The 61,917-nt window shown below is 40.0% G+C and overlaps 1 protein-coding gene across 4 annotated transcripts; it reads right to left on the bottom strand.

Annotated features, from left to right (window-relative positions):
* Positions 1 to 3,036: 3,036 nt before the first annotated feature.
* Positions 3,037 to 22,899, bottom strand: LOC104230059 (regulator of nonsense transcripts 1 homolog). Of its 4 annotated transcripts, none has more exons than XM_070155449.1 (30): positions 22,698 to 22,899; positions 22,065 to 22,609; positions 19,974 to 20,225; positions 19,717 to 19,887; positions 19,529 to 19,579; positions 18,967 to 19,059; positions 18,715 to 18,810; positions 18,466 to 18,516; positions 18,247 to 18,365; positions 17,801 to 17,909; positions 17,166 to 17,288; positions 16,998 to 17,069; positions 16,019 to 16,090; positions 15,852 to 15,918; positions 15,537 to 15,679; positions 15,314 to 15,385; positions 9,964 to 10,092; positions 8,481 to 8,636; positions 8,148 to 8,261; positions 7,390 to 7,488; positions 7,236 to 7,313; positions 6,706 to 6,840; positions 6,283 to 6,357; positions 6,079 to 6,196; positions 5,090 to 5,460; positions 4,939 to 5,001; positions 4,788 to 4,859; positions 4,473 to 4,604; positions 4,165 to 4,284; positions 3,037 to 3,961 (listed from the first exon to the last, which is right to left on the bottom strand). In XM_070155449.1, exons 2-30 carry the CDS (start codon positions 22,581 to 22,583, stop codon positions 3,821 to 3,823), a joined length of 3,813 nt encoding a protein of 1,270 aa, XP_070011550.1. In that variant the 5' UTR covers positions 22,584 to 22,609; positions 22,698 to 22,899; the 3' UTR covers positions 3,037 to 3,820. The 4 variants fall into 4 exon arrangements, with proteins under 4 accessions (XP_070011550.1, XP_070011552.1, XP_070011549.1 ...); XM_070155451.1 differs by lacking the exon at positions 22,698 to 22,899 and adding an exon at positions 20,824 to 21,579 and having other exon boundaries at positions 22,065 to 22,184; XM_070155448.1 differs by having other exon boundaries at positions 22,065 to 22,899.
* Positions 22,900 to 61,917: the final 39,018 nt, after the last annotated feature.

The following is a 61,917-nucleotide window of genomic DNA, read 5'->3' as shown; positions in this document are numbered from 1 at the left end:
CTTAAGGGTCAGAAATTTGCCTTGTAATATGGTGTCCCTTCACATCTTTAAATGTCCTAAGTATGTCATGCAAAAGTAAAGTATGCATGCAATTTTACCCATAACTTGTGAAGGTAAAAAAATTGTTTTCGATAGAACAAAATTTAAGACAAAAATAAAATAAATAATTTATCTCCACTAAATTTGAAATATTTATGATTTGAAATAACGTGTAGACTATATTCTTCGATGCTCTTTTAAAAGTATTGTCGTTAATGAATGATTAAACAGTATAACCTGGGTGGTCACAACTCACAATTTGCCTTATCAGGTGGCACGTTGGTCTTTGTTAAGTCACGATTGGTGCAACGTGGCAATTTACGGAGAACAGATATCTTGTGACCAATCAGAACTAATTATAGTAGCGTGCCTAAATTGAGGAGGCTATGACATCAAATTATTTTTCTTTCTAAAAAATAATTCTTTAATAGGATAAAGAGACAAAAGTCGAAATGCCTCTTGGAGATTTCATTGTGTATAGTCGATGTCTTGATTTGTTTATTTTTTTCAATGGTTATTTGCTTTTTTTTTTAAAAGGTGAAAAAGGCTTCAGAGAAAAATATATAATTTTCTCGAAAGTATATATTATTGTGACCATTTTGTCACTAACATGATAGTGTCGTAACTTTTATGTGATAAATAAAGTTGTGTAATTTTTATGAAAAGAAAATATATAGATATGCGATGATATGTGAAATTTACTATGTTATTACTCTGTATTCTTGATTATTATATCAAAATTGTTATTAAGAGCTATCTGTTATTATAGATCGATTGAATTTATTAAATAAATACTATACAATAAGGGTGTGTGAAATTTAGAATCTTATACCCGTACAATTTAACTATATTTTGACACTTGAACGGTTGGAAACCAAAGCTCAATGTTTTATATCATTATATTATATGTTTTGACGTCTCCAATCAATTAAATTTTCTGTGGGGAATGATTGAAGAAAAAAATCTTTTATTATATTAAACGGACGGTGTAAAGCTTGTGTACTCAAAAGGTTGCACATATCATCAGTTAATTGTAACAGTACATTTAATTGTTTATAAAAAGTTGTACGCATTGTTCTATACTATAACGTCAAAGATAGTTGAGCCTCTAAAGTTGCTGAATTGTGTTAATAGCGTCTGTTAAGAGTTTTAAGTATTCCCAAGAAGACACATTTATTTATAATTAGAATTGCGAAACAACATTTTACATGCAGATCTATTTTGGTTGATTAGAAGGAACACGGATGAAACTCAAATTCAGAATCTCTACATCTCGGATACTATGGTGCATTTTTTTTTTTTTAATTTTGCATAAATCTATACATTTAAAATTCTATACTATTAAAGAAGGTTTAGTTATTTATATTTTAAGGTATACAACAACGCTGACTGTCTAAAAAATAAAATTTATTCAAACAGTTGACATCGCTGCTCACACAATTTGCAATTTGTAATGCAATAATAATAAAGTAAAGGGTTGTCATCGTTTTCTTTTATTTTGCAACTCTAAACCTTCTTAGTTCTCATTCATTGGTCATTGCTAATCACAGACATCCAGTTGGCCCTCTCTTACTCTTTATTAACTATAAAATATTAAGTAAAAGCCTCAATAAGTTGACGAAAATAATGTATTAGAAAAGTTGGCTAAGTGCCTAAATTAGGGGAAGTACACAATTAGTCACTAATTAGAGATGTCTTTACTCTTTAGCCACGATTTAAAATATATTTACTCTTTAGCCAGTGTTTAATAAATTTTTACCTGCCCGGAAGAAAATACCTCTTTACTAGACATGAGTGTTGTGTAAATATTAAGGACATGGTATACTTAACTAGTTAACTTCATGAATGTTGTGTAAATATTAAAGACAAAGTATCATGTATTGCACCATCCGTTATTAAACATTAGGACATCATGTCCTTAACTACATATGTGCAGTGTAAATGTTAAGGACATGACGTCCTTAACTTCTTATGTGCAGTGTAAATATTAGGACATAATGTCCTTAACTTGTATTTGCACCTACTGTTGTTATACTTTAGGACATCATGTCCTTAACTTCATATGTGCAGTGTAAATATTAAGGATATGGCATCCTTAACTTCATGTGCGCAGTGTAAATATTAAGGATACCATGTCCTTAGTATTTACATAGCACTCATGAAGAAAGGGTAAAAACGTCTTTTTGTATTAATTGTAATAAGTAATGGCCATTTTTGCTCAGCATTAAAAATACTGAATAAAAACTAAATACCATGTTAAAAAGTGGATATCCCATGCCATTTCTACCCTAAATTATATATCACTAGATAATAAGAAAGTAAAAATAGCACGAGCTAGCCAGTTTTCGGATTGGTCATTGAAAAATAGCCAGCGTTTGCAAAGTCATTGAAAAATAGCCATTATTTTGCTGTAACACGGAAAGTTCAGCATAATATACTAGAGATTGATGCACATGTGTATGAACTTCCAGCATATTATGCTGGACCACTATATTATATCGGAGCTCCAGTATATTATACTGGAAGTGTAGTATAATATACTGTACTTCCAGTATATTATGCTGGAATATTTTCCGAATTTTGAATAGTATTTTCATTCAAATTTATCTTTACATGAAAAGTGGCTAAATTTCAATTGCTTTTGAAACTGTGGCTATTTTTCAATTATTACTTGTAAATCTGGCCATTTTTTTATTTCACCCAATAAGAAAGTACTACAAATTTCATGTTAAGGGGTCGGTTGTATGCGTAATACTAGTGGCCCAATAGGCAATACAAAGACCAATTGATCTATATTTAACTCCATTGGTTTGCTCCATTGCCCAAAGAGAAGTGAATCGCCACTACTAACAGCTTTTGAATCATTCAAATGCACCATACTAACAAATGACCACATTGGTAAAGATAGAAGCTGAAGGGAATGGTCAGATATGCACCTAAGATTTAAGACAATGCATATATATTATCGATATACACCATTTGAACTTAGGCATACTATTACTTTGAAAAAGAATGCAATTGCATGGATAGATCGAGCTAAAAGCAGTATTTGACTTGCAATAATTGCAAATACAGAATCCATCGACTATGGAATAATGGGAATGACTATTGGCTACACCCAGAGACTCAGTGCAAACGCTATGTGAATATGTTAAGTACTTTCATTGACTATACCAGCAAGTGCTTTGACAGACCACCCAAAAAAATGACACAACTACTGACTCATTCAAATTAATTTGACCGAAAGGCTGACACCCCAAGCTTAGGTACCTAAAACTCTATAACAGCAGTGGTATACTGCTGCATTATTGACAAACACATCCATCAGTCTTCTACATAATAGTGAGAATTAATTACATGTCAGGATGAGCTGAAAGGGTTAGGCTGACATTTGCCAAAACGCTGTACAGGACGATAGTACTAGCAGCTTCCATGCCCAGCTGTAACAACCAGCATCCTCCGACTAATACCATGCCATGTAACTTGCTCTACTGAATAGACAGTTCACCTTCCCTTGGGCAGTACACAACCTCAAGCAGATAACAGCTGTTATTTTGCCTTCCTCAGCAACGGTTCAGCTGCCCGTGCTTTTCTTTACCAGAGGGTTCCTCCACTTCATCCCTCGGAATCAAATCATCATCCAGAATCATCAGGTTGCCCAAATTGACCTGAATTTCAGCTCTCTACTCCATCTTACACAGATAATACAATCACACACGACAGCACAAACCAAGTTGCTGGATGCAAAACCATAACCCGTTACACAACAAGCCGGTGGTCTTTAACCGTTGTAATGGAGTTTCTGATTTTGTGAGCCTTGGACTTGTGGGGCTTGCGGTTGATGAGGTTGGGAACTTTGCATGTGCAACGGTTGGGTGTTGTAGTGAGCAAAAGGCTGGGAGTACAGTGGATTGAGTAAACTCTGGAGAAAAACAGAAACAAATTTGATAGTCAAAGTTAGACAGGTGAATTAACCAATAAAAAGGAACACTTTGCAACAAGTGAAGTCCCCTAATCTTGATACTGGTAAAGAATGAATTTCCCAGTGGCTGTAGACTTCACGTGATGCATATCTCATATTCAATATTCTGCTTATTATCAAGCAGAATTAATAAATGCAGTAACCTGAGACTGAAGAGGATTTACATTGGACATGCTAAAATGGTTTTGTGAACTGTCATCCTGTGATGGATCATTGTATCCAGCTTGTGTGAAGAGACCTTGGGATCCATGAGCCATGTAATCCTGCATAGCAATCAAAATGATGAGATTAGAAAAAGACCCAGGTAACAGGAAGAAGAGAAACAATACCGAAGAAAACCACATCAGGTGGAGTTATTCACCACCGATGAAGAGACCCGTGAAACTTTCAATGTCCCCTAACAGACCTTAGAGAGCAAGAACTGAAGGGGCCATAGGAGTGGACAGCTTACCTGTGACATAAATTCATTTCCTGAACCGAAACGTGAGTATCCAGCTTGTGAATTCTGGATCAAAAAATTTCCTGGAAAACCAGCCTGTGCTCCCTGATTTACATAATCGACAGCAAATCCGCTTTGAGAAGCCTGAATGGCAGTGAAACAAAGCTGAGTTAGTACAACTCAAAAAAGAAGAAAAAAGGAAAAAAATACAACACACGTACAAATTAGTTGGAGAGTGGTGGGAACATCAAGATACTATGCAAATTACGGCAGTAAATAGCAGTTTCAGATGATGAATGGCCTGCTAGAGACCGTGTAGGACGGTACCTGTGTAGAGAAGTCAGCAACATTATATGGAACATGGGATCCCTGGCTCTTGAAATCATCTCCCAAGAAGTCCTGATAAAAATTATTAAGGGTAAACATGGTATTCGGTGAAACAAACCTGAAATAACAATCGATGAACAAAATCATTTACCTGTGACATGCCACCCATTGAAAATCCATCACGAAATGTCTGGCTTGGTCCTTGAACGGCCATCTATCATGTTTGAGAATAAAAATTCACATTTACTATGGCAACAATAAGTAAATGATAGGATAGTTAAAGAATTAATAGATTTACTAACATTAGAGGCATATCCAGGCTGAGATAAAGGTCCTCCAACTGATGGCTGAGTGTTCGGATTTTCAAGTGCAGGAAAGTTGAAGTTAGGCCCATGACTTCCAATAGGTTGCTGGGAGGCTTGCTGGTGAGAAAGATGGCTACCAATTGGAGCATTGGCATTCCCACGCCCAGCCCCAAAACCCTGGCCACCTGGCTGTGGACCATGAGGAACAGCTCCAACAGGCCCGTGTATAGCACCACGAGTAGGAATTGCATACGGTTGGGAAGAGCCACTGTGGTAAGGAGAGGCGGGAACTCGAGGCATTGGATAACCAGAAGGATAGACACCGGGTCTCTGAGTACCATTGGGTGGACCAGGTGCCATGTAAGAACCTATAAAAGGACAAAAGTTAAAAAGCTAGCAATAAGACAAGATTAGATGTATGAACACACTGTAATTTCGACCGATAACATATGCTTCCAGTTTTGTGGCACCAATTTAAGAATACTTTGCAACGAAAGGAGGTAGCTCAGATTCTAAGACCTATCAGATGAAACCTGCTCGACTTGGAATCATCAACGCTGCACAAATGCTTTCTACATATTACGAGGATCATTTTCTTTTTTTGTAAAGTGTTTAGCCTACAGGATTCCCATTGACAACTGGGTGCCTTTTGTAGATAATCACATTCTTATCTAACTCCTCTACTTAGTATACTGCGTGTATACGAAGTTCCTGATCGCATCAATATGATACCTCATTGGGGGAAAAACATCATTTCAAAAGAAATTCCAGCAATTAGCAATTTTACAGGAATCAGGCATGAGTAATGAGCAAGGACATGGGTATGGATTTGACAAAGGTCCCTTAACTTTTAGCAAACTCCTAAGATGTCTTGAAGGATCCATATGGAAATTAGTCATATCCATATCATAACAATACCAAATATACACATCAAAACTACTGTAAGAATGTAACATAAGCCAGGAGAACAATCAAACCCAACATACCCCTAGAACGACTATTCCGCCTGTCAGCATTGGGGTTTGTCGAGGCAGCAGATCCATAATTATCACCAGGAACTATTCCAGGTCCACCACCAAAGAAAAGCCTGCGGTCATTGTAGATCTGCAAAACCAATGATACATAATTATGCTGAGGCACACACGCACAAACATCAAACTTAGAAAGAATGCATATCCACCTATAAGTACCTTTTTTGGCTTCTGAAACTGAACCATGCTTTGTTTTAAGTTATTTAAAGGACCTTCTACCAGGCATTCATGCTCCTGACAGATATGTTAAAGTATGAGTATCTCAAGACGTAATACACTAAAGAAAAATATCGAAGCGACTCCAAAGTGTAAAACAACAATGATGTCATCAGACAAACTCATCAATACAACACCCTCTTCCAAAGAGGATTGGCCCAAATATAACACGCAACGAACGAAATGTCAAAATTTTCAGTTCAATAACACCTTTTTCTTGACATGGTAAGTTCAATAACAGCTAGTGTAGAATAATCGTGAAATGCAGCCTATTATGCAATAGGCATTTAAAACCACCATCAGAACATAAAATATTGATACAAAAGGTCCTTAACATTCTTTTCTCAGAAATATTTAAGAAATTACCTTGTAATGTGTCAACAAGCCATTCCAGAGAGGCTGCTTGCTCAAAACTTTAGGATTTCCTAAAATAACAATTCCATAACGAGCACGTGTAAGAGCAACATTAAGCCTGCGAGGATCATTAAGAAACCCGATACCCTGAAAGGACAAGCAAGTAGCAACAAGTCAGCAGTTACTTATAAGACACTGAAAAGAGGGGTAAGTTTTGGCCAGCATGTTTATCAGTTACATGACTTTATGGCCAGAACAACCAAATAAAAATTCAGAAACTCAAGTCCACCTCTTGCACACCCAAATCAAAGAGGGTGAAACTAGCCTTTTCACATTTTATAATGAAGGAATTCAAAATTATGGTGCATACATGCTGTGGAAAGAGTTTTTTTTTTTTTTTTTTGGGGGTGGGGGTGGGGGGGGGGGGGGGAGCAGCTAACATCACATCAAGATTATAAACTATCAACATACTGAACCAAAATGGTATCAAATTAACATGGACAGTCGATGAGAACAGATAATTATTGGATATCAATACCAACCTGATGTTCATTGCTCCTGACGCAAGACAAAATGATATAATCTTTTTCCCTTCCTTGAAATGAATCTACACTTGCAACCTGAAGAGAGGAATTACTCTCACTTTATAGGAAGAATTTAAGGAGAACCATAAGTAGCTCTTTATTCACACCATACCTCAATTTCCTTGTAAAGCTGCTGCCTTAAAGCACCATTTCTAGACATGTAATTTACGATGTATGCTCGTTGACCCTCATATGGTGTTATAACTCCAATCTGGCAATTTACATGTAAAAATAGTTACATACAAATGACTTAAACTCTTAGGTACTTTTGATTTCTGAGAAAAGGAAAGGACAGTACTGAAAAGCAAACTTCCCTGCCATTTTTATGCATATGGTAAGTAGGAAAGGGTGAGTGAAGACTTGGTCAATGGTACCTGGTGCTATTTTTTGGAGTATTTGGAATGAAAGGAACCGTAGATGTTTTGATGGGATTTCAACTCCCAACCACACTCTTAAAGCCACTTGTTTAATTCACTTATTTAGTTGGTTCAATCAGGCCCCTGTAACTAGTGTTGAACTATTTCTGGATTTTGTCTGCTCCTTAGTTGTCCTGTAAGTTTTTGTATATGAGCAGACAATACCTTTATTTTGTAATTTTTGCTATGCATCTTCTAGATGACATTTAATGAAATTCCCTTACTTCATCAAAAAAAGGAAAGGGTGAGTGAAGTTTTAAAAACTTAGTGATAAATTAAGTCTTGCAAATTTTGAAGGAGCGTGGTTTCTCTTGAACTTCCCTTTTCCTTTTAAAGGGAAGATATTAAATATATGCTTGAAAATGATCTTCCTATCTCTACTTTTTATTCTGCAGAAATTTTGCAGCAACTTCCTCGGCATCCAAAGGACAAGTTGAATAACTAAACACCATACCTGACTAGGGACTACACCACTCTTGAGGAATGTAGTCACTATCTTTTCAACGTTGGCCGCTTCTGTTCTATTTAGATAGGAAGTTCCACTAGCACTTATCTCCTCTTGTCCCATCTATAGAGATTAACAACTGAGTATGACTTCATACAACAAATACACAAAATAGAAAGCAGAAAAGAAATCGTCAACCTAATTTCTACAACACTTAACCCTTAGTATCTTCATGGCCATAGCAGTAATATCTAAGATAATCAAATGAGAACAGAAACAAAACCTATCTTCTTCTCACTCCAAAAAGGACAGCAAGAAATCAGCTAGACCAATAGAGAATACCTGGACATAAAAGAACATGGGACGGTTGGGTACAGGCCAAGGAAAATCAATGCCTAATGATTGCCTCTCGTTGATGGTTACACCATTTTGAAGAGTACCTTCATAAAAGCTATTTGAGGGAAACTCCGAAAGTGCAGGATGCATACGGTATTGTACCTGATATTGCGTTTTAATGGAAAGCAGAACCAACATTATATATCATTTGAGGAAAATATAAACCCTGTTGTTACGCAAAAAAGAGGAAGCAGAAGAGAAGGTATAAACAAACAGTAAAGAGGGGTCTGAACGGCATACACGATAATAAAGTTAACAGTAATAAATTCAAAGAGGAAGGAACAGTCAATCAAGAAAAGTAACATAGCCTACTCTGAAAAGCTAGTAAAAAAGGTTCTTTTACTGTCAGTTCATTCTATAAAATACTAGATGTTGTTCAGCTGCTGCAAGCACAAAAGTGGCATTGGCAGATGATCTGGAAGACTATAATCCCAATAAAAGTGGCCTGTTTTGGTTGGCTAGTATCTCATGAAGCATGCCGGACTCAAGAAAATTTAATGAGAAGGGGTTGGATAATGCGCAGTAAATGTTATTTGTGTGAGAAAGCTTGTGAATCTGTGGACCATAATTTTGTGCATTTAGAATCTACGTGGCAGGTGTGGACCATGTTCATGGCTAAATTTGGCATCCCTTGGGCAAGTCCTAAGAAATTCAGGAATGTGTAGAGTGCTGGGAAACTACATGTCCAGAAGCATCCCTAAAGATCTGGAGAGTTATTCCTCTTAGCATAGCTTGGACTATATGGAAAGAAAGAAATAAGAGGTGTTTTGAAGGCAAGTAGGAGCAGCTGCAGTCTGTGAAATATAGTTGTTTGCATTACTTGTACTATTAGAAAGATGGACATGTTGTCAAGAATTTACATAACATGCTGGACATGCTAGACTGCTTAGGATACTAATGTTTTTAAGCCAGCACTATCTCTGTATTTTCACCATATCATCTTGATACAGTTTTTAATAAAATCTTCACCTTATAAAAAATCAGAAAAAGTAAGGCAGCAGAGTTAACTATGACTGTTTTTGTCGGGCAAATGAAAAAGGCTACAATTGAATAGCATAGAAACTCAACAGCAGAGTTGTAAGTTTAAGCAGGATAGCAACTTGCTATTCCGCAACACAATTTGGTATGAAGCAGGGGGGAAATCACAAACCCTTAAAACTAGAAATATTTTCTTTTTTTATCCTCCACATATTGAAGAAAACAGTGTCCCATTGAAGAAATTTTGAATGCTAGTGTCCCTACCATCCCACTCACAAAAAACATTTTAAAAAAGAAAGAAAGAAGAAAGAACTGAGTCTTCAGAAAATACGTGGGCGCTTTAAATCTCTACACAACATTACGAGGAATAAGGCCAAAAACTGGAACACAATTCAATCTAACCTCATCAATCCCAGAAATGCTAATATAAAAAAATCGGCCTGAAAATCACCTGCAACCTAATTGGCTTCACTCCCAGCAAAACAAGGCGTTCAAACAGAGATTGAGCAAGTCCAGCACGAGCAGCTTTCTTGCACATAATGACAGGTCCAAGCTGGCAGTGATCACCAACAAGGACAACCTAGCACACAAATTAAAGTAAGCATCTGCCCATCTGTATAGCATATCTTAATATGAAATATATATTTTTTTTGATAAAGGTAACTGTGAGAAGGCACGGGAGAAAATATGATATATATTGATATATTGTATGTGATGCAATACAAGAGGTGCTATTTATAGCTACTCTATACAAAGGGGATACTACTCCTATTCCAATGTGGGACAATTACATAACTATCTCTAACACTCCCCCTCAAGCCGGAGCATATAAATCATATGTACCGAGCTTGTTACATATATAATCAATGCGAGGACTAGTGAGGGACTTGGTGAAAATATCTGCAAGTTGATCATTCGATCTCACAAACTTCGTAGTAATATCTCCTGAGAGTATCTTTTCTCTGACGAAGTGACAATCAATCTCAATGTGTTTAGTTCTCTCATGAAACACCGGATTTGATGCAATATGAAGTGCAGCTTGATTATCGCACACAAGTTCCATCCGACTGATTTCACCAAATTTCAACTCCTTGAGCAATTGTTTGGTCCAGACTAGTTCACATGTTGCCATAGCCATTGCTCGGTATTCTGCTTCTGCACTAGACCGAGCAACTACATTCTGTTTCTTACTTTTCCAGGACACCAAATTTCCTCCTACTAAAACACAATATCCAGACGTAGAACGTCTATCAGAAGGTGATCCTGCCCAATCAGCATCCGAGTACCCAACGATCTGCTCATGACCTCGATCCTCAAACAGTAATCCTTTACCTGGAGCCGATTTTATATACCGGATAATGCGGACAACTGCATCCCAATGACTATCACAGGGAGAATTCATAAACTGACTTACAACACTCACAGGATAAGAAATGTCGGGCCTAGTCACTGTGAGATAATTTAATTTACCAACCAGCCGCCTATAGCTTGCAGGATCGCTAAGCGGCTCCCCCTGTCCAGGCAGAAGTTTAGAATTCGGATCCATCGGCGTGTCAACAGGTCTGCAACCTGTCATCCCTGTTTCCTCAAGAATGTCTAACACATATTTCCTTTGAGAAATAACAATACCTGAGCTAGATTGAGCAACCTCAATACCTAGAAAGTACTTCAATCTGCCTAGATCCTTAGTTTGAAAGTGCTGGAAGAGATGCTGCTTCAGATTAGTAATACCATCCTGATCATTGCCCGTAATAACAATATCATCAACATAGACTACCAGATAAATACATAGACTTGAAGCAGAGTGGCAATAAAACACAGAGTGATCAGCTTCACTACGAGTCATGCCAAACTCCTGGATAACCGTGCTGAACTTACCAAACCAGGCTCGAGGAGACTGCTTTAGACCATAAAGTGACCGACGCAAGCGACATACAAGGCCACGAGACTCCCCCTGAGCAATAAAACCAGGTGGTTGCTCCATATAAACCTCATCCTCAAGATCACCATGAAGAAAGGCATTCTTAATGTCCAACTGATAGAGGGGCCAATGACGAACTGCAGCCATGGATAGAAAAAGGCGAACTGATGCCACTTTAGCCACTGGAGAGAAGGTATCACTGTAATCTAGCCCAAATATTTGAGTGTATCCTTTGGCAACAAGACGTGCCTTAAGTCGATCAATCTGGCCATCGGGACCAACTTTGACTGCATAAACCCAACGACAACCAACGGTAGATTTACCTGAAGGAAGAGGAACAAGCTCCCATGTACCACTTGTATGTAAAGCAGACATCTCGTCACTCATAGCCTGTCGCCATCCTGGATGAGACAATGCTTCACCTGTAGACTTAGGGATGGAAACCGAGGACAATGAAGATATAAAAGCATAATGGGGAGATGACAGACGATGATAACTCAAACCAACATAATGAGGATTAGGGTTTAGTGTGGTCCGTATACCTTTTCGAAGTGCAATCGGTGTACTAGGAGCAGGATCCGCAGTAGGAGCCGTGTCAGGTGCAGGACGAGAACCAGATGGGCCGTGAACGACGATGATAAGTCAAGAGTGGTGTTCCTGTGGCTGGGGAACTAGGAGGGATAACACTGGACTCCTCAAAAGTTGGTATGGGTGAAACCTCTATGGTTGAAGGTGGAGGAGGATTACTAAACTCCTCAAAAGTCGGTATATGTAAGACCTCAGATATGTCATGGTGGTCAGCAGAAGTGACATCAGTTGTGAAGAAAGGTTTAGACTCGAAAAATGTGACGTCAGCTGACATAAGGTACCTATGAAGATCAGGTGAATAACAACGATATCCCTTCTGAACACGAGAATAACCAAGGAAGACACACTTGAGAGCACGAGGAGCTAACTTATCTTTCCCCGGGGCTAAGTTATGAACAAAACATGTGCTCCCAAAAACCCGAGGTGGAAGAGGGTATAAGGCTGACTGGGGAAACAATATTGAATGTGGAATCTGACCCTTGATGGGAGATGAAGGCATCCTATTAATCAAATAACAAGCTGTGAGAACTGCATCGCCCCAAAAACGCAGCGGAACACGAGACTCAATTAGAAGTGTGCGAGCAGTCTCAATAAGGTGCCTATTCTTTCTTTCTGCAACCCCATTTTGCTGAGGGGTATAAGGACAAGATGTCTGATGAATAATTCCATGAGAAGACATAAACTGCTGAAACTGAGAAGATACATATTCTAAGGCATTATCACTGCGAAAAATGCGGATAGAGACACCAAATTGGTTTTTGATTTCAGCACAAAAACTCTGGAATATAGAGAATAACTCAGAACGATCTTTCATTAAGAAAAGCCAAGTACATCTTGAGTAATCATCAATAAAGCTAACAAAATAACGAAATCCCAAGGTTGAACTGACTCTACTAGGACCCCATATATCAGAATGAACCAAGGAGAAAACAGACTCTGCATGACTCTCAACACTACGCGTAAAGGAAGCTCGGGTATGTTTCCCAAGCTGACACGACTCACAATCTAATCTAGACAAACTGGATAAACTAGGCACCATCTTTTGAAGTTTGGATAAACTCGGATGTCCTAAACGTCTGTGGATTAGATCTGGAGGATCTGTAACTAGACATGTTGTGGAAGGACTGAGCGAGTTAAGGTAGTAAAGACCTTCTGATTCACGACCTGTACCAATTGTCCGTCCCGTACTGCGGTCCTGCATAATAAAAGAATCATCAATAAAATATATACCACAATTGAGGGCACGAGTCAAACGACTAACAGATGCAAGACTAAAAGGACAACCAGGAACATAAAGAACGGAATCTAGGGTGATAGAAGACAATGGGTTGGCTTGTCCAACTCCTTGTGCCTTAGTTTGACATCCATTGGCTAAAGTAACAGTAGGAAGAGACTGTGAATATACAATATTCGACAAAAGTGATTTATTACCAGAGATATGATCAGAAGCGCCTGAGTCCATGACCCATGGTCCAAGAGTACTAGACTGGGAAACACAAGCAAAAGAATTACCAGCAATAGGAGTGTCAGTCTGGGCAACTGAGGCTACTTGTGGAGATGTTTGCTTACTTGCTCGATACTGAAGGAGCTCATTATATTCTTCTTTAGATACAGAAAAGCCCTGGTTACCTGTAGTCTCGCTCTGAGCAACGTAGGCATTTTTGGGTGGACGGCCATTTAAGGAATAACACATTTCGCGAGTGTGTCCAAGTTTGTGACAATAAGAACACTTGGGTCTAGATCTCCCAAAACGACCGCCTCCTCGTCTATTCTCCATAGCTTGAGATGCCCGAACATCCACTGTCTGGGATGCAAGAACATAGGAATCAAGTATCTGTGATGAAATCACTGGGTGACTTGGTGCTGCAGCAAGGCGAAGTAATCGAGAGAATAATTCATCAACTGTAGGGACAGTCGAACTCACCAAAATCTGGTCTCGTACTGAATCAAGATCATGAGGAAGTCCAGCGAGTGTAAGAACTAGAAACATTTTTTGTCGCTGCTCTTGTTGTTTTGACACACTAGCAGAAACTGACATCAATGTCTCAAATTCCTCCATGACTGCCTGTACCTGACCCAAGTAAGTAGACATATCTAATTCTTGCTTCTTTAAGTTTGTCATCCGTGATATCACATCATAGAAGCGAGATATATCATTAGTGTATAACGTACGAGCCTTTGCCCAAACCAAATAACATGTCTGGAATGGCCGAAACAAAGGCATCAACTTAGAATCAATAGAACGCCACAAGATGCTACATAATTGAGCATCAATTTTTGCCCAAAGCGCTATCGCCTTTTCATCTCCTTCGCTAGACTGTTTAATCAGATGATCTTGCACACCTTGACCTTTACACCACAACTCGACAGATGAAGCCCAAGCTAAGTAGTTTGAACCTCCCATTAAAGGTTCCGAGGTAATCATAACATTAGAGTTTCCAGAACTCATGCTTTTAGACCCAAAAACATCAATTCCCAAAGACATCTTGTAAATTATTACCAAATAAGAGAAATAATCAACTGTAATCCACTGAAAATAGAGTAAGGAACACTGAACCAGAATAGGAAACTACTGTAGCAGTTGGAAAGTTACTGTTGCAGCCGGAAAATATTCAAAGTGGTCGGAATGAAATAAAAACAATAGGGGTAGGATCGGAATTACCAGAAGACCCAACTGTTCTGAAGGAACTTTTTCAAAAAATGGTCGGAAGTCCACTTTTTTTTTGAAATCACTATTCACGCCGGAAAAATAAAAAAGTGGTCGGAATTTGGTGTAACCTGGATGGGTAGGCTCGGAATTGCAAGGGAAACAATCTGTCCTGAAGAGTCGTCGCCAAAAAATGGCCGGAAGGTGGCCCACGCAACGTTGGAACTTCGCCGGAAAATTTTCTTTGGACAGCTACAGTACCGCCGGAGATTTTCACTGGGATTTGGTCGCCGGACTGACTACTCTTGTGGTAGTGTTGGATTTTGTGCACAACACTGACCGAGACAAAGCAGACACAAAACAACTTTGAAAGTCGCGGGAAAAAAGGGTTCCGGTGACTCATTTTACTTCCCGGAATCGCTGGAATTTATGCACAGCGATAAATCTCTCACGATAGCTCTGATACCATGTGAGAAGACACGGGAGAAAATATGATATATATTGATATATTGTATGTGATGCAACACAAGATGTGTTATTTATAGCTACTCTATACAAAGGGGATACTACTCCTATTCCAATGTGGGACAATTACATAACTATCTCTAACAGTAACCTTAATATGAAATATATTGCAGTAGTTACCTGCTTTGCTCCAAGAACCAAAGGAATAAGGCATTCAGGTTCAGCTGCTTGAGTGGACTCATCAATGAGCACCTAACATGAGGTCACATAGCAGAGATATCGAAACCAGCAAGGAAACATCCAGATGAATAGAAAAACACACAAAAATGAGGCAAAAATAAATGGATAAAAAAATGAAAAAAGATCTAAAGATCCTCAACATCTTATTCTAAGGTGAACCAACCTGACGGAATCTAAAATTCGCCAATCTAGGATCTCCAGCACCAACACAAGTGCAACAAATCACATCAGCACTTTGAGCTATCTCCCTCTCTGTTGCCCGCTTCAGAGCTTTATATTTCTTCTCATCACTGCTGGAGAGTTCTCCTGAACATCGATAAATCAAATGAATTTGGATAATGCGCACACATTTAGCAATGCTGCTAATAAGGGATCGTGTATGATCATAGAAAACCAATGATTTCAAGCTAACAAATCCTTACACAAATTGAAACACCAATATCCATGAAGCATAAACAAACTAGAAGGGAACACCAACCTTGTTCATCCTTCAATTGCTGTAACTTGTGAAGTTCACTCTTCTCGGATGTGTCAAGATGACGAACCTACATGGACAAAGGATTATAGAATGAAAGGAGAGAAAAAGATATACATGCACTGAAAGGAAACTTATTCATACAAGTTTGAAAATTAGCAAGAACTAACCTGATAATGAAGGGTTAAATGCTCAACAGGAGAACTGACAGCTTCTCTTGACTTAGCACAGAGCCTGACAACCTGAGAGAAAAGAATTCAGAGGAAAAAAGCTGAAATATCATATATACGATTACGTTTCTGCTCATTTTCTGTGATTCCCACATTCCAATACTTTTTAAGTTCTCTTTCTTTTTTCCTTGTGCACCGGGCAGCCCTTTTCTTTTTTCCTTTAGACAATCAGCAAGATGCCTTCAGATTATGGAAAAGCACTCCTTCTAACCAGTCAACATAAGGAAAGGGGACAGAGGCGGAGGAAAGGGAATATGTTATGTCAAAAAGGCAAGGAAGAACAGTCTAAGATTCAGTAGGATACCTCCATTATACAACAATGAGTGCCAAAGAAACAGGTGTTGATAACCAAGCAAAAATAGTGACTGGAACTGTTAGGAATTCTAAGTTGCTCGGACACGGGTGCGGAAATCCGACACAGGTACGGATCTAGACGTGAGATCCTTCAAGATGTAAATTCTAAGATTTCGGAATATGGATCCAAGTACGGGTACGAGTGCGGGGATCCGACTAAAAATAATTCAAAATAATAAAAATATCTCTAAATTATGAGAATTTTTGTGGAATACTTACGTATAGCTTGTAAAGTGTGGATTTCTTTTTTATTCTCAAGTTGTAGATAAGTAAAGGATTGATTTCCTAGATAAGATATGCTATTTTCTTCAAATTTACCCTAGTTTTGGTAAGTTTCAGTTCTTATTTCGAGAATCCAATTGTGTCTCGTCTGAAATTTTTCCGTTCGTCGTGGTCAAAGTACCCAAAATTGTTTGACCAAAGGATCCCATACCCACACCCATACTAGTGTCGTGTCGACATGGGTGCAGCACCTAAACTGCCATGTCAGAGCAACTTAGGTTAGGATAGTTCAACGAAAGCTATCCAGCAGAGGGTGATACACACACAAATGCTAGTGCCTCACCTTCAGACCAGTAGCACTTATTTTCTCTGCTAATTGGTCCACAGCCACGTTACTGGGTGCACAGACCAAAACCTGATGAGAAACAGTCAAAGAAACAACGGGGAACATGATCAAAATCAAGAGTTTAACATTGAAGACAAAAGCAACTTGTATACCAATTAAACTTACCTGACCCTGGCCTTGCTTGGCCATATGATACACGATGGCAGCCGAGGTGACAGTTTTCCCCGTACCAGGCGGACCTTGAATTAAACTGACCGGCTTCTGGAGAACACTTTTTACAGCGAAAACCTGCAATACAAACATGTATAATAAGACATTGGTGAGGTGATGAGGTGAGCATTTCTTTTCCTTTTTTTCTTTTTGGGGGTTGAAGTAAGTGGATTTCAGGCACCACCTTCACGCCAATTAACTAACAGCTGAGGGGAGGGAAAATCCATAAGAAGAGGGAACAAACAAGACCACCAGCAAATTGGATATAGAATTCTGGCAAAGCATAGTTCCACATGGTGACATTCACGAAGCAAGAAGCTAAAATTTTCAAAAGCAAAATCTCAAAAGTCAGGTAACATGACCATGTGCAGCTATATCTATGCACAAGTGTGCACATGTCTAAAATAAATCCCATAACCTCTCTTTCTAAGGAGTGCACTTGCAACAATTCCAGTTGCCCAAAGTACATACTAAAAATATTGAAAAACGGGTAGAAGCAAGATGGATATCGAAACTAGATAGATAAAATTGATGTTTGAGAAACAAGAATAGAAGCAGCTATAGGTTCAAAGAAAGAGAGAACCGCCAACCTGAGACGCGTTAAGCTCTGGAAGACCAGGAGCACCAAAACGGCGAGGAAGTGTATTCCGGACCATCTGCATCTCAACTTCGTGACCTAACAGGTGATGGTAAATATACCTGAATGGTAGAATCAACGAATCAAACATAAGTATTCTCATTAGAAAGTTATAATCTGGCTGACACAAGCAAAGTTATTTGCTAAAATTCCACAAGTATGGAAAAAACAGCTACACAACAAGACTGGACAGCAAAGCAATGTGAATTATCTTAACATTCAGCAACAGAAAAGTAAAGCAGGAACACTCAATTCTTTCAACATAAACGCATAAATCACAGTATATGAATAGTCACAAGTCAGAAAGCAAATATGAGATGTATCTATTTAAGAATGCAAGATGTAAAAGTACAAATTTGAGCAGAATAACACAAATAAGAGGAAAAAGATGTCACTCACCCACTGACACTTGTTTCATCCACTGCAAAAGTTTTCATTGCAGTCTGCATCCTATCAAAGCTCGTACTCTTCCAAACAAAATCAACACTGAACCCATGGGTCACATCAACCGGAACTCCCTGCAAGACAGGAACAGTGCGACGAATAAGAACACATAATGCGAAGTAACATTTGGGTTAGTCAGGAAAGGATGACAAGAAAATCCTTAAACTAATGTACCTGACTGGCACGAAGCTCGAGGGCAACCTCTTCTTGAGCAGTTAATTTTATCTGAAAATGGACGAAACCATTGACCACAGAGTGTCTTAGTCAAAAAAAGGGCCAAAACACGCAAATATAAATGCAGAAGAATGCACTTCTCCTTCTGACTAAGTCATCGTGTATGTGTTAAGGGTGTTTACAGCCTTAAGGAGACTCAATATTTTTTCCCTTCTAAAAAGAGTGAGAGATCAAGAAAAAGGTCCATACCACATGGCCCACTGACTGCCAAGCTGGATGAGCTGCATCCCCTGAATAACGCAATCGTAGTTCATCCCCAGGTACAAGACGTAACTCATTGTCTTCCTAAAAGAACAGCACCCTATGTTCAGTCCAGGTGAGTCAAGACACAAAAGAAATCCCGCCTCAAGAAAGAATTGGCTATGACAGAAATGTGACAGCACAAGAATCTCATGCTTGATGAGAGTCAATAGAGACAACTTTTATGAGGATAAATTATACCTTCGCGAAAACAAAATATGCAACACGCTTCTTGTTGAGACCAATATCCCATCGAATAGTGATGTTATCTTTACTTTGAGACTCTTTCATCATCTACCAAATAGAAATAAAATCCGAAAGCTTCGTCAGTTAAGCAGTATTAAACCTTAACAAAAAAACACTATACAAGACAGAGAAAAAACACTATCAGCAGGTTATTTGACACGGAAAGAACGCATTTTTCCCAAAAGGAAACAGTGTCTTAGATTGATCGGCTACAGAATTCAAGCAAAAAAAGAAAGAAAGAAGTATCTCATAATTTAGAGACTACACGGATTTAGGAGCAAATGTAAGGTTAGTTATCACTTCAGACTATTGCATAGACCATACTAACATGCAACTTTACTAGTACTACACCAACGAAAAGAAAGGAAGCCCTACACTATTGAAAAGAAAAATACAAGGTAAATATCCACTAAAGGAAAACAAATAACATTTTAGGATGAATCAAAAAGCCAAGGAAAAGAAGGAATATAATGCACTCAAAATTCAGCAAGTAAAATCATCTAAATGGCTGACATACCTTATCATAGTCAGCTTCAAGATTGATCAGCGGTGCAAATATGTTTTGATACTACATTAGAAGGATAAGCCAGATTTAGTTAAAATGTCAACCACAGAAGTTAATGTATACAATCCAGGGCAAATATTACAGAGCATTCACTATACATCAAAAGCTAAACAAATAGGATAGCAATCTCTACTAGACACCTGATAGGCATCTTCATACTTCAATCCAACAGGCTGAGGTTCATCATCCACACCTGGCTTCTCAAGATCTTCCAGAGTAGCGTCAGGATTTGTCTTCCACAATTCTTCAATTTTGTTTATTTGTTGAGCACTGATTTGGCGTGCCCGCAACTGTTCTTGCTCAGACGGGACCTGCAGCAGGCAACAGGTTATAGAAACAGGAGGGGAGCAAAACTCATAAAGCACCACAAGGGGAAACAAGAAAGCGTAACCCAAACCTTAACGAGCCACTGCAAGAAACACCTGTCATCGATAAGGGGGCACCACTGACTCAGATCCCAATTCATATCCTTCAATGCGTTAACACTTAGACATGGTTCCCTACAGAGGAGAACAACGACACTCTCTGTCTTGGCAGAGATGAAACCAAGAAAAAAGACATTCCGACATCCACAGTTGTAGCACTCCAGAATTGTTTCTCCCAGTGGACTGTCTTTATGAAGACATACCTCCTTGTGTTTAGCTCGAACCTATGGTGAATGTTGTAGAATAAACTTAGTAAATTCCAAGTGTCTTGTTTCTAGAGTGAGAATGACAGATGTACCAACTACAGGAAACTCCAAGAGTACAGCTATCCAATAAATATAGCTCTTAATATATTATAGTCAATGCATGTAGATATCCCACTGTTTACTATAGTATCAAGAAAAAAATGTAGCACGCAGTTATGTGAATGTGTCCTATCTTATCACATCTAATGGACATTGAACATGTAAAAAAGAAATATCAAATAGAGTAAATCAACTCTCCTTAACAATCAGCAAAAGGTGAGGCCCTAGCTTTTCAGCCTGACAAAATACAAATAACAGTTCAACGTTTTTCTCTACATCTAAGAATATGTACTTGCAGAAGAAAATAAAATCTTCAAAGATCTGAGAAGAATCAAGTTATCACTTATCAGAACAAGAAGAAATGGACACCACAAATTATACGCCCTCGCGCAATGGAGGTTACATGATTATTAGCATTCCAAACAAAAGACTCAGGTCTAAGAAACAACAACAACAACAACAACAACAACCACCCAGTATAATCCCACTAGTGGGGTCTGGGGAGGGTAGTGTGTACCTTACCCCTACCCTAGGGTAGGGAGGCTGTTTCCAATAAACCCTCGGCATCCTTCCCTCCAAGAACTCCCCATCTTGCTCTTGGGGTGACTCGAACTCACAACTTCTTGGTTGGAAGTGGAGGGTGCTTACCATCAGAGCAACCCACCTTGTCAAGGTCTAAGAAACAATGGCTTCATATTCCCAGGGTTGAATACTCCTTTCCACATCCGACAGAAAGAACTGAACTGAGAGAAAAAGAGTATTTTTAGAGCCACAAAAGATTCTTCATCAGTACTGACCAATAAGTTCAGTTCCTTAAATTACAACAACTACTGCTACTAGTGCGCTTTAATCCATACTGGGAGTTGGTTGTCTGAATCCTCTTACATTATTTTTCAGTTGGACTTGTTTGATTCCACCTTTCAATAGTTTGTTTTCCAGTTCCTCAAATTGCAAAATAACTCAATTCTTGATGTATTAAGAAATTAATAGTAAAGTCTTTCTGTTCCGTGACCCATAGAGATGGAAGTAAATCCAATATAGCAGATTTCACACAATCCCCGCCAGCTGTAGTAAGTATAATCATCCTTGAAAGCCAAACTATGGGAGCTCAGTTCAATTCATTTTTTCTCTCCTCTTTCAACCAGAGGCAGCAACATCCTTCGTTGCATCGTACCAGATGGAAAAAATAAATCAGCAGGTCTGAACAAATTTGACAAGCAATGACTGAGGTCATCACACCTCACGCCATTTTTGTTGATAAGTCATAACACCTCTACAAGCAAAATCAGATAATGAGATATCAAGCAGCACTATGTTCACAAGTTTAAAGCTTTCATATTCCAAAACACACTTCAGAAGTTTTATGACTCCAATTTGCTGGTTCTAACATATCCAACAGCTTTAGATAGACAAAGAGAAACAGAAGCAAATGAAATAAGCTACATACAATGCTGACGCTTCACCTAGTTCACTACCTTGGTTAGTGCTCCACACTACTATTACTCACAATTCCTGTTTGATAAATAAGTAAGAATCATTCACAATTCATACTATCTTAAACATCAAACAGCAGACGTGAAATTAGCTGGTCATTTGTATTGGGAGAAAACTACAATGCCTCTAATCCTTTTGACACATTTTTTTGTTGGGATGACGCTAGGATTTGAAGCTGAGATCTCATGGTCCTTTTGGCAAATTTTCCATATTCAAATAAATTAAGTATATGACAAAACACACAAAAAATGTAAGCATACATACCAAATGATTAACAATATGAGAACCCGAAGTGTTCCCTCTCGAATTACAGAACCATTTGCGGCAAGATGGCACGTTGCACCTAACTACACAAGCGGGATTCGCTACTCCACAGTACTTGCAAGCATGTTCAACAGCAAAATCCCCTTTCCCATACTCAAAACTCTCATCATCACCAGTCTCTTCAAAATTCAACCCGCTCATTCCCGCCGCCAATGCATCCACCGCCACCGTTGCCGCCTTATTACTACTAAATTTACTATTACTATTTCCTCCACCACCGCCACGTGATTTGGCGGAAGGAGAAGCGTCGGATGACGACGGCAGCCGATCAGGAGCTTCCGAGACTAAGGAATCGGAAGGCGTAGGCCACGCAGACGACCGAATTGGCTGCGAAAGCTCGTGAAACTCAGGGTAATCGAATTCCTCTCCCTGTGTGTTGAATTCCAAAAATGTATAGGCATCGTTGCCCGTGTCCGGTTGAGACGCCGTATCGTACAGATTGTTCGCCGGAGAATCCATTTTCCGATCACGCTACTCCTTAAAAACTGTAGTAATCACATAAGAATTCAGGTTAGGGTTAGGGTTTAGGAATTTGAACGTGAGGAAGAGAAACAAAAGGGAATTTGGATTTACAGGTTTGGAAATGGAGGGAGATGACAGAGAGAGATAGGACTATTTGTATGTATAGGAGAGTGACGAGGACCGAGGAGGTGGAGAAATGGCGGGGGTCACGTGAGATAAGACTTGGTACTCTGCGTGATTGGGTGATTTCTCGTGACTCAAGGTGGCGCGTTAATTTCATCAGAATAGAGTGTTTCCTTTTCCTGGACATTCACAACGTAGGCGTAATAATTTACATTATCTACCTCAAAAACTCATTTTCTAGCATTCAGTTGTTGGAAGTATTCTTTAGTAAAAATATTCTATATCAACCTATATTTGGAATTCATTTTAATTCATAATTTTTTAAATTTTAAACTTCATGTGAATGTTGCATCAATATTTAAACATGATGATTATCAATTTTTATAATTCAAAATTCTCATCAAAATATTACGTAACTTGTTAATTTTTTTATTACCAAGTAAATTTTGTACAACTCAAAACAAAGAAAGAAAAACAAACTGAGCCTGGAAAACAAGCCCCAGCTCCAGAGCAAAAACCAGCCTAACATATCCCTAAAACTACAAAATTCATCAGCACCTCCCAAACAACAAACACCAGGCTAAAAATTACGGATAAAATTAAGATCTTTTAGGGTGTGTTTGGTATGAAGTGTTTTCAATTTTCTCATGGTTGGCTTAAATGTTTTGGAAAACATTTTCCTTATGAACTCATTTTTCTTTAATTGGAGGAAAATGTTTTCCTTATCAAGAGAAGGGAAAATATTTTTCAAAACTCCTTCTCAATCTTCTCTATCCTCACCAACCCACCCACCCCCTCACTCGGAAAAAGGCTTTTTTTCAAATTTAAGTTTTTCCGTTACCTCCCACCCTACTACCCCTCCACCCACCCCACACACCCCTCCCGCAAAAAAAATTTACCTTATTTTTTTTTTGCAATTTTAAATTTCTGTTTTTTTTTTGTTTTTCTGCACCACCCATCCCCACCCCCCTCACCTCCCCCCCCCCTCAATTTTTTTTTTACTTTTTTTTGTAATTTTAAATTTCTAATTTTTTTCTTTGGCCTGGCCTCCCCCCCCCCCCCCCACCCGAAAAAAAATTTAAATATATTTTTCAGAATTTTTGTTTTTACTTATCGGTTTAAAGGTTCAAAATTTTACAAGTTCCAAAGTTATGAGTTCGGAAGTTTATGTGTTTGGAAGTTTAGAAATTATAAAGTTCACGGGTTCGAAATTCCACGGTTTCGTAAGTTTAGCGTTCGAAAGTTTATGAAATTTGTGGGTTCGGAAGGTTGTTGGTTTGAAAGTTTATGGCTTCATGTTTATTATATCTAAATTATTTATAAATATTCTTGAGAAGTCATTTTCCTTAATTTGCGTACCAAATACCGGAAAATAAATAAGATTACTACTCATTTTCCAAGAAAACATTTTCCTTTATACCAAAAACACCCTTAGTCTTCTAGCTAATTTACTCCTCACAACACCTTTACAAAAGTTTTCTTGAATAATTTTCTTGTTACTTGCTCGATTTGTCTTTGTTTGTTCTAAAAAAACCTCATGTTCATTTCTTGCCACACATAATACATGTTCCAGCAAATGCCATCGAAACACCTCTGCCCTTGCACTTCTACCTTTTTCATTAGCTATAGCACATGTCAATTCATAGCTCTCCTTGTTAAGCCTTGCCATTGTAATATGATGTCCCATATTCTGGTAGTGAAATCACACTTGAAGAATAAGTGATTTCAGACTTATTTGCAGCATTACAGAGGGGACAAGTCACAACATCTGTTACCCACTTACACCCCCCATCAAGCCAATCTATCTCTTGTGCCTAATCTTCTATGAGCAACCAGAGTGGGTATAAAAATCCATTTTGGTGCACCAAAGTTATTGCATATAAGCTTCCTCCATGGAACCTTTTGATATGAATCCCTCAGTTTCTGGTACATAGCTTTAATGGAAAAATTGTTCATTTTGTAGACATTCATTGGAGTAATACCAACTTTGTCTAGACACTGCTTAGCTTTAAGCACCTGGTTCCAAGAAGCTTGTTGTGAGCACGTGATTTTTGTTTACGCGACAATTACTCCAAAAGAAATCGAAAAATAAAACAAATGATTTTGTTGTGCAATATTTTTGGAATTTACGTGGCATTTTTGGTGGTTGTTTGTAGTTTTGTCTGTGATTGTTTAGTTTTGTCAAATAAAAATATAAAAATATATGTCGCGTGTAAGTTTAGGATATCGTTCTACTATTATGAATTAATCAAACCATAATTTGGTTTTAAAAGGAAAAATCACAAAAAAAAAACATATGCATCTTTTATTCTAGTTGTTGTCATTGAGTGATTTTATTTTAATTAAATGTTTAATGTGTGTGATAATTGTTGTTTAAGTATTAATTAATATTTGTATAGTTTTATTTTTGATTTTACAAATTAGTTGGGAATTTTGTTTAAATTAGAAATTAAAAAAAAGGGAAAGAAATGAGTTTAAATTGAAGAAACCCGGGTTTGGGCTCAAATTTGAGACCAAGGACCAGGCCCAATTCATTTCATGTCCGGTTCCCTGGTCTCTATGGCCTCACCAAACGACGTCGTTTAAGGCCTATCGGATCTGGACCGTTGATCAAACATATCTAACGGTCCAATTTAACTCCTATTTTAAAACCAAACGACGTCGTATAAGGATGTTTAATCGAAGCCGTCCATCTTGTTCAATCCTACGGTCCCCAACACGCCTCATTAGCCCGACACAGTCCCCTCTGAGACCAAACGTCGTCGTTCCCCCTAAACGAAAGATCCTGTCCGTCAACCACACTTCATCCGACGGTCAGGATCAAACCACCCACCCCATATATAAATCTAAAGCCTACCCCAGCCCCCAAACCAAGCACCCCCCTTCTCTCACTGTTCCTCCGTCTCTCTCATTCAGAGACGGACCTAGGTTTAAACCCTAGCTGCCTTAGTCCCCTTCCGTTTGAAACCCGGCGGCATCAACGCCGCCAGCCACCATCTTAACATCCTAGGACCACTCAACCACCCTGAATCTGAATCCACAAACCTTTTGGCTTGAATCAATCCCTAAATTCTCGAATCTTCATTTGAAGATTCGAACCAAACCTCAACCTACACCAACCGACCCCAAATTCACACCAATTGCTCCCCTGACCTCCCTCATACCCTAATCAACGGTGGTTCCGTTCGAATCTAGGTATAACCCTTCGAGCCCCAAATCGGCCTGTATGAGCCCTAGAACTCAAGATCCTGGGGGTTTGTCCAATTAAAAGAGGAGTTGGGGTCTAATAGACCTCAATCGAGGTATTCTCAGTTGAGAACATTTCGATTGAAGTCCGTTCGACCTCAAAGAAGTCAAGTCCAGTTCGAGTCTGGGTCTTCTTTGTTCTTAAGCTTCCAAGGTAATTTTTCCTTTTCTTCTGTTCTGTTAGTGATTCTATTTGTATCTCTTTACGTGTTTAGTTTAGATTATATGATTTTCTTTTTTTTAATTAATTCTGCTTGTCTTCATAAGACTTTTTATTTGATCCTTCTGTTTGTTTGTTAATTGTACCTATTGTGAGTTATGTGCTTAACCTGTTCAGAGTCGTCGAATAATTAGTTCATATAGTTTCCCTGTTATGTCTAAAGTCACTGAAGCCTCATGGTAACCTATTTTGTCTAGCTTGTTTATCGATTGTTTGCTATCTATTATGTCACACCTCCTTTTTCCGCGCCCGAGGGGGCGCAGGGGAGTTTTTTCCAATTAAAGGACAATCGAAACGGGATTTGTTCATTAATTTCAGAGTCGCCACTTGGGAGATTTAGGGTGTCCCAAGTCACCAATTTTAATCCCGAATCGAGGAAAAGAATGACTCTATATTATGGTCTGCGTACCAGAAATCCGGATAAGGAATTCTGTTAACCCGGGAGAAGGTGTTAGGCATTCCCGAGTTCCGTGGTTCTAGCACGGTCGCTCAACTGTTATATTCGGCTTGATTATCTGATTTTATACAAGTGTGAACTTATGTGCAAAATTTAACTTTTAACCGCTTTTATCATTTACTGTTTTTATCAAGAATTGCAACGTTGTGAAAATGTATCTCGAACCGCGTTACAATCAATGTACCCGTGGTCGTCGACACACTTTGACTCCGTTGAGATTTGGATTTGGGTCACATCAAATGTGCACCCGAGTTTAAGGAAATTAAATTATTAAATACGCGCCTAAAGAGACTATCGCGTTCTTATTTTGCGGAGGCCGTGAAATTCGCTAAACGACCCTCCTGAATTCTAAGTAATTTTAAACAAAGTATTTACTGAGGGCCCCGCAATTTGTGTTTTTATTCGGCGAGGCTCGTCTCATTCTTATTTTTAAAAGGAATTTGCAACGTCATGGAAATGCATCTCATACCACGTCACAGTCAATGTACCCATGATTAGAGACACATTTTGATTTCGTTGAGATTTGGATTTGGGTCACATAAATGTGCACCCGAGTTTAGGGAGATAACATTATTAAAGGCGCGCCTAAAGCAACTAGCGCATTATTATTTTGGGGTAGGGCCGTGAAATTTACTAAACGGCCCGTCCCGGAATCTAAGTATTTAATACATATATTTTGCGAGGGCTCCGCAATTTGTACATTTTTATTTAGCGAAGCTCGTCTCTTTTTTATTTTTTTTATTATTATTTATTATTTATTTTTATATTTTTTTATATTATTTTTTTTTAAAAAAAAGACAAGGCTAAAATGACTACATTTCTTTGCTACTTCGCGAGGTCATGGATCGTAGATTAAACTTATTTGATGAAACGAGTATTTTTCCGCGGGATTAAATTACTACTATGATTTTAACATTGCTACTACATGTACAAACAACTATTAAGACAAACATTGAGATAACAACAATCTGAGCGTGAAGAAACAAAATGCCGAATAACTACTTAACATGACGGAACAAAAGAAATACATTCCCGAACAAATTTCAATATCATACGGAGTTAATTAACAAGAAATAGCAACTTACAAACATCATGTGAATATGTCTCGCTCATTTGCATACTATTCGCATGAACTAGGATTGTATCTCAACGAACACATGTTCATGTTACTAAACAACAAATATGAAGGACATGGACAGAGATGACCTACTTGATATTATCGTCCGATGCGTTGGACCCGCGACGAAACCTCGGACAACAACCTCGACGTACCGGACCTCGACGAACCAAAGACGACCTCAACGGACCTCACCCCGGACAGCACTTCTGGGCTACCTTTTCGTGCGTTTTCAGTTAGGCTTCAGCCGGTGTGTGTGTGTGTGTGTTTTTCAGTCAGCCATGGCAAAGGGGGGAAGGGTCGTTCATGGCTGGATGTTGCAGGCAGTCGTTTGGACGTAGGGGTGCTACTGGATGGTCACCTTGGGCAGTGACGACGGGAGGGCTCCTAGATTTTTGCTAGGGTTTTGTGGTGAGGAAGAAGGCGATGGGGCTGGTGGTTTTGCTGGACGTGAGGAGAAGGGGGTTCGACTGCTGGGTAGTGACGACGAGGTGAAGGTTGTTCGACGATGGTTTAGGGTGGTGGAAGGGCTGGTTTCGTTTGGTGGTATTCTTGGCGTTGGTGAAGGTGACTTGGTGGTCGTTTGGTGCTGGTGTTTGGTTGGTGGTCGTGAGCAGTTGACGGAGTTGGAGGGGACGGGTGGTGTTGGGTGGTTTTTTTTTGACGATGGTGGTAATGGAGGTTGCTAGTGGCGGACTGCTTGGAGGTTGACGACGGAGGCCGTGTGTGGTGCAGGGTTCCGACTGGTTAGTTGGTCGTTTTGGTGGTGTCGGACAGGATGGAGCTGGAGGGAGTTGGTCCGGTGCTGGGGAGGAAACGGGCTCGTTTGGTGGTGGTTGTTTGGGTCCTTTTGCTGGGTTCCGGCGTCGGGGGCTGATGCGTGGGGGTGCCGGAAGGGATGAGGGAGCTTAGTGGTCGTCCATGGTGGTTTTGGGCAGTAGGGGTGTTGGTCCGGTGCTGGGGGGGGGGAAGTCTGGAAATGGGGTCCTTTTTCGGGTAGGTTTTTCTGCTTCTTCTTCTAAAGAAGAAGGAGCGTGAACAATGTCCAAACCCCAAAATTTTCAAAAGCAGTCCCCTGTTCCTTTGTTTCATCCGTGTATTTAGCATGGGTTTGCCCAGAAAAATGAGCCCACGCGTGGTGGGGTTCCCCACGTGTCCTGGACACGGTTTATTATGGGCTAGGTCCGAAAATTAGGCCTAAAACCGGGTAGTTTGAACCCGAATATTATTCTTTTGCCCGGACCCGAGAAATAGGAACACGTTGCTTAACTAGTCCTATGTAAGCAAAATAACTACCAAAAATAATACTAGTATTTAAACAAAACTATATCTTTTTAAATATTTTTCAAGGTTTAAAATAGCTACAAAATATTAATAAAACTATTTGTAATTTTCGTTTTTAAGATAAAATATGAAGTAATTTTTTTTGTATTTTTCAAAGTTAAAATGACTATAGAATATTAATAAAACTATATTTTTTTGTAATTTTCGTTCTTTAATAAAGACAAAAATATGAAGTAATATTTTTTGTATTTTTCAAAATTATAATGACTGCAAACATTAATAGAACTATATTTTTTTGTAATTTTCGAATTTATATAAAGTACCAAAATAAAGTACAATTTTTTTTTGTATTTTTCAAGTTTATGAGAAATACATAAACTAAAATTATATATATATTTTTTGTGATTTTTCTTTTTGCAACGAAATAAAGTAAAATAGTTAAAATGACTATATTGGACCCAATTTCACATATTCACGCTAAAAATGTGAAAATTCTCGGGGAGGGTCAAAAATCACGTGCTTACAGCTGCCCCTCTTTGACTGGAAACACGAAGAGTTTTCCGACAAAGAACGACTAGACGTGTTTTTGACCCGACCATTACTTGGACGGACTACACTTAAGGAAAGGGAGGGAATGTGACCGAGCCCTGGTATCTGAGCTGCCTACATATCCTTGGTTATACAGGAATCAGGCCACGTGTAGTTCGGGATGAGAGAGATAGTGAAGTGTACCGAGGTGAAGAGCCGATCGAGGTGCCGTTCCGTTGAGGTTCCGGTCCGCGGTCCTGTCATTACAACAAAAATGAAAACTGAAAAAGACTAACTAAGCCTATCAGCTACTAGTTACAAGGATTCCTATCTCTTAAGTCTTCTGAAACTTGGTCTTGAGTCTTGAATGGTGCTTAATACAGACTTTGGATCTGAACCTTGATACTTGCTAGTTGTAGGTGCTAGTTCTTGAGCAGACCACCTTTGTTCTCTACTTCCGTAATTTGGGCTCTTTTTCCTTTTTCTTTTTTTTTCTCTCTCTCTTTTTTTTTCTTCTTGTATTTTTTTTTTTTTGGTGACCAGCTTCTGTCGATCATCCCAGACTGTTGACTTGCACTCTTGGGGCGAGCTTCTTGTTGCTTCTATCTTGGATTGAGTGCTGGGGATTTTTGTTGTAACCTTCTGCTTTCCAGTGGGTCACTGCTTAATCTTGAAAAATGTTTCTCCGTTCTACAGGCGGACTCCTGACTTCTTCTAACTTCGACACGCAACAACCTCCGTTCTACAGGCGGGTCCCTGACAATCAAAACAAATAAAACAAACAAAATTTCCTAACCCAGTTTGTACTGGGAAGATTTGTGAGTCGTTAGCGAAATCGTAACTCACTTACACTACTGATGCAATGATGAGAGTAAACTAAAGACTAGGCTAGGATGTGCATCCCCTATGAGTAAAACCAAAACTCTTGCTAGCAAATGTGTCTGCTAAAATAAAAACCTCAATGACTCAAACTAGAAAGTGTGTCTTCTATGGTTGAATCGGAATGAGCTAAACTAGGAAGTGCGTCTCCTAAGGGTGAAAACTTCAGTGACTAGAACTAGGAAGTGCGTCTCCTATGAATAAAATCTCGATTAGGAAGTGCGTCTCCTACGGGTAAACTTCAAAAAAAAAAACTGGACTAGGAATTGTGTCTCCTATGGTCGAACTTAAAATGAATCAAACTAGGAAGTGCATCTCCTAGGTGAAATCTCAATTCCGGAAGTGTGTCTCCTAAAATAAAGTATAACCTGAAAAGGCCAAACTAGGAAATGCGTCTCCTAAAGCAAAATTATAACCTGAGCGAACCAGACCAGGAAGTGTGTCTCCTAATGATGAAAACTTAATTCAGGAAGTGTGTTTCCTGTGCATGAAATAATACTTAGGAAGTGCGTCTCCTCTTGGTAGAACTGAACTTAGGAAGTGCGTCTCCTGTTGGTGAAATAAACTTAGGAAGTGCGTCTCCTATTGGGGAAAACTGTTCTTAGGAAGTGTGTCTCCTACTGGGTGAAACTATTCTTAGGAAGTGCGTCTCCTACTGGTAAAACTTGTTCTTAGGAAGTGCGTCTCCTAATGGTAAAGCTGAACTTAGGAAGTGCGTCTCCTATTGGTAGAACTAAACTTAGGAAGTGCGTCTCCTATGGGTGAAATAAACTTAGGAAGTGCGTCTCCTATGGTGAAACTGAACTTTAGGAAGTGTGTCTCCTATGGTGAAACTGACTTAGGAAGTGCGTCTCCTACTGGTGAAGCTTTTTAGGAAGTGCGTCTCCTACTTGTGAAACTTTTTAGGAAGTGTGTCTCCTACTTGTGAAACTTAGGTTAGGAAGTGCGTCTCCTATTGGTACAATGGACTTAGGAAGTGCGTCTCCTATTGGTGAAACTGAACTTAGGAAGTGCGTCTCCTATTGGTGAACCTATTCTTAGGAAGTGCGTCTCCTAATGGTAAAACTGAACTTAGGAAGTGCGTCTCCTATTGGTAGAACTAAACTTAGGAAGTGCGTCTCCTATGGGTGAAATGAACTTAGGAAGTGCGTCTCCTATGGTGAAACTGAACTTTAGGAAGTGCGTCTCCTATGGTGAAACTGACTTAGGAAGTGCGTCTCCTATTGATGAAACTTGCTTAGGAAGTGCGTCTCCTATTGGTGAAACTTGCTTTAGGAAGTGCGTCTCCTATGGTGAAACTGACTTAGGAAGTGCGTCTCCTATTGATGAAACTTGCTTAGGAAGTGCGTCTCCTATTGGTGAAACTTGCTTTAGGAAGTGCGTCTCCTATTGGTAGAACTAAACTTAGGAAGTGCGTCTCCTATTGGTACAATGGACTTAGGAAGTGCGTCTCCTATTGGTGAAACTGAACTTAGGAAGTGCGTCTCCTATTGGTGAACCTATTCTTAGGAAGTGCGTCTCCTAATGGTAAAACTGAACTTAGGAAGTGCGTCTCCTATTGGTAGAACTAAACTTAGGAAGTGCGTCTCCTATGGGTGAAATGAACTTAGGAAGTGCGTCTCCTATGGTGAAACTGAACTTTAGGAAGTGCGTCTCCTATGGTGAAACTGACTTAGGAAGTGCGTCTCCTATTGATGAAACTTGCTTAGGAAGTGCGTCTCCTATGGTGAAACTGACTTAGGAAGTGTGTCTCCTACTGGTGAAACTTTTTAGGAAGTGCGTCTCCTACTTGTGAAACTTTTTAGGAAGTGCGTCTCCTATGGTGAAACTGACTTAGGAAGTGCGTCTCCTATGGGTGAAATGAACTTAGGAAGTGCGTCTCCTATGGTGAAACTGAACTTTAGGAAGTGCGTCTCCTATGGTGAAACTGACTTAGGAAGTGCGTCTCCTATTGATGAAACTTGCTTAGGAAGTGCGTCTCCTATTGGTGAAACTTGCTTTAGGAAGTGCGTCTCCTATGGTGAAACTGACTTAGGAAGTGCGTCTCCTATTGATGAAACTTGCTTAGGAAGTGCGTCTCCTATTGGTGAAACTTGCTTTAGGAAGTGCGTCTCCTATGGTGAAACTGAACTTTAGGAAGTGCGTCTCCTATGGTGAAACATATCTTAGGAAGTGCGTCTCCTATTGGTGAAACTGAAACTTAACTTAGGAGGAAATGCATCTCCTATGGGTAAAGACGTGGAATGTATGCCTCTGTTATCTGGGCGGGCTCCCAATTTCAACACTTGAAAAGTAAAGACTGAATTTATGCCTCTGTTATCTGGGCGGGCTCCCAACTTCAACATTGAAAAGTAAAGACTGAATTTATGCCTCTGTTATCTGGGCGGGCTCCCAACTTCAACACTTAAAATAAAAAGACTGAATTTATGCCTCTGTTATCTGGGCGGGCTCCCAACTTCAACACTTAAAATAAAAAGACTGGATGTATGCCTCCGTTATCTGGGCGGGCTCCCAACTTCAACACTTAAAATAAAAAGACTGGATGTATGCCTCTGTTATCTGGGCGGGCTCCCAACTTCAACACTTACAAGTAAAGACTGAATGTATGCCTCTGTTATCTGGGCGGGCTCCCAACTTCAACACTTAAAATAAAAAGACTGAATGTATGCCTCTCATTATACAGGTGGGCGCCTGGCTTCAACACTTAAAAGTAAAGACTGAATGTATTCCTCTCATTATACAGGTGGGCGCCTGGTTTCAACACTTAAAAGTAAAGACTGAATGTATTCCTCTCATTATACAGGTGGGCGCCTGGCTTCAACACTTAAAAGTAAAGACTGAATGTATTCCTCTCATTATACAGGTGGGCGCCTGGCTGTAAAGATATGAAAAATGATATGCCCGCATTATACTGGTGGGTGACCTAGAATATGAAATGAACAGACACAAGCGTATTCCCGCATTATACTGGTGGGTGACCTAGAACAGAAATGAAAAGACAGAAATGTATTCCTCTCGTTATTCAGGTGGGCGCCTGTCTTCAAAACTTGAAATAAAAAGACTGAAACCAACATATCCTATTTGAGGGCGGATGAACCCAACATATCCTATTTGAGGGCGGATGAACCCAACAGATCCTATTTGAGGGCGGATGAACCCAACAGATCCTATTTGAGGGCGGATGAACCCGACATATCCTATTTGAGGGCGGATGAACCCGACATATCCTATTTGAGGGCGGATGAACCCTACATATCCTATTTGAGGGCGGATGAACCCGACATATCCTATTTGAGGGCGGATGAACCCGACATATCCTATTTGAGGGCGGATGAACCCAACATATCCTATTTGAGGGCGGATGAACCCGACATATCCTATTTGAGTAAAGACTGAAACCAACATATCCTATTTGAGGGCGGATGAACCCAACATATCCTATTTGAGGGCGGATGAACCCGACAGATCCTATTTGAGGGCGGATGAACCCAACAGATCCTATTTGAGGGCGGATGAACCCGACATATCCTATTTGAGGGCGGATGAACCCGACATATCCTATTTGAGGGCGGATGAACCCGACATATCCTATTTGAGGGCGGATGAACCCGACATATCCTATTTGAGGGCGGATGAACCCAACATATCCTATTTGAGGGCGGATGAACCCGTCATATCCTATTTGAGGGCGGATGAACCCGTCATATCCTATTTGAGGGCAGATGAACCCGTCATATCCTATTTGAGGGCGGATGAACCCAACATATCCTATTTGAGGGCGGATGAACCCAACAGATCCTATTTGAGGGCGGATTAACCCGACATATCCTATTTGAGGGCGGATGAACCCGAAATATCCTTAAGACTTGAAGATGTCTTACCTCGAATACTTGCTGGGGATTGGGATGAATTTTCATTTTCTACCTTCCCCATTTTTTATTATTATTCTTTTATTTATTTATTTATTTATTATTATTATTATTATTATTATTATTATTAGCTTCCTCCTTTGAAGTCTAACCGCTGAGGATACCGACTTTCCAACCTTGTGTTGGACCCCTCGCAACTGCTAGGGATAACACTGTTGAGGAATTATTTACTTACCTGTTGGGGGTAAAATGTTATCAGCTGGGGGTACCTGACTTCCAGAAAATTTTCTAAATGGAAGGAAAATTTTCTGCCCCAGTTTGATAATATCCCTTGTGGCATGCGTTTCTGCCTCAATGCCATTTCCTTACCTGTTTCAAATCAAACAAAATTGTTAGTTTAAAACATGGTGGTTGGTTGTGATACTCCTGCTGGGATGGTGTTCCCTTTCTCCCTCCTTGCTCTGTGTTCCACAACTTGTTGGGGATGATATTATGTGCTGGGGATAATCCCTTCCTGCTGGGGATATCCATCTTCTTTTGTGGCATAGCTCGGAAACTGGCATTTTCCCGACCTTTTAGTCTAGTATGGATTTCGCCAAATCATGCTCACTGCTCTCCTTGCTCTGTTCACGGGCCTTGTCTTTGAGGTTTATAACCTTGGTTTTGGCAAGGATATCCCTCTTGATGCTCGTCAATCCTTTTGTCAATTCCCTTTGCTGGGGATATCTTTTTTGACACTGACCTCGCGCTTGTTCCTTGCTGACTATACCATTCGGATATACTAGTCAGATCTCATCTTGGAAAGCTGATGGCATATTTTGAAGTCATTTCATACTTGTTCTGACCGGACAGACTCTATTGGGGAAAATTTTTTATGAAAGGAGAAAGATAACAGAAACAAAATAAAAGACAAAGGAAACGATGACTCTTTTACAAAAGAAACTATAAATAAAAACCTATCAAACGCAGATACCGACTCTAATGGCCATGACATGCGTATGTGGCCTATCCTCTGCCGTCAATCATCTTTTAAGATCTTCCATTGGCGATTCCCCCTCTGATTCTCAATCTTATTCGACTTGTAGTGCCCGAAGGGTTTTCACTATCAAGTCTCTCTCATTTTGGTTTTCTCTCAGCTTTCATCGCCTTATGGTGCCTGTGAAGGTTTTCACCGATAAGACTCTCTCATTTGTATCACTTTCCAGCTGGGGATTTGGAGTGTCGCCGGTATGACTCTTTCTGCTGGAGATTAGAGTCCTTTCTGCTGTGGAACAGAATGTTATGTTCGCCGGTAAGACTCTTCATTTGTCTGACTTGGCATCTTTTGAAGACTGGTCAGAAGGTCTTTCTTTGGACCGTAATGTGGGTTTTGGATAGGGCTAGAAAGAAAGGGTATAAAAGGCTCAAAAATGCATTAATTTTGGGTTATTAATTACAACCTTCGGAATTAGATTTATTTACATCAAACGCAACATCTGCCCCAGTTTCTTTCTTGGGGATATTTTAATTGTTTTTTTTTCATTTTTCAAAACTATGACCGAGCCGTGAAGCGCCTACGTATCCTCTTTGAGGAATCAGGTCAAACGTAGTTCCCAATTCCTCTTTTTAATTTGATTCTTTTTTCTTTGTTATCGATTTTCTTTTCTTTTCTTTTCTTTTCTTTTTTTTTTCGTTGTTACTGATTCCGAACGAGGGGTATGAAAGAAAAATAAATAAGGCTCAAAAGGGGTAACGAAGGATAAAGTGTTTGGGTAGCAGAACAAAATGCCTTCGTCATTCCGGTCTTCAAAACATGCCAAGTGCAAACAACACAATTTAAATTTGTAGTCTCTTCTGATGGTGCTGGACTTGACAATTATATTCAACATCTGTTTGTTCATTTGTCACTTCTAAAGCACCGTTGGGCGACACTCTCATTCTCATTATTATGAACGACCCTCATGCCAATTTAGGCGAATCTTTCTTTAACGGTTTTCTTTGTGTTTAACTTGCCCCAGTTCCACATGACTCGGGCTCCAAATAATCTCAAACCGTTCTTATTTCCTTTAAATGCTTTGATCACCTTCCCAGGGTTTTATGATCAACTTTTAAGATTAGGCCCAAACTGGGTGCGCATGTCATGTCCCTAGAATCGGCATTGAATGAAATGATAAAAGGACTAAACAAAAGACGACTGGAACTAACAAAAGACCGACTTTGTATTAGACTACCGGCGAAATGGTTTGAATAATAAAACAAACAAAAACAACCAGAATAAAATCCTAACACAAACTGGACAAAATTTAAACAAACTGCTATGACAAAAATGGAAAGATAAGAAGGTTTGACACAGGACAAAATCCAAATTACAACCTTAATAATCCGGACAACAGAAATGACAACAAAATAAGCCACTACAAGCTTCTCTCTTGCTAACCAAGGAACGGAGCGTCCTCCCACTTTATCAAACTTGGCATCTTAGCCACTGAGCTTTGCATTAGTATTGTCAAGACCATTGCCAACTTCAATATCATTACCCTTAGTCAACAAGTTCCCAATAGGACTGGAATGCTTCTATCATCAGGCCTGATCCCCGCAGAGTGTGCATCATGAGGTGCAAGTAAAGGATTCCGGGTGTCATTGTCCGGCTTACCACAAACCAACCACCTTAACTTATTCGCAAAACAAACAGGTTAGAATGGACTCAGTAAAGTCGGTCCTCATTATTGACAACATCTTTTTTCTTTTCTTTTTCTTTTCTTTTTTTCTTTTTTTCTTTTTTGCTTTTCTTTTTCATTCTTTTTTCATTTCTTTTTTTTTCTCTTTTTTCATTTTTTTCTTCATTTCTTTTTTCATTTTTTTTTTGTAGTGGTCGAATCTTATGGAGATTGCCTACGTATCATGACCCCGCATGAATCAGACCTTGCGTAGTTCGGCCCAATAAAAGATAAACAACACTAAACACACATTTTTTTTAAAATTTAAAACAAACTGGGTTTCAAGGATTTAAAGATTACCCACCAGCTTGAAAATTAAACAACCCGCATGTTCTAATCAAAAGATTGGTAGACTTAAAAACAAAATTCCAGCTCCCTTTTTCTGTTCGACAAATGCAACCAAATGGTTATTTTTTGCAAATGTGGCCCCTTCCAATTTTCACATGAATTTTGAGGCCGGGGAGGATTATTTTGACACTTTAAAACTTGTCCATTCTTTTACGAAAATAACCTTTCGACAACTGAAAGATACTCTAAGGCTATTTCGGCAAGAACGGTTTAAGACGCGGCCGAAGCTGGCTCGGCTTATTATGACAAAAGACGGTATTCACATGACCGCTGACTCTTTGATTTTTTTTTCTTTTAAAAATTACAATAAAAGACTTGGCGTTGTAAACACGGCCCTTCAGCGCCTCGGGGACGAAGATTTATAAGGCTGTGTGGGTCCATATCTCAAAATGACCCAAAGGTGGCTGTTTATGCCAAGTCAGCCTTCCGGCGTCCCTTTCGGGAACATTCGGCCCTTTTTATGACAAAACAGCATCACCTGACTTATTTATAACTCTTTTTTATCGTTTTTCAAATGAGAAAAGTCAATATTGCAAACACGGCCTTTCAACGTCTCGGGGACGAAGATTTTTAGGCTGTGGGGGTCAACTGGACCAAGTCTCAAAAATGACCCAAAAGTGGCTGTTTATGCAAAGTCAGCCTTCCGGCGTCCCTTTCGGGAACATTCGGCTATGTCTTGATAAAACAGCGTCACCTGACTTTCTTTATGACAAAATTAAAATTTGACATATATTTTTTATTTATTTGTTTTTTGGCTATTTTAGCAAAAGGTGGGTTGGACATCACCCGACTTATTTATGACAAGATTAAAATTTTTGATTTTTAGCTATTTTAGCAAAAGGTGGGGTTGGACCCGATGAGGGTTGCCTACGTATCTCACATCCGGTGAGAATCAAACCCGCGTAGTTCGGGCGAATAAACTATTTTTGAGAGGACCCTTTTCCATTTTCTATATATTTTTTGTTTTTGTTATTTTTCCCACAACAATCAAATAGACTATTATTTTTCATTCATAACAAACAAACAAATTAACGAAAAACATAAAACATTCCTTCTTTTTTGAGAAGGTGGGGTTGGACCCGATGAGGGTTGCCTACGTATCTCACATCCAGTGAGAATCAAACCCGCGTAGTTCGGTCGAACCAAGAATAAGTAGGCAAATAATAATAAGCAGATGAACTAACCTTTTTTGAATTTTCGTTTAAAAGAACTACTTTAAAAGAAGCAAGGAAATATTATTTTTTGATTGATTTTTTTTTTTAAAGAAAGACTAATATTTTTTGAATTTTCGTTTTTTTTTATTTTAAAGAAAAGAAGAAAATATTTTTCGGAATTTTACCTTTACTATAAGAAATGCTCCTAAAATGTTTTTTTTTTGAATTTTGAATTTTCTTTTCAATTTTTGAAAGAAGAATCAAAATATTTTCGGATTTTTTATTTATCTATTTTGTCTTTTTGAATTTTTTGGATTATATATATACTTATTTTGGAACAAATAATAAAATCACATTCAACGCCGGACTCTTTTTATTTTATTATTTTTATTTTTATTTTTACATTTTCATAAACAGATAAACAAATAAAAACCCATTTTAAAACAAAACCTTTTTCTTTTTTATTTTCATTTTTATGGCAAAACAAATACTTTCTTTTCTATATTTTTTAAAAACAAGACAGAATAATGATGATTTTTTTTTTATTTTTCCTTTGCTTTTAATATAACAAACTAACAAGACATTTTTCATTTTCAAAAATTTTGGCAGAGTTTCGATACTACTCGGACATTGATTTTTCTCTAAAAATAAGTAGTTATATCTCTACACTGTCATTTTTTTCTCCTCTTTTTCACGATTCTTTTTTTTTAACCTGTGGACAATAATGAAAACATACAAAATCTTTTTTCTGAATTTTCATGCTTTGTTTTATTTGTAATTTTATTTTTTATATTTATTATTTCTTTCAAAAATGTGGCATGGGAGACATAATGATTTCCAAGACTTCTTGGATTCCGCAAATGCTCCCCATGCGCTTTTCCCAACATATGAAGCGTGGGGGACATATGGGAATTCCAAGACTTCTTGGATTCCACAAATGTTCCCCATGTGCTTTCCCAAAAAGCAAGCGTGGGGGACATAGGGAATTCCAAGGCTTCTTGGATTCCACAAATGTTCCCCATGCTTTGATTAAAATAACATCATGCTGGAAATGACCAAATGACCCATACGCCCTTGACTAAATACAACATGTAGCACATAGGATGCCGAAAGATTGTCTATTATTTTCAGGTTGCTTGTCCTAGACGGACCCAACCCCTATGTTGAGTCCCCTAAGTCAAATGCACATGATGCAAATAAACGTTCCTACTAGGGATCCGGCATGTGGCTTTGTTATACTAGGTTCAAAAACCTGGGTCGGTGTTCTAGACAGTGTCTTACCCGAGCGGACAACTCGAGCCAAGGATGAGAGCTGTGTACCGGTAACCAAAAGGCCATCCGATTTTGCAACTCCACCGAATCCTCGTTCTATTTTGGTATATGACACTAACAGAAAGAAGCCACGACCAGCGTGCACTCCTCAAGAGAGAGAAGAGAGGGGTTTCGGCACAGTTTATATATACAGTCCAAATAATATCAAAGCAGTAAAAGCAGCATTTAGCACATTAGGCTCAAACACGTAAAAAAATCAGATAATAAATAAAGCCAAATAATAACAATTATTTTAAGCTCGAATTCTTAACCCTGAACCAGTGGTTCTGGGTCATAAAGTCCCCAGCAGAGTCGCCAGAGCTGTCACACCTCCTTTTTCCGCGCCCGAGGGGGCACAGGGGAGTTTTTTCCAATTAAAGGACAATCGAAACGGGATTTGTTCATTAATTTCAGAGTCGCCACTTGGGAGATTTAGGGTGTCCCAAGTCACCAATTTTAATCCCGAATCGAGGAAAAGAATGACTCTATATTATGGTCTGCGTACCAGAAATCCGGATAAGGAATTCTGTTAACCCGGGAGAAGGTGTTAGGCATTCCCGAGTTCCGTGGTTCTAGCACGGTCGCTCAACTGTTATATTCGGCTTATTTATCTGATTTTTAATACAATTATGAACCATGTGCAAATTTTATCTTTTAACCGCTTTATTAATTATTATTATTAAGAAATGTGAACATCGCTTAAAACATATCTTTGGACTGCGTCACATGAAATGCACCTACAATCCGGAACGCATTTTATTTGATGTTTTGAGATTTGGATTTGGGTCGCATGAAATGCACACCCGAGCTTAAGAAAGTAAATTATTAAATACGCGCCTAAAGAGACTATCGCGTTCTTATTTTGCGGAGGCCGTGAAATTCGCTAAACGACCCTCCTGAATTCTAAGTAATTTTAAACAAAGTATTTACTGAGGGCCCCGCAATTTGTGTTTTTATTCGGCGAGGCTCGTCTCATTCTTATTTTTAAAAGGAATTTGCAACGTCATGGAAATGCATCTCATACCACGTCACAGTCAATGTACCCATGATTAGAGACACATTTTGATTTCGTTGAGATTTGGATTTGGGTCACATAAATGTGCACCCGAGTTTAGGGAGATAACATTATTAAAGGCGCGCCTAAAGCAACTAGCGCATTATTATTTTGGGTAGGGCCGTGAAATTTACTAAACGGCCCGTCCCGGAATCTAAGTATTTAATACATATATTTTGCGAGGGCTCCGCAATTTGTACATTTTTATTTAGCGAAGCTCGTCTCTCTTTTTTTTTTTTTATTTATTTATTATTTATTTTTATATTTTTTTATATTATTTTTTTTTAAAAAAAGACAAGGCTAAAATGACTACATTTCTTTGCTACTTCGCGAGGTCATGGATCGTAGATTAAACTTATTTGATGAAACGAGTATTTTTCCGCGGGATTAAATTACTACTATGATTTTAACATTGCTACTACATGTACAAACAACTATTAAGACAAACATTGAGATAACAACAATCTGAGCGTGAAGAAACAAAATGCCGAATAACTACTTAACATGACGGAACAAAAGAAATACATTCCCGAACAAATTTCAATATCATACGGAGTTAATTAACAAGAAATAGCAACTTACAAACATCATGTGAATATGTCTCGCTCATTTGCATACTATTCGCATGAACTAGGATTGTATCTCAACGAACACATGTTCATGTTACTAAACAACAAATATGAAGGACATGGACAGAGATGACCTACTTGATATTATCGTCCGATGCGTTGGACCCGCGACGAAACCTCGGACAACAACCTCGACGTACCGGACCTCGACGAACCAAAGACGACCTCAACGGACCTCACCCCGGACAACACTTCTGGACTACCTTTTCGTGCATTTTCAGTTAGGCTTCAACCGGTGTGTGTGTGTATGTTTTTCAGTCAGCCATGGCAAAGGGGGGAAGGGTCGTTCATGGCTGGATGTTGCAGGCAGTCGTTTGGACGTAGGGGTGCTACTGGATGGTCACCTTGGGCAGTGACGACGGGAGGGCTCCTAGGTTTTTGCTAGGGTTTTGTGGTGAGGAAGAAGGCGATGAGGCTGGTGGTTTTGCTGGACATGAGGAGGAGGGGGTTCGACTGCTGGGTAGTGACGACGAGGTGAGGGTTGTTCGACGATGGTTTAGGGTGGTGGAAGGGCTGGTTTCGTTTGGTGGTATTCTTGGAGTTGGTGAAGGTGACTTGGTGGTCGTTTGGTGCTGGTGTTTGGTTGGTGGTCGTGAGCAGTTGACGGAGTTGGAGGGGACGGGTGGTGTTGGGTGGTTTTTTTTTTGACGATGGTGGTAATAGAGGTTGCTAGTGGCGGACTGCTTGGAGGTTGACGACGGAGGCCGTGTGTGGTGCAGGGTTCCGACTGGTTAGTTGGTCGTTTTGGTGGTGTCGGACAGGATGGAGCTGGAGGGAGTTGGTCCGGTGCTGGGGAGGAGACGGGCTCGTTTGGTGGTGGTTGTTTGGGTCCTTTTGCTGGGTTCCGGCGTCGGGGGCTGATGCGTGGGGGTGCCGGAAGGGATGAGGGAGCTTAGTGGTCGTCCATGTTGGTTTTGGGCAGTAGGGTTGTTGGTCCGGTGCTGGGGGGGGGGAAGTCTGGAAATGGGGTCCTTTTTTCGGGTAGGTTTTTCTGCTTCTTCTTCTAAAGAAGAAGTAGCGTGAACAGTGTCCAAACCCCAAAATTTTCAAAAGCAGTCCCCTGTTCCTTTGTTTCATCCGTGTATTTAGCATGAGTTTGCCCAGAAAAATGAGCCCACGCGTGGTGGGGTTCAAGGCATATGTCCCCCACGCGTGGTGGGGTTCCCCACATGTCCTGGACACGGTTTATTATGGGCTAGGTCCGAAAATTAGGCCTAAAACCGGGTAGTTTGAACCCGAATATTATTCTTTTGCCCGGACCCGAGAAATAGGAACACGTTGCTTAACTAGTCCTATGTAAGCAAAATAACTACCAAAAATAATACTAGTATTTAAACAAAACTATATCTTTTTAAATATTTTTCAAGGTTTAAAATAGCTACAAAATATTAATAAAACTATTTGTAATTTTCGTTTTTAAGATAAAATATGAAGTAATTTTTTTTGTATTTTTTAAAGTTAAAATGACTATAGAATATTAATAAAACTATATTTTTTTTGTAATTTTTGTTCTTTAATAAAGACAAAAATATGAAGTAATATTTTTTGTATTTTTCAAAATTATAATGACTGCAAACATTAATAGAACTATATTTTTTTGTAATTTTCGAATTTATATAAAGTACCAAAATAAAGTACAATTTTTTTTTGTATTTTTCAAGTTTATGAGAAATACATAAACTAAAATTATATATATATTTTTTGTGATTTTTCTTTTTGCAACGAAATAAAGTAAAATAGTTAAAATGACTATATTGGACCCAATTTCACATATTCACGCTAAAAATGTGAAAATTCTCGGGGAGGGTCAAAAATCACGTGCTTACATATTATAGCTCGTATAGTCGATTGTATAAATGTCGTTAACTAAAATCATCTGAAAAACTAGAGAAGCATGAGTTTGCTCATGTCAGTGTAATTACTTGCATGTTTCTCTTGTCTGTGCTAAGACCTGATCAATACTACCTCATTCCTTAGTTTGCATTATCAACTCCTTGTTGATCAAGTTTGGTTTTGAGTTGGTCAGGATTGGTTCCCAATATGACCAACTCATGTCATTTGATTAACACCCTTTCTGTGTTATGATGTGTTTGAACCTAAGTTGAGAATTGGATATAGCTGTAGTAATCTGATAGTTCAACCTGAAATCAGTGTTTAGTGTAAGTTTATATATTGTAACTTCAGATTTCTAAAACTTAGGGTAATACAGTAATAATCAGTGGATTCAGGGGTAATTTGGGGTGTCAAAGTTTGACAAATGGTTTAGTGTTAGTGGGCTGACAGTAGGGTATTAAAGTACTAATTAAACCAATAAAATTGTTTAATCAATAGTGAGGTCTGACTGTTTAAAACACTCTTAAGGTCAGAAAGAAAAGGAGATCACATGGGCACCATGTTACAAAGTTTGAGGGAAATGAATAGGAAAAAAAAGGCTGCCCATACTTAAGTGAATAAAAAAATAGGCTGCCCATCCCCCCTATGATTTAGTAAAGAAAGGAAAGGTCAGTGGTGACACTGACACTAATTTTAGTCTTGAGTGGAAAAACAGAGGGAATAACATGGGAGAGAATCAATTTTTAATTCACTAAGTGCCCTAAGAGCTGGAAATGAAGCCAGTTTTTGGGATATAAAAGAAACATCAGGAAACAGAAAAAAAAGGAGAAGAAAACAGGAGAACTAGTTTTGGTGAGAGAGAGCTTCTAGGGAAAAAGAATGTACTGCTGGACTGCTTCTCTTCTTTGAATTTGTCTTCCATTCCCCATTGGAAGTTTAGCTCCCATACCCCTTTTAAAAGACCAGAACTTAGTTTTCTTTGGTTTTAGGAGGAGAATCCTGTCCAGTACTAAGAGTTTGGAGTCATTGGACTCTTTCGAGCCTCAGTGGCAAGTCATTCTATTTGTTCTGTTTCATTTGGGTTTGGTTTGGGAGGTGCTGGATTCATTGTTTTGAACATATTTGGTTAGTTTGGAATTGTCTCTATAACACATTTGGGTTCTCAAAACCATTCTGAAATTTGTTTGGCTCGCCTCTGTTGCTTGGAATTTCTGTCATTAATCTCGATTGATTCAGAGATTTCACTGTGTTGCTGAACCTGTTGTCGCTATACTACTGTTGCTTCTACTGACCTTCCTCTTCTTCTCACTTTCCAATTCAGGTACACATTTGAATCTCACACTGATGTAACAGTAACAATGAGTATGAAATGAAAGAAGCGAAGAATTTTTAGTCACTTGGTTTTGTAACTATAAGTCTTATAAAGTTCAGCATATTGTATGATTCTTTAAGGTTATAAGTCAACGGAAAATGCGTTAGGTAGTTTGTACTTAATTGAAACTTAGTTTGTCTAATACTGTGATATATAGTTTGTTTAGTAGTATACATGATATAGCTGTGTAATTCGTGGAATGTACAGGTAGTTTAGTATATTGATAATTAGACTTCATCTCCAGTCATGTTTTGTACATATAGGGCAGGTTGCTTTTAACCTTGCCGCATGCAACATAGCTTTAATCTTTTGAGTTTTAACTTTATCGGATCCCGTTAGGCAATTTATAGGACAAGTTTCGAATCTCATTAGTAGTAGCCTCTAATAGTTAATTCCGTTAATCTAGTTTAAATAAGTTAGTTTAAATTCAACTCGAAGAATGTTTAGCGTGAGTTTTAGCATTTTATTAATCTTGCATGCAAATTCCTTATTAAGTTAAAAGCATGTTCGCTCATGGAATAAGGCATGAAACAATTCCCCGTCTCATAAATAATTAATCTGATAATTAATAAGAGGCCGGAGCTGGCTAAGCATGTTAATTTAATTGGCGTGTGTTTTCCTTTATTTTAGAAAACAAAAAAAAATAGAAAATGTAGTCATGCTAAGATTATCCTTTTAAAAATTATGAGACGAGCCTCGCCAAATAAAAAATGCAAATTGCGGGGCCCTCAATAATTGGTCATAATAAATACTTAGAATTTGGGATGGACTGTTTAGTGAATGTCACTGACTTCCCCAAAGATAATAACGCGTTAGACTCTTTAGGCGAGACTAAATTAAATTACATTCTTAAATTCGGGTGCGCATTTATGTGACCCAAATCCAAATCTCGACGGAGTCGGAATGTATTAACAACCACGGGTGCATTGATTGTGACGTGGTTCGAGATGCATTTTCACGACGTTGCAATTCTATAAAAAATAATAATAATAATAAAAGTGGCTTAAACTTAATAAAAGCACATAAGCAATAACATGTATTAAATCAGATATTTAGCCATTATAACAATTTAAGCGACTGTGCTAGAACCACGGGATTCGAGGGTGCCTATCACCTTCCCTCGGGTCAATAGAATTCCTTACTTAGAATTTCTGGTTCGCAGACTTCATTTGGAAAGTCTAATATTTTCCTCGATTTGGGATTCAAGATAAACCGGTGACTTGGGACACCAAAAGTCAAACCTTTCCCAAGTGGAGACTCTGAATTAAATAAATAATCCCATTTCAAATATTGTCACTTAAATTGGAAAAACTCCCTCGCGCATTTAACCCTTCGGGGGCGGGCGCGCAAAAAGGAGGTGTGACAGCTCTGGCGACTCTGCTGGGGATATAACCCAGAACCTTTGGTTCAGGGTTCAAGAATTCGAGCTTAGAATAATTGTTATATTTGGCTTTATTATCTGATCTTTATTACATGTTTTGGCATAACGTGCTAAATATTGTCTTTTACCGCTTTGATATTATCTGAACTGTATATAAACTGTGCCGAAACCCTTCTCTTCTTACCTCCGGGGAGAAGCTCGCTGGTCGAGACTCCCTATTATGTTAGTGTCAATACCTGAAATAAGAAAGAGGCCGGACAAGTTACAAAGCCGGACGATCTCGCGGGTCCTCGGTACGTAGCCCCCTCCTCGACTCGAGTTGTCCGCTCGGGTACACAATCTAGAACATATACCCAGGTTATAAACCTAGTATAAATAAAACCTCATGTCGGATCCCTAGTAGGAACTCTTATTTGCATCATGTTGCATTTGACATAGGGGACTCAACACAGGGGTTGGGTCCGTCTATGACAGACAACCTGAAATGAAAAGACCATCCTGCTGCATCCCGTTTGTTTGACGCATTTATTTGCTTCAGTTCTGTATGCCGACCGGTTTCTAAATTTTTATTTTTATTTAAAAAAAAAAAAGAAAATATCAGCGTAGGGAGATAATTACTTACTTTTGGAAAATAAAACCAATGTCCAAGTAGTGTCAAAACCTCGCCGGAATTTTCTAAAAAAAAAAGAAAAAGAAATGAAAACAAAATTTGTCTTTTAGTTTGATTTATTAAAAAAACATATATATATAAAAAAAAAGGTATTTATTTAAAAGTAAAAAAAAGGGAGAATTCAAAATTCAAAAAAAATATATTGTTTCATTTGTAGTATCTCTTTAAAAGATTTTCGAAATTTCAAAAAAAAAGTGAAAAGAAGTTTAAAATTCAAAATATTTCCTTAGTCTTCGTCTCTTTTCAAAAAAAATAAAATATATATATATAAAAATCCAGAAAATAGTTTTCCTCCTTTTCTTTAAAAGATTTTATTCAAAAAAAAAGGATTTAGTTTGTTTCCCCTATTTCTGATTGGCCCGAACTACGCCGGTTGATTCTCACAGAGTGCGAGATACGTAGGCAACCCTCATCGGGTCCAACCTCCCCTTTTCAAAAATAGCCAAAATGCTAGAATTTTAATTTCGTCATGAATGAGTCGGGTGATGCCGTTTTGTCAAGGATAGCCGAAGGTTCCCGAAAGGGACGCCGGAAGGCTGACTTTGCACAAACGACCATTATTGGTCATTTTTATTTTTCTGACCAAATTGCCCAACGGCCTTAGGATCCTCGTCCCCGAGGCTCTGTGAGGCCGTGTTCCCCATGTTGGGTCATTACTAAAAAAAGAGTCATAAATAAATCAAGTGATTGTTTTTGTCAAAAATAGCCAAATGTTCCCGAAAGGGACGGCGGAAGGCTGATTTTGCATAAACGGCCACTTTCGGTCATCTTTTAGAGTTTTTGATCGGTTGACCCTCACAGCCTTAAAATCTTCATCCCCGAAGTGCTGAAAGGCCGTGTTCGAAAATCGGATCTTTTTTTAAAAATATAGTCAAAACATTTTTGAGTCAAATCATTTTTGCTTAAGTCACCTTAATAAATGTACAGGATGAGCACAATGCAAAATGAACACTTTTCGATAATGACTAAAATCCCTGTCAAGTGACGGCTATGGTGGAATGATCTAGGTGCTGAAGGGCAAGATGAGATCAAGAAATATCTGAAAGGTCTCACGGGTTTATTGGAAATCCAGCCTCAGGGAGATATCATAAGAGCTTTGGTCACCTACTGGGACCCAGCGCACAATGTTTTCCACTTCTCCGATTTTGAACTCACCCCGACTCTGGAGGAAATAGCTGGGTACATCGGAAATGCTGAACTTCCATTAAGGCAAAAATACCTGGTTGCCCCAAGAGCTGTTACAGTGCATCGATTTCTAGACTCACTAAAAATACCCAGGACGGTCCATAACCCAGATTTTGCCGCCGGTTTTTGTAATCCATGCTTCATATACGACAGGTATGGTCATGTAGGAGGATTCAATAATCCGATTAACAAGCTATGCAACAAAGGTAGTCGTCAGAAGTGGGATGAGCACAAACGGGTGGCTTTCATGATAACATTTTTGGGCCTTCTGGTATTTCCGAGGAAAGACGGAAATATTGATCTGAAAATATCCGTGGTCGTCAGTACTTTGCTCACTCATAATGACAGTACTCCCGCGCCTATGGTGGTATCTGATATCTTTCGAGCTCTCACAACCTGCAAAGCCAGCGGGAATTTCTTCGAAGGGTGTAACTTGCTGCTACAAATATGGATGACTGAACATCTCTGTCATCGTTCCGAGCTTTTGAGCCATGGTTCCTCGAAGAAAACTTGCATAGAAGAGTTTTACACGAGAACCAAGGAGGTCAGTCTGCCCAAGGAGTTATGGCATGGACTTCATTCTTTCAGACTCTCACTGCCAGCCAAATACTGTGGACACTGGGATGGTTGCCTGTTGATGAGGTCATGTATATGCCAGCAGCTAGAATTCACTTTCTACTGATGGGACTTAAGAGCATTCAACCTTACGCGCCCTGCCGAGTCTTGAGACAACTCGGGAGATGCCAGATAGTGCCACACGAGGAAGATCTTAGTGCTCAAACAATTGAGATTAGCCCTGACGGACAATTTCCTGAAGCAAAAATCCGCCAGATCTAGAATGAATGTCAATATTTGAAAGCGGATACTCGTGTGCAGGATCGGGCCAAAAGTGAAATGGCGCCAGGTTACCTTGTATGGTACAGAAGAGAACTTGAACACGAAAGGCCGGCTAAAAGACCCACATCCTGAATTTTACCGAGTCGTCACAAAAGCAGTGGGATTGGTTAGCAAAAGAAAGAGGCTATCGTGCCGAAATCAGCAAATTGAAGCAACAAGTTGAAGGTCTAAAATATGAGCACAACGTGCAAGTTGCTACTGATCTAGGAGAAAAGAACAGGTTGACCAAGGAAAACGAGATGCTCAGGGCCCAGATCGAACAGATGAGGATAGACGTTGATAACCAACAAAGGAGCCGGTCGGATGAACGATTGATAAAAGGTTTAAGGATGAAAATTGGGGAGTGCCGGAGTGAGTCAGAAAATCTTGAAAATACCATAGTAGGACTCGAAACACACTAGGCAAGAAGAACAGAAAAGTGTAATCGATACCTACAGCAGTTGAAAAGGGATCACGAGCAAACCATTGCCAATCTGAAGGAAAAGGTGGACAGAGCGTTTGAGCAAACCCGAACCCTTGGAGCTGAAAATAGACATTGCCACAAACTTTTAGCCCAAATGGAAGTGGAAATTCAGCAGTGGCAAAATCAATATCTCCAGGATTCTCGGATTATGACAGCCCGTAATGATCAAATAGAGCAACCTACTCAAAGAAAAGAGGCAAACCAGGGATAAGATTAAGACCATTGCCCATGCCATCATCAGAAGGTGTCTACGATGCTAAAACATGACCAGCATTACCGTTCTCTCGGCAGTGATGATTTATGTCAAGCAGACCATGTATGAGCTGGAACAACTTGAAAGGGACCTCACACCTAAGGCCGCGGCGAGGCCGAACGATGCCTCGCGGGCGCCAATTCTTGAAACCTTAATGTATTTATAGGTCGAGTCTGTATCTTAGCATTTTCTATTCGTCTTTTTCGCATCAGGGTGTATCAAGTTATTGCGTTTGTATTTGTTTCAAGCCTTGTTATTTTCCCTTTTTTTCAAAAAAAGAAAAAATGTTAGTTTGTAATAGATTGTTTCAGTAATAAAAAAGTGTGCTTCTTTTACACTCGTTTGTTTTGAACTACGTAATGATCTGATTCACGCGGCATCGTGATACGTAGGCAATCCTCATCGGATTCGGTCACATTTTAACTGTAAATAATGAAATAATAATAAAAAATATATATAATAAAATAAAATAATAATAATATATGATAAATAAAGGGAAGCCTAAAGAGGAGCCGGAATGACGCATGTCTTTGTTGCAAACATGTAGAAATTCACTTAACTGTATAGGTGCATCACGCCCCAACGTGAGATTACCTATCTGTTATTTGTTTCAAACTAACCGTTTGATTGCTGCTAAGTTCCAGGTTTTTAGAAAAGGTGGTTTGGTTTGGTGGAGGTCTGGCCTCACATTCATACTTCACGAGGTCGAAAGGAAGTGTTCAGTTGCCCGTCGCTAAGTCGAGAGGGAGTATTCACACTTACTTCACGAGATCAAAGGGAAGTATAGAGATGTCTTCAGAAATTCCTTTGCCGACAATTCCTGTCTCCGAGGAGAGTTCAATCTCGGTCGTCCCAACTTCTGAGTCAGCAACTGCTGAGGAAAACAGAATCCTGCGGCTCCGCATGTTGAAGATGTTGGGTGACTGGAATAACGAAAAAGAGCCACCGAGTGTAATCCCTGGGTTCCCTGAGTTGTTCTCCAGGACAAGTGGGACTTCCAACGTCCCCATAAGCTATCCAACTACCCCATTCGGGTACCCGGCCATTTCAGCCCACTCTGCTGGATCACCCTCTGATTCTTATCCCTGGATGTCAACAACAGATGTAGCTACGAACATATTCACTGCACCGCCCTGTCCAGTCGTGGCACAACCCGCTACACACAGGCCGAATTTGGACTCGTCCTCATTCACATTTCAAGCACCATCCTTCTCACTGGAACCAACTCGGTTCACCACCAGTACTCATCCTCAACAACCTCAACACGAGTTTACGCCTGGGCAAGACCAAAATCCCAAAGCTTTTGAGCAAGATGAGATGGCAAAGAGAATGAGGAGCCTCGAGCAGAGTTTGAAAAATATGCAAGGTTTAAGCGGGCAGAAGAGTGTTTCCTATACTGATCTGTGCATGTTCCCTCATGTGCACCTACCCGTGGGTTTCAAAACACCAAAGTTTGAGAAGTATGATGGGCATGGAGATCCCATTGCTCACCTTAAGAAGTATTGCAACCAATTGCGGGGAGTCGGCGGCAAAGAAGAATTGTTGATGGCATACTTCGGAGAAAGTCTGGTGGGAATAGCCTCAGAGTGGTATATGGACCAAGACATATCTCGATGGCATATATGGGATGATCTCGCCAGAGATTTTGTGTGACAATTTCAGTATAATATTGACATCGCACCGGACAGAAATTCTCTATCAAACTTGAAGAAGAAACCCTCGGAAAGTTTCAGAGAATATGCTATTAAATGGCGCGAGCAAGCATCAAGGGTAAAACCTCCCATGGACGAGATAGAAATGGTTACTACTTTCCTCCAGGCTCAGGAATCAGACTACTTCCAGAACATGATGTCAGCCGTGGGAAAGCCTTTTGCGGAACCGATCAAGATCGGGGAGATGGTGGAGAATGGTTTGAAAACGGGTAGAATCTTAAGTCAGGCAACCATAAGGGCAACCTCCCAAGCCGTCCAAAGTGGGTCCGGAGGAATGGCAAGAGGAAAGAAAAAGGAAGAAACGTCCATGGCAACATCAGAAGCGAGGGAATATCGTAATCCCAGGGCCCATTTTCCAGAAAGAACCCCACAACATTAATACCCCCACCAAAATGTGACCTATACTCCTCAACCCTACATGGTCATGAATACCCAGCCCTATGTCCATCCACCATAGCAAGCCAATCGAGGCCAAGCTCCACCTCCTAGAAATCAGCCTCCTTACCGGAACCACTATAATCCACAACCACCTCAAAATAACTTCCGCCCTTAGGAACCACCTAGAAGACGGACTTTCACACCCATCGGCGAACCATATTCTACCTTATTCCCAAAGCTAGTCCAGATGGGTTTCCTGCAACCAGTCCCTCAGACAAGGCACAATCCAGCGTCACCTGCTTACAAAGCCGGTGTCAAGTGTGCTTATCATTGGGGAGCAGAAGGGCACGATACAAATGATTGTTGGACTTTGAGAAGGGAGGTTGAGAACTTAATAGAGCAGGGGAAGATAGTACTGAGGGACGAGAAGGTCCCAAATATGACCAACAACCCGTTGCCCGCTCACAATAACGGGCCGCTGATTGGAATGATTTGTGAGGACAAAGAGTTTGATCCTGCCCTAAAAGCTATAATCGCCATCGTCGATGCGGGGAAAAAGCCTAAAGCCGCCCCGAAGGTAGAGAAAGGGGAAAAGAAGACTAGTACTGTCAATGTTGAGCTTGAAGAGAAGGTCGAGACAAAGACAGTGACGATGGTGCCTGCGAGGAATGAAGTTCTTTACGTTCCACGAGGTCGAACAGAGAAGCCGCAGAGATTCGAAGTCAAAAGGGCGAAACCAATGTACGTACCGAAAGGGGCCTATGTGGTCCGGGGGACGATTCAACCACCTCGGCTGAATGAGCCAGTGGTTATCGGACGCGTACCACAGAAGCCAATGACAGACCCGTCCACAGTACCGTGGAACTATCAAAGAACATTGGTTACGTACAAAGGCAGAGAAGTCACGGGGGAACTTCTGGAGAATACTTTCATTGGAAGATATTCAAACACTCAAGAGTTAAACAACGCCACACGGAAACGCTTCCCACCCAAGAAGCCTGTAAGCATTGAAGAAGCGAAAGTTTTCTTCCAAAAGATGAAAATGCCCGACTACGAAGTGGTGGATTAGTTACGCAAGTGCCCCGAGCAAGTGTCTATGCTATCTCTGCTGATGAGGTCGGCCGAACACCAGAAGATCTTGCTCAAAACCCTGAATGAAGCGTACATACCGGCTGAGACTTCAGTTGAACAACTGGAATGAATGACGGAAAGGTTCTTCGCAGTTAATCAGGTTTCTTTCAGCAAGAACGACTTACCTCTAGAGGGAGCGGCTCACAGCAAAGCTTTACATCTGACAGTTAAGTGCGAAGACTACTACGTCAAGTGGGTAATGTTGGATGGAGGTTCAGGTGTTGACATTTGTCTGCTCTTCACGCTGCAGAGAATGGAAATTGGGACTGGAAGAATTCGCCCCAATAATGTCTGCGTAAGGGCTTTTGATGGCGTCAAGAGGGACACCCTCGGGGAAATAGACTTGGTGTTGACTATAGGACCGGTGGAGTTCGAAATAACTTTCCAGGTGCTTGATATGGATACGTCTTACAATTTTCTCCTCGGCAGACCTTGGATTCATGCGGCAGGGGCTGTACCTTCCACTCTTCACCAAATGGTGAAGTTTGAATATGAAGATCGGGAAATTGTGGTCCACGGAGAAGACGAACAGTCTATTTATCGGGACCCATCCATCCCATATCTTGAAACAAGGGAAGGGAGCGAGCACACGGTTTATCAGGCTTTCGAAGTTGTGCTGGCGGAGCAGTATGAAGAAGGAAGACCTTGCCCCCAACCTTTCCTGTCCAACGCCTCAATCATGGTGGCTAAAGAAATGATCTGACATGGATTCAGGCCAGGGAAAGGGCTTGGACGAACGCTGCAAGGAATAACGGAACCCATCACCTTGCCTTCCACTAAGAAACTTTTTGGGATAGGTTTTCAACCCACTCCAAAAGATGAAAAGTGGGCAAGGAAGAGGAAAAATGAGGGTTGGAAGCTGCCTCGACCATTGCCAAATTTATACGAGACTTTCATCGGACCGAAATACATCGAAGAAGAAGACGACGAGGTTTTTACGGCCGAAGAGATCGAGGAAATATGTGGGGCAATGAGAGGAATGCTCTACGAAGCTCACATGGTTCAACCGGGAGAAGGCACAAGCACCACTGAGATGCTATATGTGGGGCCAAAGGCCAAGCTTCGAAATTGGGAGGCCACGCCGTTCCCAACTAGGCAGGAGTCCGGGTAGACCTGTCCTGCCACCTTTCCTGCATCACGAGTCATCCCCAGGATGTAACTCGGATGTTTTTCCTTTAGTTTCTTGTTTTGAATTCCTGAATTATAAACCTTGTTATCTTCCAAATTCCAAGGAATAAAAATCAGTATTTCCTCATTTTTTCCTTTATTCTGATTTTTGCTATTTTTCCTTTATCTTTTCCTTTCAGTTATAATAATGCGGCTTTAAATAATATGACATGCTTGCGGACTTTACTCCCAGATCACAACGAGCTGTTTAATTGTGAAATAATGAACCAAGAATTGGAATATGACGAAGAAGAGGCTTTTAGGGAAATAAACCGAGAACTGGAATACTTTGAGAGTAAACCTAAGCCGAATCTGAATGACACTGAATCGGTTAATTTGGGAACTCCTGAAGAAATCTAAGAGACCAAAATAAGCATTCACACGGACGAGAAAACGCGAGACACGATAATTCAACTCCTTTTTGAATTCAAAGATGTGTTTGCTTGGTCATACGATGACATGCCAGGATTAGGTGTTGATCTAGTGGTGCATAAATTGCCAATTCTCCCTGATTGTCCTCCAGTTCAACAAAAGCAGAGAAAGTTCAAAACTGATGTCAGTGATAAAATTAAAGAAGAAATCATCAAGCAGTTGAAAACAAGAGTAATTCGGGTACTCCAGTACACCACGTGGTTGGCAAATGTAGTTCCAGTGCCGAAAAAAGATGGGAAGACTCGGGTGTGTGTGGATTATCGAGATTTGAACAGGGCGAGTCCCAAAGACAATTTCCCATTGCCCAATATCCACATCCTTATTGATAATTGTGCCTATCATGAGATACATTCCTTCGTAGATTGTTACGCTGGATATCATCAGGTGTTGATGGATGAAGAAGACGCCGAGAAAACTGCCTTCACTACACCTTGGGGTACTTACTGTTATCGAGTTATGCCATTCGGTTTGAAGAATGCTGGGGCAACTTACATGAGAGCCATGACTGCCATTTTTCATGACATGATGCATCAAGAGATAGAGGTGTATGTGGACGACGTGATAGTCAAGTCCAGGACTCAGTACGATTATGTCCAAGACTTGAGGAAATTCTTCGAGAGATTGAGAAAGTACGATTTGAAGCTGAACCCGGCTAAATGCGCCTTCGGAGTCCCATCGGGCAAGCTTTTGGGTTTCATAGTAAGCAGGAGAGGTATCGAGTTAGATCCAACAAAGATAAAATCTATCCGAGATCTACCTCCCCCAAGAACGAAGAAAGACGTGATGAGTCTTTTGGGCAGGTTAAACTATATCAGTCGATTCATTGCCTAGCTAACTAGCACGTGTGAGCCCATATTCAAGCTAGTGAGGAAGGATGCAACAATCAAATGGACGATTGAGTGTCAAGAAGCTTTTGACAAGATCAAAGAATATCTTTCAAATCCCCCAGTTTTGGTCCCGCCAGAGCCAGAGAGACCCCTGTTCTTGTATCTGACAGTATTGGAAAATTCCTTCGGTTGTGTCCTCGGACAACATGACACAACCGGAAAGAAGGAACAAGCGATCTATTACTTGAGCAAGAAATTCACCGGCTACGAGGCCAAGTACACTTTGCTGGAAAGAACGTGTTGTGCTTTGACGTGGGCCGCTCAAAAATTGAGACATTATCTCCAAGCTCACACTACTTACCTCATAAGCAGGTTTGATCCTTTGAAGTACATATTTCAGAAACCAATGCCTACTGGAAGACTGGCCAAGTGACAAATCTTGCTTACTGAATTTGACATAGTCTATGTCACTCCACGGCAATGAAAGCCCAGGCGTTAGCGGATCATTTGGCCGAAAACCCGGTTGATGAGGAATACCAACCATTGAGTACTTATTTTCCAGATGAAGAAATAAACACCATAGAAGTAGTCTCGGAAAACGCTCATGTTTGGAAGATGTTCTTTGATGGGGTCGTAAACGCCAAAGGTGTAGGAATTGGGGCAATCTTGATATCACCCTCTAGTCAGCACTATCCTGCTATAGCTAGGCTGCGCTTCTTTTGCACGAACAATACGGCTGAATATGAAGCCTGCATTATGGGCATGCATATGGCGATCGATCAGGATGTTGAAGATTTATTGATTATGGGGGACTCTGACCTGATTATCCGGCAAGCCCAAGGTGAATGGGAAACTCGGGATGTCAAGCTTATCCCTTACCGACAGCACGTGGAGGATCTAGGCAAGCGATTCAAATCGATAGAGTTCAGGTATATCCCGTGTTGTCACAACGAACTAGCGGATGCACTTGACCCCTTAGCTTCAATGTTACCCTACCCAGGCAACGCCCATGTCGATCCCTTGGAAATCCAAATTAGGGAAAGACACGGTTACTGTAATGTAGTCGAGGCAGGATCAAGTACCCAGCCATGGTACCATGATATTAAGAGGTTCTTGAAGACACAAGAATACCCCGAACATGCTACTGGAGATCAAAAGAGAACTATTAGGCGGCATGCAGGTGGTTTCTTTTTGAGCGGCGATGTATTGTATAAAAGGGCCCCGGACCTCAATTTGTTAAGATGTGTTGACGCCGAGGAGGCAGGAAGAATCATGCATGAAGTACACGCAGGAGTATGCGGGCCTCGCATGAATGGGTATGTTTTGGCAAAGAAAATCCTTCGAGCGGGTTATTACTGGATGACCATGGAAAATGACTGTTTTAGTTTCGTTCGAAAGTGTCATCAGTGTCAGGTGCACGGCGATCTGATTCATGCGCCTCCCACAGAACTACATCCTATGTCTGCACCTTGGCTATTTGTTGCTTGGGGCATGGACGTCATTGGTCTGATTGAGCCGAAAGCTTCAAATGGGCACATGTTCATATTGGTCGCTATCGACTACTTCACAAAATGGGTAGAAGCTGTCACTCTTAAATCAGTCACTAAGAAGGCTGTGGTGGATTTTGTACATTCAAATCTTATCTGCCGTTTCGGTATTCCTGCAACTATCATCACAGATAACGCGACAAACCTGAATAGTCACTTGATGGGGGATGTATGCGAACAGTTCAAAATAACGCATAGGAACTCCACTCCTTATTGGCCCAAGGCCAATGGCGCTGTTGAAGCAGCAAACAAGAACATCAAGAAGATTTTGAGTAAGACGATCCAGAGTTCCCGACAATGGCATGAACAGTTACCCTTTGCATTGCTGGGATATCGCACTATAGTACGCACATCAATAAGGGCAACCCCTTACTTATTGGTTTATGGGACCGAGGCTGTGATACCAGGAGAGGTAGAAATTCCTTCGCTCCGAACCATTGTCGAAGCAGAAATTGAAGATAGCGAGTGGGTTAAGACTCGATTGGAGCAGTTGACTTTGATTGACGAGAAACGAATGGCCGCGGTTTGTCACGGGCAGTTGTACCAACAAAGAATGGCCCATGCTTACAACAAGAAAGTACGACCCAGGAATTTTGAAGTGGGTCAACTGGTATTAAGGCGCATTCTGCCACATCACCAGGAAGCGAAAGGAAAATTTGCTTCTAATTGGAAAGGCCCATACATCATCAGGAAGATATTGCCGAGAGGAGCATTGTACCTGGGTGATATTGAAGGAAATGATCCTGAAACAGCAGTGAATGCAGATGCAGTCAAAAGGTACTATGTCTGAGTTTTACTTCGGTGATGTCTTGGCGCATTTGGGATTATGAAAGTTTTATTCCCACTACCCAAACACTATCAACTCTCTCTACAAGCCCTTTGAGCCGGTTATATTTCTTTGGCTACCTTACACACACAAAAAAAACATTGATTGGGCCTGAACTACGTCTGACTTGATTCTGAAAGGATACGTAGGCAGCCTCTCTCTGGGGTTCAGTCACACCAAAAATAAAATCCAATTTACCCTGAAGTGGAAACTGGGGTACACCAAATGGTTTAGAAGTTGTAATTTCATCCACAATTCTTTTACCAAGTATAAGTCCTTCGAATCAATTGCCAAGGGCAGGGGAAACCAAGAAAGATCATGATGGGAAGCCGGTACATTTTAAATTGAGAGAAATAAAATAAGAGAGTCTTATCGGTGAAAACCTCAGGGCACCATGAGGCGACGGGAGTAGAGAAAATCGAAAATGAGAGAGCTTGTTTAGTAAAAACTTGCAAAGAGTGCTATCAGGCGAGAGTAAGGAGAGAAATGAGAGAGGTCGGCTAGCGAAAACCCGCAAAGGGCGCTGTCGGCCGAAAAGATGATTCCACCTCAGAAAGTTCTGGCAAGGTTCCCTGGTTTGGGAACATAAATCCGTTTTGGTTCATGAGGAAATGCAAGTTCATGAAGGTCAGACATCCAGTCCAAAAAGCATGTCATGTCAATTTAAAGTCAGCATGTTTGCCTCAGATAAGTTTTTCTTGTCCCGAAAGGGACACTTCTTTTTTAAAATTCGTTTTCTCCGCTCTTTGTTTACCCTTTCCTTAAATCCTTTTCGTTTTAACCCTAAATTCCGAATGTGTTGGAAAGAAAAGGTGGCAGGACCGGTTTCACGGATCTCCGTTTAGTAAGAAGCGAAGAAAATACCCCGCTTCAGCGGTACGTCAGTTCGATCCCGATTGATCATGATGCTGATTGCTTTCGAAGTAAAGCCACACACACACACACACACACATACAAAAAAAAACTGGCAAATCCCCACAGGGTCTCCCTTTGTACAAATCCCCACAGAGTCTCCCTTTGTAAAAATCCCCGCAGAGTCTCCCCTTGTAAAAATCCCCCAAAGAGTCTGCCCCAGCAAATCCCCAACGAGTCTGCCTTGTAAAAATCTCCACAGAGTCTCCCCAATAAAAATCCCCACTAAGTTTGCCTCGGTAAAAATCCCCAAACAGAATGAGATGGAAGAATCAAAGCCTTACACGGGCGAATCATCGCAAAATCCGGAAATGCGAGTCTGTTCAGTTTAAAAGGGTTTCGCCTGTGAATCCAATCAATGACAGAGTTTCTCAACAGGAATAAGGACGGGACAAAGCAATTGGAACAATCAAGGCCACCGAACCAACCGCCGTTTTCAAACTGACAATTGTTCTTTTTTTGGAAAATTGAAACAAGTGCGATCCAAAGCAACCATGCAAGAAGCAGGTGCCGCCCAAAAGGAAAAGAAATACGTGAATGCAAGAAACAGCTTTGCAATAGGGAATCAACCCAAAAAGGAAGTTTCCCCAAATTCTCTCCTCCATTTTACTAAAAAAAATGAAATAAAAATAAAAATAAATAAATAATAATAAAAAAAACGAAAAGGAAGTGAGAAGAAAATTAAAAAAAAGAGGTTTAGTTAGAATCCCCAATATTTCCTTTTAGCCAGCATTAGGGCTCCAATCCCTGAGTTGAGCGTTTTTCCTTTAGCCAACATTAGGGCTCCAATCCCTGAGTTGAGCGATTTGCTTTTAGCCGACATTAGGGCTTCCAATCCCTGAGTTGAGCGTTTTTCCTTTTAGCCAGCATTAGGGCTCCAATCCCTGAGTTGAGCGTTTTTCCTTTAGCCAACATTAGGGCTCCAATCCCTGAGTTGAGCGATTTGCTTTTAGCCGACATTAGGGCTTCCAATCCCTGAGTTGAGCGTTTTTCCTTTAGCCAGCATTAGGGCTCCAATCCCTGAGTTGAGCGTTTTTCCTTTAGCCGACATTAGGGCTCCAATCCCTGAGTTGAGCGTTTTCCCTTTAGCCAGCATTATGGCTCCAATCCCTGAGTTGAACATTTTTCCTTTAGCCGACATTAGGGCTCCAATCCATGAGTTGAGCGTTTTTCCTTTAGCCAACATTAGGGCTCCAATCCCTGAGTTGAGTGATTTGCTTTTAGCCGACATTAGGGCTCCAATCCTTGAGTTGAGCGTTTTTCCTTTAGCCAACATTAGGGCTCCAATCCCTGAGTTGAGCAATTTGCTTTTAGCCGACATTGGGGCTCCAATCCCTGAGTTGAGCGTTTTTCCTTTAGCCAACATTATGGCTCCAATCCCTGAGTTGAGCATTTTTCCTTTAGCCGACATTAGGGCTCCAATCCCTGAGTTGAGCGTTTTTGCTTTTAGCCGACATTAGGGCTCCAATCCTTGAGTTGAGCAGTTTTCTTTTAGCCAACAATAGGGCTCCAATCCCTGAGTTGAGCATTTTGCTTTTAGCCAGCATTAGGGCTCCAATCCCTGAGTTGAGGGTTTTTCCTTTAGCCAACATTAGGGCTCCAATCCCTGAGTTGAGCGTTTTTCCTTTAGCCAACATTAGGTCTCCAATCCCTGAGTTGAGCGATTCGCTTTTAGCCAACATTAGGGCTTCAATCCCTGAGTCGAGCGTTTTTCCTTTAGCCAGCATTAAGGCTCCAATCCCTGAGTTGAGCAGTTTGCTGTTAGCCGACATTAGGGCTCCAATCCCTGAGTTGAGCAATTCTCTGTAGCCAGCATTAGGGCTCCAATCCTTGAGTTGAGCATTTTTCCCTTTAGCCGACATTAGGGCTACAATCCCTGAGTTGAGCGTTTTTCCTTTAGCTAACATTAGGGCTCCAATCCCTGAGTTGAGCGTTTTTCCCTGTTTAGCCGACATTAGGGTTCCAATCCCTGAGTCGAGCGTTTTTATTTTAGCCAGCATTAGGGCTCCAATCCCTGAGTTGAGCAGTTTTCTGTTAGCCAACATTAGGGCTCCAATCCCTGAGTTGAGCGTTTTCCCCTTAGCCAGCATTAGGGCTCCAATCCCTGAGTTGAGCAATTTTTCTTTAAGCCAGCATTAGGGCTCCAATCCCTGAGTTGCGCATTTTTACCTTTTGCAACATTAGGGCTCCAATCCCTGAGTTGCGCTTTGTAGACTAGAGTTTTCCAATCCCCTTATCAATTCTGTAAATTTTCGTGGCAATTAACTCACGAAATTTTCCTAGTGAAACTGGGGCAGAAATTTCGTTCGTTTGTCTTACTGTTTCAGCAGGTCTGACCTCGAGGCACATGGATCGAGATGACCTACGGTTTGAGTCTCAATCCAGAATAAAGAAAAGAAGAAAAGAACAAAAAGAAGATGTTCCCAAATATTAGAACAAACGAAGGGCAGGCCGCTCAAAAATTTGATCAAATTCCCGAGCTCCGCCAATCCCGTTTTATTCAATACTGCAGAAATAAACAAGTACCTATAACTTGCGAGCATCAAGATTCAGATCGAAGTCTACAAGCAGAATCAGCTAAGACCCAAGATCAAGTTGCAAAAGAATTATAGATAGGAATCTTGTAACTAGCAGTTGACAGGCATAAGTAGTTAGTTCAGTTTTCAATTTCCTTTGGTTGTAATAAGGAGGTCGGTAAAGCAGTAGTGGCAACAACAACAGCAGTAACAGCAAGCATTGCAATCCCATGGTAGTCCCATCTACCAAAATTTTCCGAACTATAGTGACCTGATTCCTGTTTAGCCCAGGATATATAGGAAATCTTTGAAGCAAAGTTTCGGTCAAATCTTTCAAAAATGTGCTTCACACGGAGTAGTCCAACGGGCAAAAAATCGCTCATATCCGATCACTTTATCTTTGCACGAAAACCTCGCATGTTTTCGGGTAAAGAGGGGCAGCTGTGACACGTGATTTTTGTTTACGCGACAATTATCCAAAAGAAATCGAAAAATAAAACAAATGGTTTTGTTGTGCAATTTTTTTGGAATTTACGCGGCATTTTTGGTGGTTGTTTGTAGTTTTGTCTGTGATTGTTTAGTTTTGTCAAATAAAAATACAAAAATATATGTCGCATGTAAGTTTAGGATATCGTTCTACTATTAGGAATTAATCAAACCATAATTTGGTTTTAAAAGGAAAAATCACAACAAAACATATACATCTTTTATTCTAGTTGTTGTCATTGAGTGATTTTATTTTAATTAAATGTTTAATGTGTGTGATAATTGTTGTTTAAGTATTAATTAATATTTGTATAGTTTTATTTTTGATTTTACAAATTAGTTGGGAATTTTGTTTAAATTAGAAATTAAAAAAAAAGGAAAAGAAAGGAGTTTAAATTGAAGAAACCCGGGTTTGGGCTCAAATTTGA

This window comes from Nicotiana sylvestris, chromosome 8 (genome assembly GCF_000393655.2).
Source record: "Nicotiana sylvestris chromosome 8, ASM39365v2, whole genome shotgun sequence".
NCBI classification, from domain to species: domain Eukaryota; kingdom Viridiplantae; phylum Streptophyta; class Magnoliopsida; order Solanales; family Solanaceae; genus Nicotiana; species Nicotiana sylvestris.
The sequence above is the reverse complement of the archived record's forward strand: the minus strand, read 5'-3'. Positions and strand labels throughout refer to the sequence as shown.

What these genes read in the sequence shown, in the direction of transcription:
- LOC104230059 (XM_070155448.1), bottom strand. Translation starts at nt 22,583, where the DNA reads ATGGATTCTCCGGCGAACAATCTGTACGATACGGCGTCTCAACCGGAC. An exon ending in CCATGTTCTTTTATGTCCAG is followed by an intron (nt 8,262 to 8,480) that starts GTATTCTCTATT and finishes TAATCTCTATAG; the next exon opens with ATGGGACAAGAGGAGATAAG. An exon ending in AGCCTGGATATGCCTCTAAT is followed by an intron (nt 5,002 to 5,089) that starts GTTAGTAAATCT and finishes CAAACATGATAG; the next exon opens with ATGGCCGTTCAAGGACCAAG.